At 37.5% G+C, this 72,089-nt stretch overlaps 1 protein-coding gene across 1 annotated transcript; it reads right to left on the reverse strand.

The window, feature by feature from the left end:
* Positions 1-411: 411 nt before the first annotated feature.
* Positions 412-30,176, reverse strand: LOC140151134 (uncharacterized). Its single transcript, XM_072173356.1, has 5 exons — positions 29,437-30,176; positions 22,495-22,538; positions 13,590-13,655; positions 10,328-10,403; positions 412-3,297 (listed from the first exon to the last, which is right to left on the reverse strand). Exons 1-5 carry the CDS (start codon positions 29,716-29,718, stop codon positions 1,039-1,041), a joined length of 2,727 nt encoding a protein of 908 aa, XP_072029457.1. The 5' UTR covers positions 29,719-30,176; the 3' UTR covers positions 412-1,038.
* Between the last annotated feature and the right edge of the window lie 41,913 nt (positions 30,177-72,089).

The raw sequence follows: 72,089 nt of genomic DNA on the forward strand, positions 1-72,089 counted from the left end.
CGATCAATGTTGGCAGTTGTTTTTTGGTCATGCACCCCAAGAGACACCCAACATTGATTGGTGGGGCAGGGCGAGGGTTGTAGTAAACGGTTCAGACTTTACACCAAAGAAAGCGACATTTTAGTAGAGAGCTTGTGATTTTCAAACGTACGTATCATATGCCCGTGCATCTATTCAAAATCACTCCCATGTGACGGGATTTTGAATAGATCACGGGGGTATAATACGCACGTTTGGAAATCGCAAGCTCTCTCTAGTATATCAAGTATAATGGAAATAAGGTTCAAAATGGTCCTACTTTTACACAAGTGTTCCAACTACTTTTGACCGGGATTGTAGTTTCTTTATCATGTTTATACCTTTTCAATCCCGCATTAATACCATTATCTAAACAAAAACATGCAAGAGATGTAATTAGACACGATAATTTAATGAAAGTCCGAAAAATGGGCAACTTAGTATTTTCCCTCGATACTGATGGCGGCTGTAGGCCTGTCGGGTCCGTAATCAGTACCTCGGAAAATAGCATGCTACGTTATACCCTATGTAGGGTCTGCATACTCTGCAAGACTATCGAGAGAACATATACTAAGTTGCACATTTTTTAATTAAAGAATGTAGTATCAAATATAACTTCTATTATTAGAGAGGTTGCCATTTCCAAACGTGCGTATCATACGTCCGTGTATACATATATTCAAAATCACTCTCCTGTAACGGGATTTTGAACAGATATACGGGCGTAAGATACCTACGTTTAGAAATCGCAATCTCTCTATTATTGTTTGAGCCGTTCGGATTTCACAACAAAGAAAGCGCCGTTTTAGTAGAGAGCTTGCGATTTCCAAACGTACGTATCATACGCCCGTGCATCTATTCTAAATCACTCTCATCACAGACCTTCTAGGGTCTGTGCTCTCATGTGACGAGATTTTGAACATTATACGGGCGTATGATATGTACGTTTGGAAATCGCAACCTCTCTTTTCTGATTGGAGCCATCACAACAGTTTCTTAACCCACATGCATGGTCATTGGTCACGATGGACTTCCTGAATGACCTTGAAAAGCAGAGTCCCAAACTGAACGCCTTGGAACATACACAGGATTGGGTACATCTAAATTCAATTTCACTTCCGTAACAGGTTGCACTATTCTTTCTACATTCGAAGCGCGAGATACAAGAAATGCTTGGGCGCCGCGTTTTACAAGTCCTAAGTTTGCGTTAATATCTACTGTTGTTGGTTTCGTACGTTCCGCCTGGTGCTGACTGCTTTCATGGGAAGGTTTTGTTAGATCAAGAGATTCAGATGAATGACATTGTAGAACGGCTGTATTATCCAAATTTGAATCATCTCGCTTGATATGCGTCCGACTGTCTTTATCCCCATCAATGTCAGATGAATGTGCCTGCGATATATCTATTTGATTACCTACACTCAAAAAGATATTTCTGTCTATTGATTCACTTTCCTCCTTCATTTGCGTGGACAAAGATTGCATTTGCGAAGCTTGACTATCTAAGCTTGATTTTTCAATGTCCGATACAATTGGAGGCTTTTCGAACATGACGTATTTCTTTGTATCATTCTCATTATTCATGTTATTAGATGACTTTGTTTCCGATGCAAGCATTTCTGTTTTGATCATCTGAATCGCTTCCGGAGCTTTCCCTGCTTCTCTGTCATTGACTGATGACTGTGTTTTCGGCACTAACATTTCACCTTGCGATTTCGACAAATTGATCGCTGTGTTAGGATTCGAACCCTTGACATTAATCATATTCATGGTGTCTTTCCCATCCGAGAGTAAATTTGTTTTTGTATCTGACACGGCCGTTACCAAATTTGAATTTATTTCAGGAGCTTTGTTGCAAACATCTATTTCTTGCATTGACTTTGCTTCCGAAGTTTCTACGTCGCTTGTTGATTTCCCGTCATGCATTTCTTCCTGAATGCATTTTGTACCTCTTTGAGCTATGTCACAAATGGTCTCTGACTTTGCCTCTGAAGATTGCTCTTCTTTATCTGATATAGACGTACTATGTTTTGCTTCCGAAAGATCTGAGTCTAACACTACTTGAGAGGATTGAGAAGAGTCGTCAACCTTTTGTTCTCCAGTTACAATTTCTTTACCAAAACTTTCAGGACAATCAAATTCTCTGAATGTTATTGTCAGATCGCCACTAGTCACATCAGTAACGACGACTTGGTTGACATTACCCGCAAGTTTTAATACTGATCGGTCAACGTCCGAGATAGGTAATGTTGCACATACACTTTTAGCAGTTTCCGGGAAACGTCGTGGCTCCTTTATTTTGTGTTTTGATGTTTGTTTGCTTGGTGAAGTAATAATGGCACTATTTTGTGATTTAGTTGGAGAAGACTCTGATGTTGTAGATTTATTTTCCAACTTGTTATTATTTTCATCGTTAGTCGAGAATGTACTAGTAGATTTCGTCGAATCATGCTTCAATGATTCCATTTTTTCTTTCCTTTTGATTAATTTAGGCACATTTTTAGTATCTTTGATGCTCTGTGTAGATGAATCATGCTTCAATGATTCCATTTTCTCTTTCCTTCTGGTAACTTTAGGCACATTTTTAGTATCTTTGATGTTCTGTGCAGATGGCGACTTCAGTTTGCTTTTCAATGCACCAGATGGCAACGAGATTGACCGTTTTAGCGGTACTCTTTCGTTCGGACGAGGCTCGGACTCCTCGTCAACCGACGACGTTTCTGTGAAGGCACTCGGATCGTCGTCGTCAGCATCGTCGTCGTCGGCTTTATCATTGTCGGATTCGTCACCTCGATTCGGTTCCCAATCGTTAAGGTCACGCTTATCTTCGTCAATGTCACTACCAGAATCCATTTCTTCGTATGAGATCCGTTTGGTTCGACATCTGCGTTGCGTTCTCCTTCCATCACTGACGATTTTCTTGTCCTGTTTATCTGTCTCTGTAGAAGAATTACCTCTGTCGCCATGAGATCCTTCGGGAATGTAATCCAGATCAGCTTCTGTATTATCAGAAAATTCCTTTTCACTTTCAGTTTGCAGAGTATCATCCATATAAGACCCCTTGTCATCTACATGTGATCCTACAGGTACGGACAAAGACCTGTCAATTCCGACTCGGAGAGGACTGCTGGAGGAAGGTTGTCCAGTGTTAGATGTTTGCCAGGTTCCACTCTTTGGGTCTTTGACAAGGCGAAACCGAGCTGGGAAAGCATCTGTTGACTGCTGTTGTTTTCTTTGTCGCTTTTTAACCGTAGTAACCGTTGAAACCATACTCAGTTCCTGGATGTAAAGGGAATAAGAACAAATATTAATATGAGATTAAGAAACTCTATCGGTACCGTAAAAACTCGATAGTTAGCATATGTGCATACTATCGACCGCTTTTGAAAACATGAAATTGTACCAAAGTCCGGCGCTTTACCAACTGAGCTAATGGGGTTGAGACACACATTTGCTTGTTCGTATATACTATGTGTATCGATGAATTGCTCAAAACCCTTTACATAAGGGGCTCCTTTTGCATGTTTTAAAAGAGCTCGATAGTAAGCACATATGCTAACTATCGAGTTTTTACGGTATAACTTTGTGTTTTTCTTTCGTCTTTTCTATATTATGTTTTCTAAGTTTGGTTGAATATTAAATGAATATTTGGAAAGGCCTCAAGATTTTTCGTATGTGTATATTTAAACTCAATGTATGACGCGGATGAAGACTAATTATCCAGGCCCGCGGTGGGTGCGACCCCTCTATAATTAACAAAAAGATCCCATTTTTAGGGTATAATGTTTAAAATGTACCCGAGGTCCAAATTAGAAATTACAACGGGACAATTTTTTCATGTTTTAAAAACTTTCAAAAAAACTGTTCAAAGTAGATCAAAAAGTCAATTTTTGCATGTTATATGTTGACAGTTAAGTGAATTTCTTTCAAAAAAGTCATTTTCGAAATACCGCACTCCCCCAAAACAATAACCTGGCTACGGACCTGACCTTGACAATGCATTCAGTCACCAAAAATATCTCTCTATTGACCCCGGAATGAACCAAAAAAATCATTACAATAATATTTGAAAACACCAAAATCTGACCGAACAAACATAGCTGAAAAAACAATGCAAATAGCATGTCATCTACCCTTGATTGGGCTATATCACAAATTGGATATCGCAGCCCTTTCCAGATATACAGCCTGTCTACAGCCTGTCTGTGAAAAGCGCCCTCTTTGGCAATTAGAAAGTACCGTTGTGACATGATGCTTACATCAACGTCAAGGGCGCAGTCTTAGCTCTCAAATGCCGTTTGTTCTGTTCAATTTGCTTGTTTCAATTTCGAGATATGTTTATTTAACGACGAAAGGGTAAAATCACAATTGTGCCACTTTTACTAGGGAAGAGAGCTGTACATGTAAATCAATGATAGCTGATGTTGATGCGTCTAATGCCCTCCCCTTTCGGAGCTCGTGCATTAGACGCATCAACATCAGCGCGCGTGCATTATTTTGTCTAATTTATCTCCTAACAAGTAAAAGTGACTAAGAGCTAAGAGAACAGTATTTACCATGATAAAATCATTGATATGCATATGTATTTAATTTTACAGCAGAATGTGAAATAATTATTTATCTTTTAATCTGTTTTAAGTGGAAAAAGATAATCATTATTCCTGCATCATGATAAAACAGTAAAAACAGTAAAAAAAAATTGTATTGTGTAATTGATGCATTCTTTTGATTTCACTAAGGAACTCTTGATAAACTTGCTGCTATCACTGATTTACATGTAAAGCCCTCTTCCCTAGTAAAAGTGGCACAATTGTCATGTTCCCCTTTTGTCGTTAACTAAACATATCTCGAGATTAAAACAAACAAATTGAATAGAACAAACGGCATTTGAGAGCTAAGACTACGCCCTTGATGTTGATGTAAGCATCATGTCACAACGGTATTTTTTAATAGCCAAAGAGGGCGCTTTTCACTTGCACAATTTTTTTGAGACAGGCTGCATGTATGCCTATCTTTCCTACTTCATTCATGTAATTTAAGAATCTTTAAACAATTTAAAACTACCTGCGCTCCCTTCTAACATCAGTAAAAAAGCTTTAAACTTGGCCCTGTTGATTATCAGTATCTGAAAGAGTTAAATTTAATTCAGCTAAGCGTCTTTTGTGTAAAAATTCACGATTGTGTAATAAAGTTCCCGAACTTTATTCAATAACAATTAGTGGGTTTTAGCGGTTCATAAATCGGACAAGTTTAGAACTGTCAAGCTTTCGTCAGGAGTAGCTCTGACTTCTTCAGGACAAAGTACCTAAGAATGAGACATGTAGACCACCCCTTGCCTACTGATGGCTCTGAAAAGAGCTGTTCACTGAAGACTGCCCCTTGTCAACAGGGAACAAGCAGACCTCACCTATCTGCTGATTTTAAAGGTTCGGTGGCTCTGAAAAGAGCCGTTCACTGAAGACTGCCCCTTGTCTACAGAAAACAAGCAGACCTCGCCTATCTGCACTCAGAGAAATATTTACAAAACATTATGTAAGTATAGAACCTCATAATAATTAAGTAAAATTTACCTCAGAACTATGTAATATTTACCGAATTATGTAAAATTTTAATTAATTTGGGTAAAATTAATTAAAATTTTACATAATTTTGGTAATTATTACATAGTTCTGAGGTAAATTTTACTTAATTATTATGAGGTTCTATACTTACATAATGTTTTGTAAATATTTCTCTGAGTGTGCTAAATTTAAAGGTTTGGTGGCTCTGAAAAGAGCCGTTCACTGAAGACTGTCCCTTGTCTACAGAAAACAAGCAGACCTCGCCTTTCTGCTCAATTTAAAGGTTTTGGTGGCTCTGAAAAGAGTCGTTCACTGAAGACTGCCCCTTGTCAACAGAGAACATGTAGACTGCATATACTGTAATAAGAAGTCAGAGTTACTCCTGACGAAAGCTTGACAGTTCTAAACTTGTCCGACGGCGAACCCGCTAAAAACCCACTAATTGTTATGAATTCCCGTCGTAAAAGCCTATCCCACAATTTATTCAATAACACATTTCAATATCAGGTTATATATATTACGCGGCGATCATAATGTCTCTTATTTTCAATATTACAAAATGTTTTCTCTAAATTAATACGTATGCACTTTGAGTATGCAATTAATATAATGCAATGTTTCTCATTTGATTTTTTTTGCGAAATCTCCCAGAGCCCCTTTAATACAACGGTTCGTCTCGTGACAGAGAAGTTATTTTACCCTTCCCAGAATCCTTTGCATCATGATATCATGATGTATCACCGCATTCCATCAAATGGCACTCCCACACAGTGTCATCGCCCCGATATCTTCATGGCAGAAATCGCCATGGTAGGTTGAATCCACCGCCACGCATGTCCATTTTGTATCGACCTGTTTAATAGTTTTGAGTCGCATAATGGGCCGAAGGACATCTGACTAAGGCTACTGACAATAGCCCCGATTAGCTCGGTGACTGACCTCGCTGTGTGTCAGTCGAGCATGGTACACCATAGGTCATATGCTTTTAGATTACCTCCACGATTGGCCTATATACACTGCGCTATATAATTCGGCACATATAAATCAGAATTATTGTCAGTTTTTGACTCAAGACGCAAGCTAATCTCTCAGTACGCAAGCTAACGACTATCATATCTGTTCAAAATATATATTCAAGTGCAAGGAACTACATCTGGTTTCTTTATACGAAATCATTTACGGGAGATATTCATCATTTTCTACCCCGGTATCCAAAGATTTTCTTCTCATATCAAACTCGTGCATAGCAAATTCACGTGTATCGATCCCGGGTATTTATTTTAGTATCTCTGCTGACAAAGTAATTATTAGCTAGGCGATGTCGGTGTGTCCCGTTACTTTGTACAGGTTTCCTTTGTTTTCATTTTGAAAATAGATTGGTTAAACATGGGTCAATAGTCAAGAAATACACAAGACCTGGATGTGCGTTCAGTGAGGTACATTAATTTTGTCACTACCGACCCATGTTGCACCAGATAACAAATCATCACATAAAACTGAAATGGGAGAAATGCATTATGGGAAGTGTAAGATATCTTCTCTAGTCTCGTGATTTCTCGTCATTAATAGAAAATCTATATTGTTCAGATTACGCGCTGGAGTATAACAATTCTCATATTCTACTTTTCTTATGCGCTTCCGTATATTAAAGTAATATTTCATTGTATTTTTGAAGATCTCAAGATCAAATCAATGGTTTTATTCACCATATAAAGCTTTATTGTGGACAATATTTGTATTTTTATTATGATTTTATATTTTTCAATTTACTCGCTTTTTGTAAATAAAGTCAAGGTCACGTAGGCAACCAAGTCAAAAATATTAGTTTCATATCATATTCACGATAAAATTGTATTTATACGCAGCGGCGTAGCAAGCGGGTGGACAGGGTGGACGAAGTCCAGGGGTCCCGCATAAAGCGAAAATGAAAGGGCTGATAACGGAGATGTTATAAGGGCCCGCACTGCTAGTGCTCCATGTCCATGGCCCCCGAGGCTCTAGCTACGCCCATACGGCTACAACTAATCAACCTCCAGCATGGTAAAATATTGACGTTTTGTACGGTATTTCCATGCAAATTCATATTTAATTTTATACCAAAAATAGGTCCAGATTATGTCACTATAAAAAGTGTATTTTTAGTGATATTTCTTTATTTTTGTTTGTATAACAATACACATTTACGGGGGAGTCTACGGTACAATGCCTGCAACCCAGCTGTCATGCAGATATTTTATGTTTTACCATTAAATTCTATGATATTACTCTTAAACATGTTAAAATTGAATTCTTAAATACGGGGAATCCCCATGACACAGTGATGGCATGCAGCTGAGCTGAGAGGTAAACATTTGCAGTGTGTTGGAACAATGGAATAATAGCACCAACCCGATTCCATTCCATAGCCATAACTTTTTAAAACAGGGCCTATAACTACCATTATAATCCAAATCAAAAACATATAGGCCTATCATATAACCCCGAACAACCCTAATCCCAAATCACGAACCTATAGCCAGGACCGGATTTACCTTTTTGGAGGCCCTGGGCCAGGCCAAAATTTGGAGGCCCAAAACGTACCGCGAGGAAGGCATGTGCACTCAAGTGGCCAAGTTTTTAGATTTTACTAGGATAATTGCGCGCGAAGCGCGAGAAAAAATTTCAATTGTAGACTATATTAGCCCGAATTGAAGCTGATTTTTGCCATATAACAGGCCAGTGGGCGCGAAGCGCCCACAATTTTGCAATTTTTGTAGGCTATTTTGGCCCAAAACATGGTATTTTTCGGCTAAAATGAAGGATGCTCACTGCACAGGGCAATTTTTGGGGCCCCAAAAATTTGGAGGCCCTGGGCCCGGGCCCATCTGGCCCTATGGTAAATCCGGCCCTGCCTATAGCCATAAACCCTGAACAATCCTAATCCTATATAAGTCCTTAATTAACACGGGGGTACTCAAGTTTGGTTTTGGTACAGACGTGACGCAGAGATTTTGAAAGTGGACCCATCCATATACCAATTTCTCAAGAGTGTTTACAACTTTTCCCAACATTTTTAGTAAATTTCGATAAGTTTGGCTATAATAGTTAGTCAAAATTGAGCTATTTTGAGGGGAATATTAAATTGGGAACATTTTGGAAACATAAATCATCCACATACCAAATCTGGCCAGGAAATGGGGTCATCATAGGCCTACCAGATGCTCGAAAATGCGACCCGTGTTCATGGTGTTTGCGGCATATCCCATATTTCATTTGAGTATTTTGTCCGAGCACAGTGGGCCCTACCAGAAATCCGTTCTGCTGTAATCATGAAGGTAAAATATTATTTTCGATATACGAGACTCAAATTATAAGACTGCTAGGGTTATTACTACTTAGGCTAATTGGGGTGTTTTAACTTAAAAGTGTTTGGTTTCATTATACAACTATATGATTACTAGTTGAGGACATGGTGGTTCAGTGGTTACGGCCTTGGACTCATAATCTGAGCGCTTGCTCGACGTGCGTGGGTTCGAGTCCCCGTCCCACCACTGTGTTGCGCCCTTGGGCAAGGTGCTTTGCCTCGCTTGCCTCAACTCACCCAGGTGCAATGGGAAGCTGTTAAGGGTAGTCACAGTCGTTGTACTAATGAACCTTGCGCCATTTTGTAGGCAGCAAACGTGGTTCCGACATATTCTAATGACGGTGGAATAAATGTAAAGCGCTTTGAGGCTGTTTACGGCATAAAGCGTTCTACAATATCTATAAATATCTACATTTATTTTTTATTTACTACTATACTATGATACCGAATATTACGAGTAACACCTGGATGTTAAGCAAAGTATAGAATACACCACTTAACATGATGCTAAGGACATTTATTTTGGTATGCATCTTTTCATCATCTTCATTAGCCTTGTCACGTTTCCATAACGACAGAGCTACACTTACATTCACATCAATGAGTGCAGAGTTCGGTTTATTAAAAGATGCAAATTTTAAAGGGTACTTAAATTTAATATCCTCCTAAATTGCAACACTAGTAGTGCGCAAGAAGATTATAAAATGGACATGGCGTGTCTTTGCCTGAATCAGAGAAACGTGTTTGATTTTAATGAAGCTACTCGTTTTAACATTGATTTTGAAGTATATTTGAAAGGCTCTTTTCAGAGCCACGAAATTGTCACCGGAAAGAAATGGAACCAAAATAGCTAACTCACTATAGAAAATACCTGTGCATTAATGTGGACGAACGTACAATGTTTGTGTAACTTGGGTGGGAAAATAGTTATGTTATGTTATGTGATATATGAAAATATATTATCGATTTTACGTCACCAAACATTCGTTAGAAGTTAAACATTACTGGAAATAGAATGGGAATAGATCAAATAACGAAGACATGTTACATCGAATATTTTGCATCCACTAAAAAGTCTGTAGCGGCCCATAGATCTAAAATGTCAGAAAGAAGCATTTTGTGGTTTTTTTTTTATATTCAAAAATCCTTTTCTCTTGGGGAATCTTTTTTCAAAGAGTGAATGTACTGCTCTTTAAAGAGGTTGTCCGTGTGAGGTCACTTTTGGTAATCTTGTGGGTACACCATATAGGCCTAGGCATTATAGTAGTAAAAGAAAATTACACGAAGAAGCTATTACACAGATTCGCACCGATGACAATAGGCGAATGCAACTCGGGAATGCTACCGTATCGCGATATATCGATAACCACAAAATGACGATAGGCTGACCATCGATCATGCTTACCGAATCTATACTCAGTCTTCGTTTAGCAGGTCTTCCACGTTTTTTTCCTTCTTTATTCAGCTGTTTCTTCTGTTGTCTGCAAGAAAGAAACAAAACATAAAAATAATTATTACTACTAGCGCAATTCATATTATTATGTTAATGGCCGTAGGAATGCTATTCTATTTGAAACCCATACTCCCCCTATGGAAGGTATGACCTTAATCTCCCACACAGGGGGTGTAGTGTAGATTTCAAATGGAGTCACCTATTCAGGTAACCTCATTTGGAATTCACACTCATTGGCCATATGAGTCATAACTTGAATTTCTCATAGGAGAAATTGTGGTACACACCGACATCGCCTGGCTAATAATTACTTGGTATACCAGAGATACTAAAATCAATACCCGGGATCGATACACGTAAATGTGCTATGCACGAGTTTGATTTCGTCTAAAGAAAGCAGATGTGGTTCCTTGCACTTAAATATATGTGTTGAACAGATATGATAGTCGTTAGCTTGCGTCTTGAGAAAGAAGCTTGCGTCTTGAACTCAAAAACTGACAATAATTCTGATTTTATATGTGCCGAATTATATAGCGCAGTGTATAGGCCAATCGTGGGTAGTCTAAAAGCATATGATCAATGGCGTACCATGCTCGACTCACACACAGCGAGGTCAGTCACCGGGCAATTGTCAGTAGCCTTAGTCAGATGTCCTTCGGCCCATTATGCGTCTCAAAACTATTAAACAGGTCGGAACAAAATGGCCATGCGTGGCGGTGGATTCAACCTACCATGGCGATTTCTGCCATGAAGATATCGGGGCGATGACACTGTGTGGATCAGATCATGTCCACAGAGGGTGTATGGATTTCAACTGGAATATCTCAATATGCATCATAGCATGCTATAAACCGTATCAATTATAATTTATGCTCGTTTTCACTTAAAATGGTATATGCATGATAAATAATATTTTACCATGTCACCATGTTTATTATTCCGTTTACCAAATGAAAGTACATTAATGTATTTTCAGTAGAAAGTAATTGAAACCATGTGTTTATAATTTTCCCAGAGTTCAATTCACACATTATCTATACAGACCAGGTGTTTCTGAATCATACGAATATTGAATGGGGATATAAAGAAACATTATATCGAGAGCTTAGAGCCAGAAGTAGCTATGTCCACAATTACATGTTACTCATTTCGGCAACAAATGGATGGTTAATTCTGCGCTCTATAATATAATGCAAGTGACTTTGGGGTATGCACATGTGCAGTAACAGTGTCCCCCCATCTTGGTTTACATACTGCATTAGTTTTTATGTTGCAATTTTAAAAACATTAAATGTCGGGTTTTATAAAGGTCATGAATATGTAAAAACCGTTATGAAATTTTTAAATGTCATCACTTAAAATAATATTATGTTACCAATATTTTGCACAAAGTTTTCAGAAAATGTTTTTGAATGTTATGAAAACGTTTAAGATACCTGTCATACTCTTAAATTAAGTCTTAATCACAGTGAGTCTTAATATAACCCGACATTTAAACGTAAGTTTTCTAGCAACCTTTTCTAACCTTTACTTACCTAACGAATGTCGAAAACATTGTGTGTTTGGTGTGGTAGGCCTATTGCTGTCGGACTGTTTAGCACATGTTTTCAAGCTTATAAAGCAGGTAAGTGCATTTTAATATAAATCCAAAATTATAATTTTTCCCTTACTAGATCATTTGCAAATTTCTGTAATCACACTTTAATTTGCTTATCATAAAACGATAAAATGGTAATTTGGATGAATTTGCGCCAAATTAACACGTTCAGCATTAAATATGTTAATTTTATCAGATTATTGCGGGTAATTTACCATCTGCAATACTAACGCTGCACATTCACTAGGATCCACAACATGCGCATCTATCAGGACACAGTTCTTTAACCCCAATACATTTGTACATTCATTGATAGACCTTTGAAACTTTGTGTACAAAAACTCTCTTCAATTTGAGGTCAAATTTTGCACTATGGATGTTTGATTGAGGTTATTGGACTATGCCATTGGGATGAGGCTATTATGGTCCATAGTGATTGGAATCGTATCATTAGGCATCGTGATGAGGCAAGATATGGCCCGAATAGCGGATAATATGTAATTCCTTAGTTTTATCTGGTTAAAAATATCGTTTCTTGGTTGAATTTGGTACTGTTGGGGTCAAGTAAAAATTATTATGAAACATTATGTAGGCAGATCGAGGGTCCGGGATGCAGCCTTGCAGGGCTCGCATTTAGAATCGCATTTCCAGGAAAATTGGGATGAGCAGTGGCGTGGAGGAGCACAGGTCCTGGTTTCCAGGATCTGTGGGAGGAGTCAAGGAGGGAATTGCCACCCCACCCCGCTCCGAAAATGTGGAAGGAAAAGATAAAAGTGTCATTAAAATGACTAAAAATAAAAATGAGACAAAAACATTGACACATGGAGACGAAAATTTGTCTCCCCCTCCCATCACTAAAATCCTGGCTATGCCACTGCATGGGGCGAACGCAGTGAAATGGAAATTCTTTCATGAGTACCCTCTTTCAAAAATTTGGATCCCCCTGGAACTTTACATTGCTGTCGCTGCTTCAGATGTTGTCATTGTCGTTACTGTTTATGTTTTGCTTCTTCATGTTTCAATGTTTTTGCTGTTGATGTTGATGTTACTGATTATGATGATGATGATGATGATGATAATGTTGGCAGTGATAATGAATATGATGACTATGACGAGATTGATGGGGGTGGGGATGATGACGATGGTTTGAAGCGTATGACAATGATGACGATGACGACGTCGATGATGATGTTGACGACGTCGATGATGATGACATCGATGATGATGATGACGACGTCGACGATGATGAAGACGACGTCGATGATGATGATGACGACGTCGATGATGATGATGACGACGTCGATGATGATGATGACGACGTCGATGATGATGTTGACGACGTCGATGATGATGTTGACGACGTCAATGATGATGTTGACGACGTCGATTATGATGATGACGACGTCGATTATGATGATGACGACGTCGATGATGATGATGATGATGATGACGTCGATGATGATGATGACGACGTCGATGATGACGACGTCGATGGTGATGATGACGACGTCGATGATGATGATGATGACGTCGATGATGATGACGACGTTGATGATGAAATGATGTTAACGACGACAACTGATCATTGCTGAATGCTGATAGATCATTTTTTCGTACCTGAGCATGAACACATCAAGTAACTCACGGTCGAGGATATTTTCTTCTGGTTCCCATGTGTTAAATCTGAAATAAATAAAAATAACAAAAATATTATACTTCTACATGCATGGATGTCATGAAAAGAGAAGGGGGGATATAGAAATAACCGAATTTAATTAATAAATTATTTAAATATTCAACTAACAAATCAATCAATCAATCAATTAATTAATTAATATTAATTAATTCATTAATTCATTCATTCATTCATTCATTCATTCATTCATTCAGTTAGTCAGTCAGTCAGTCAGCCAGCCAGTCAGTCATTTGAATTAAAATAAATAATTAAAATCAGTTATTAATTAATTAATTTTAATTTAATTAATCAAAATTATTTAGTTCTTTCTTTCGTTCTTTCATTCGACTTTTCATTCACAATATCAAATTTCTTAATTTATTACTATGATTGATCGTTTGATTGATGGGTCTCTCGATTCAACAATTCAACCAATTTCAAAATCACATGCATTTTTCATGATATTCCTTTATTCATCAGGTATATTAAATTATTTACTGGTCCGGATATAAATGTTTGATCATGCATAATGCACGTGAGAGCTGTGTATCGAAGAAATACATGGAGTAATTTCCAACATGTACATGTATGTATGTATGCATTTATTTATATATCGATATATCTATATTTATTTATATTCATCTTCTTATTTATCCATTCATTTGTTTATTTATATTTATTTATTCCGTCAGTCCTTTTATTATTTCGTCATATTGAAGAATTACACTCAATGAAAAAGGGATGTGAGGCCACATTCTTTCAACCCCACTCCTCCTCTTTTTCAACCCAGTATCCCATACTTTTTAGTATTTTAAAAGAATCAAAACCAAATTAAAATAAATTTTCAACACAAATGACTCTATTATAATTATTATTATTATTACTATTTATTAGAGACAGCGTTATTTAGACCCGAATCATATTATTCGACGTCGAATCTTGGATGCAAAATAACAAGTATTTATAACAGGTAATTTTTCAAATCATAAGGTAGTACAAGTACATGTACTATTATATCAGTTCGGGGGCACTCGTAATAACCGGACGTCTCTGATTTCAAAGACGAGTCAGTGATTTCACATACGGGGGTCTGTGATATGTTGACAGTTCGGCACTCGATGCAGCACATCGGAACGAAGCTGAGTGTATTACAATAAGCTTTCCTATGTTTAGCAAATATCTACCTGTTCAAAAATTATATCTATTTGTGCAAATTCTGACAAATGGTCCCAGAACACAGTTAGATTGCAATGGCTAAAATCAAATGTTTTGAGGTAAAAAAAAATCCCAATTTTACTATCCAATTCATAAATTGGATAGTAAAATTAGCAGGCACTCAACATGCTCAACTTGGGCTAGCTACAACCCTGATAAGGCATATACACAAAATTATTCCCACTGCACTGGCACGTTCATCAAAATTACTTATATCGTTTGCGACTGGGTTTTGAAACTAGGGAGTATGTGATTTATGAGACGTCTCTGAAATATGATACTGTAAGGTGACATGACGCTTCAAGAGTATTTGATATCAGAGACGTCTTTGAATTAGCAGTGCCCCCGAACTGATATACACCCCTTGATAAATATGTGACTAGTTTTGCATTTTTCTCAAAAACTAATAACACAATGGTAACAAAAGTTATGTATATTATAGGGGCAAAGAATTCAGTTACTACCCTGGAATTTCAGTGACTCAAGACAAGCGGTACGTTATTTATGATAAGAAAATAGGTAGCCTACCGCTAGAATGTACCTCATTTTCGCCAGCCCATCGGGCTGGTACCTATTTCTGGGATGGTGTTTGTATGCTCAAGAGATTATTTTTTATTGGTATTGGAATGACTTTTGTTTAAAACTTTTTGTGGTTGAATTTTTTTAAAAATATTTTAATTCGATTTGTAAGGAAAAGTAAGCATGTTTTGCCGTTTCAACGAACGAAAACGAGTGAGTATTACCAAAGTTATCTTTGAACTAATTATGACTTTAAAAGTTCTAGGTATAGGCCTAAATGTAACAATAATAGTTAATATATAGCATCATATGGTCAGCAGAAGAAAATCTGACATCACCTATGATGTCATATCAGTGTCCTTGACCGGGGTCCTTACACCTTGACCACTGAACAGCGTGATATCATGTTGATAACAGATCTATAGAATCAAAATCTTCATCATATCCCCGGATCATATCACAGATTCTCAACAATCTGTGATCATATGGACCATATTGATGTGAAAGTAGTTATCTATCATATCCTGTGTCGTTTTATGGATAAAAATGACTCAAAATGTTATTGATGAAATGGTTGCTATCATAAACATCAGTTTTGTCTAAAAAACGGTAAAAATCCGATGCAAAATAAAGTTTTTAGGGCCTAGCTATAATATGGGCATAATTTATGCATGTAGGCCTATAGTATTGAACAATGTACCCCATTTGACATGCACTTATAGATAAATAAATTGTCTTACTTTATTAATTTAATAACTTCTTTATTATAAATAAAATGACACATAACTATTTGATTCATAAAATTACATTCAACAAAATGATTGAAGAGAAAACACACAAGGCACTAGGCAGACTGTTATAGAATGGAGTATGTAAGATGCCATGTCCATAGCTTCGCAGGAGTTTCCGACTAGCAATCAACATGATCAGCACATTCAGAAAAACACAGTTTAAGAGTGAAGATTGTAGTGAGTAACCAGTCCTTTATAAATGTGCTGGCCACTATCTATTATAATATAGTAGGCTTAAACTATACATTGCGAATTAATTAAGTTATTTTAAAATAAAATGTACATGTAAGTTAACTCAAACCGGCAGTGTATATATCGAAAGCAGTGAAATCGGACATTCCTAAGCGAAAATATTGAGTTTGTAAGTTCTGGTATTACAAAATTGGAAATTGAGATATCGTGGGTAAAAAGCTGAAAAGACAAAAAACAACAACAACAACAACAAAAAACAAACAGACCAGAACAATTTGGAGTAATGAATTAAAAGAGTTGACATGAGATTAGGAATTAATGTTTTCTGCTGTTTCATTGTGCATATTCTCATCGTTGATGGTTTGTTGGACTGTCATGTAGATGTAAGCGTGATCCTAAAAATGCCTTTCACATTGACCAAAACTAATTACAAGACCTCTTCTACATTGAGGCTGGCTTTCCCTTTTAAAGGGAATTTTTATTTAACATGAATCACTGAAATTTCAGTGAAGTAATTCCTTGCCCCTATAATATACATAACTTTTGTTACCCGTGTGTAGTTATTTTTTGAGAAAAATGCAAAATTAGTCACAAAATTTATCAGGGGGCGTAGTACCACCTTAAACGAAATTAATGTTCAATATTATATAGCTATATGTGTTGTCATGATTTATTATGTTCGAATTGCTATTTAGTTGCACAACCGCTTCCAAAGTTGTACTATTTTTGTAACATTTTTGATACCAACGTTTTGTGAATCAAACGACAACAAAAAGCATTGTTTACTGGCAATGACTGGTATAAACTGAATGTCAGTTAAAAATAAACACCATTTTGATTTTGTATTAAAAGCCCTTGTCTTTTCTTATCTAATCCCTCTTACAATAGCCGTGAGAGTGATGTCGAGAAGGAGGTGGGTAAAAAACCCTAAAAGAAATGGAAGAAAGGAGAAGAGATAGAGAGAAGAAGTCTAAAAATACTGCTTCAATATGAAATTACGGGAAAATTATGCATCTTGGGGCACTTTATACCCATTCATGGTGCAGGTATAAGTGTTATATTAAGGTGCATTTTGCTCCTGGTTTTTCTACATCTTTCTTACAACATGTCTCAACATGACTTGCAAATCCAAGACAGAACTGCACATTAATGTCAAAACATATTCCTGAATATAATGTGAAGCAAAGGTATGCAGCCTTCACTCACCGTACAAGATACTGTCTACAAACACTATCGTTGATAGATGGAGAACTTTGTTCCGTGTATTTTGATATCTTATTCGACGCGATGCGACTTTATTCCCCTCAACCTATACTAAATTTAATGAAAAAAAGAGAACATTTCAAAATTAACAAAATTCACATGGACTGTTTCCTCGAAATACGCAGATCATGAACACAGTGTAGTGATCGTTAAGGGTACACCCCGTCAGTTCGAACCACCGCTAGTCCGAATTTTAAGCTTACCTAACGCTAACCCTAACTAACACCAAACCTAACCCTAGCCCTAAACCTAAATTCGGACTAGCGGTGTTTCGGACTGACGGTGTTTCGGACTGACGGGGAGACCCCATCGTTAATATGTCACTCTGTAATGAGCCCGTTACAAATGACGGCGGGAATCGCCTTGAAGGAGGAAATTTCCAAATTTGTCACTTTTGAAATTCTACCTATAGTCATTCAAATGTGTAGTCATTCAAATGTGTATGACTTCGGGAAATCAAGTCACATCGTGCCGAATGAGGTATTAAAATACGCAGAACAAAATGTTGTATGCTCTTGCGGAGATTACTGATATAGTGCCTTTAAGTAATCACGTTGTTATGACAACAGAGTTTATTTACAATCAATTATTGATAATAACACAATTGCAACATCATTAAAGTCGGTATCTTGATAAAAAAAAAATATCGTTATTAATTTTTCTATTATAATTATTCTTTTACAGTATTAGTCTGGTGGCCAGTTAAAGTGTTGGGGTGTTTTTTTTTCGAGATATTGAAGGTCAAAGTTTATGCAGGGGTCAAAATTAAAAACTGGTCCAATTTTGTCCAAAACTTTGCCAATTTATTCCTCTTAATTTTATAAGGATTCTGTAAATATATAGTTTTACGAACCTACGACTTATCGTTATGGAGTTATGAGCAAAAAGGTCGAAGGGGTATAGAATGCTCCAATTTTGATGAAAATGGTCTCAAATTGATATTTCCGTGACAACAGCTCTAATGAAGAATAGTTTGGACCACCAATAATTACCAATTAACATAGGCATATAGGTCGTTGCCAATTGTGTCTTATATATTGGTAGTTCCCTGAACGGTGATATGGGTAACGAGTCGTTGCACGTAGATAGGTCAAACTATACATTTTCTGTATCCTTATTATTCGACAGTTTTGAATTTTGACCCCAATATAAACTTTGACCTTAGAAATCTTGAATTACTCAGGAGTGACAATTCTACACCCCCTATAATCTCATTTTGTATAGCACTTGTTCAGTGCCTGTATCATGTGTATGGGACCATGACAACCCCTCTCTGATATTACAAAATCCATCAGTCCTTGTGCGCGCTTCACGCACCCCCCCCCCCTCTCCCCTCGAGGAACTAGAACTTTGTATACACATACATGACATAGAATAATAATCGGCAAAGAAACAAACCATTCTAACCTGTAACAATAGTTCGCAACTGGACTATAATATGTCATGGTTTTACTTCCGATTAGTTTTACGTTATACTAATATTTCCTGTGACGATGCTGATATATTTTAATCATCAGAGTATTCTGTTTTGAAATGATTCGATCCTAATAGGGTCATAATTATTAATTTACTTGGCCTTAAAGGGCTTGGATAGAAACGTTTGCACAGTATTTTATGGCAGTTTTTTTAAAATTGATATTTTTGACATTTAACAGTTCTCGAAGTAAAATTTATAAATAATGTTATTTACTTATAGTGTATATTAGCTGGGAGGAAAAGCCGACGATCATTTGAAAATTGTGACCTTTCGTATTAAAGATATATTTTTCCCAAAAGTCTTTAAATTAAATATTTAGGTCTTTTGGGGGAAATGTGTATCTTCATACAAAATTTTAAAATGATCGTCGGCTTTTCTTCCCATCTACATACACTTTAAGTACATATCATTATGTTTATAAATTTTACTTCGAGGACTGCTAAATAAGAACAATTTAAAAAAATATAATATATATAACATTTTTAATAATTTGCCATAAAATTTGTATTATGTCGCCAATTTAAAAAAATCTAAATTATTTGATATCAGAAGGAGTAGGAGTATGGCTATTCAGAATGCAATTCAATATGTATGATGCTCTCATGTTCTACTGTGCAAACGTTGTTATCCGATCCCTTAATTGGTTTGTTTAAAGCTGTGCTTTAATTGGTTTGTAGTTTGGGCCGCCATTGTGGGTCACCAACAGAACTGGAAGGACCCCTTTAGCAATGCAGTGATGAGGGGGGTGTAGTTCGTATGTAACCCTGAAAGCGTAGCTAAGTGACCATGATTACGTACAACTAAACCTGGTGATATAATCTTTCGGTATGTGGACATGCATCAGGGACAGTTCACAAACACTTGTTAGGGGGGTCCTGATGCAAAATTTCATCGCAAAAATTTTTGGGCCCCCTCAAAAATTTCAGGTCCCCCCTTTTTGACATGAAAATTATGGGTCAACCCCATATAAAAGCATATAAACTCAATTTTTCCATGAAAATATGTTGTCATTTTTTTCAGCCCCCCCCCAGAAGGGTCAACAATTTTAAGGGCCCCCCTTTTTGCACCAGGCCCCCTAACAAGTGTTTGTGAACGGTCCCTCATGTGAGTTGATATATTTAGGTAATGATGGGGTCAAATGAGGTAATTGTTGATTAAGTTTCAGTAAAGGGGGATTCGTCTCCTTTGAAAAGGTACTGAGACTTGTCATCTAATAATCTGAAGTTTTGAAATTGCTCTAATTAGGGGTCAAATTTTAAAATAGCTCCGAATTGGCTCCAAGTTGATGGGTATAAACACACGAAAGGGGGGGGGCATGTTTACTTGAAGTCATCTGGGGTCCTTTTTAAGGGAAAATGTTTGTGTTTGGTCTAAGGTCACATGGGGTCAAATTTTAGAATTGGTCCGATTAGGCTCAAAGTTGATGGACATATACCCGAGGAGCTCAAAATTCATTACCTCTTCATTTCTTATTTATTAAATGTGGCCCACCAATATACAATCAGTATAATGATCGCAACTGCCGAGAACCGCGCAAGCCGAGAACCCCGAAATTCTAGTTTTTAAACTAAAATTTATTAAAATTTCTTTTCCCAAAAATCAAAAGACGGTTACATACGCATGAAAGAACAATTGTATCACGTACTTCGTATATAATCGTGTCGTATTTTGCCTTTAAAACACGGCTATTCAAAATAGAATTATGTATTTCATGTTTGAGTTCACATTAATACAGTGATACGCTAGACCTCTTTTTTAAAATTAATAATGTATGCTCTGTTTATGGCAGTAATTGAATTGTAAACACTGTGATTCATTTTGATCCCATTTATTCAATCTGATATTTATGTTCAATATAGAAAACTGAAATAACAATGATTTTTGTAATGATATCCGGTATATGAACGGACTCCTGAACGCGGGACATCGACAATGAATGATGAATATAACTTGCATTTTAATTTACATCCCAAGGTATTTTAATATATCCGCCTCACATCTTTTCAATATATATCCAGTAAAAGACAAAATATCAAATTGATGCCTCATTATGATATCACAGACTATCACATGCATTCAAAATGGATGCCTAAATTTGACCTGAACCAAGTGACATATAACCTGACCTATGATGACCTATAGCCTTTTTAAATCACTTTTCCTAACAACACATTATAGAAGGTACATTAAATTGGCATGCATCCATTGTGGAAGAGCTTATTTAATTTATTCAGTGTTATTTAGCATGCATCGCTGAATAAATTTTCTATAGATAGTAGGCCTATAACAAAGGATTTAATGTGTTCTATTCATGTACTCTACTTGAATAGAACAAATTATGGTTTGTTATGAAACACACATCTGAGTTACTAGGATACAGTAAACAAAAATATGTAAGGCCAAAATGATTTATTAACATGGTTTAAAAGCACTTTGTAAGTAGAGAAGAAAGAAAGAAAGAAAGAAAGAAAGAAAGAAAGAAAAAAAGAAAGAAAGAAAGAAAGAAAGAAAGAATGAAAGAAAGAAAGAAAGAAAGAAAGAAAGAAAGAAAGAAAGAAAGAAAGAAAGAAAGAAAGAAAGAAAGAAAGAAAGAAAGAAAGAAAGAAAGAAAGAAAGAAAGAAAGAAAGAAAGAAGAACTGAGATCTCCTGATTTATTATAAAAACTAAATTTTTACTTTAATTTCAGAACCTCAGGCTTATAGTCTTTCACATAGTACACCATTGGGCATTACAATCGGGCAAAAAGTAGATATTCGAGATAAATTGAGGGCATCGCTGTAGGCTCTTTTATTGCATGGGCAATTTCATTTATATATGCACGTGTTATTACATGTCACTTATTTCATACTTTTTCATAGGGGCAAAGACCACATTTATCTCAATAAAAACTGTACTTTGTACTTTGCACGTTTTCCCCTACCATGCATTTATAACCCTTGGATTGCAACAATTAATTAACTGTACATTTTAATGGCACATGGGTCTTCTTGATTTGCCATTTGTATATTTTTTAATTTTGCTATATTTTACACATGTTCTTTTTGGGTTTGATTGTTGTTGGGTTTTTTGTGTGTGTTATTGTTATAGGGTTTTTATTTGTTGTTGTTTTGTTTTTTGGGGGTTTTTTTTGGTTTTGTCTTGTTTTTTTGTTTTATGTTGTTGTTGTTGTTGTTTTTTGCGTTAAAATTGCCCTCAAAACGAAATGCACAGGGCCTATGGGAAACAAACTCGTTTTCTTTAGCCTAAGTAGGCCTATAATAGTTGTCAGGTTGACCTTAATTTGTTTTTCACCCATCACTGCCCATATATCAAACGATTCACGTCATATCGTATGACTTATCAATATTAGTTTACTTCCTACAGAGTTGGCTTGCTATACTTATCCTTACTTATTTGTCCAGTCTCTCCATTTCACCAAATATTCAGGGTGTCCCTGAAAAAACAAACAATGAAAATTAATATTAAAAGCATTTATTATACGTTAATGTGTTAATGAGTTTAAGGCCTATTCAGTGATCCCAGCGAAAGGGTAAAAAACATGAAATAGTTTATAAATTGCCAAAAAGTGAAGGATTGGTCATTAAAATTGGCATTAGATATTTTTTTAATGAAACATTTGGCAAAAACAAGGAAAACAGCATTACTGACCAAGTTGAAGCCCAAGTCAAACACATGTAGCTAATTTCTCTACTTAAGTAGAGAAATTACAGATTCATGTAAAATGTCTTATTTTGTCGTATACTCGGCTTTTGGCTTAACCACTAGCAGGCTATGTTAGCACATCTATAATTATGACACTAACAAAGGTACCAAAATCTGAATTTTGATGCTTTTTACGATCGTCCGGTTGAGCAAATCACTGATTAGGCCTTTAAATAAAACAAAAATACATAACCAGATCTGAACCGAAACACAAACCACTGCTTTCTATTTACTTTATGAACGGGAAAAATAGTTTAAAAAATCATTATTAGAACAATGTAAACAGTTCAAATCATATATTAATTCTCTCTCGCCTTGCGGAAGTTGCATGATGATGGAGAGACAATTCCTATTATGATACAAAATAAATGAGTTTTGTCTATTTTGTACTGTAAAATTGGGTAAAAAGCTATTTTTGATTGTCAATGATGTGAAATTTTGGGCGCTCCCACACAAAATCACCCCATTTTTGACATTTTATATAGGTTGACATAAAAAAAAAAAGAAAAAAAAAAAAAAAAAAAAGAAAGAAAGAAACCACTACAGGATATCACGGCAAAACTTGTCTCCTAGTAGGACTACGTTAAATAATATCTTCCCCTACAGGACTACACATACAGCTCATTAGTCCGAAGAGTCATTTAATAGTCCGCAAAGGGTTAATTTATGGTTTAGAACATTTCATGTTACAATTAAGGGATGGGGTATGGACGTTTGGACAGTATTTTTTTGTGGGACATGAGAGCACATCAGGCATATCGAATTGCATTCTGAATACGAAGAATGTCCTTCTGATATCAAATAATTTTGATTTTTGAAATTCGCGATATAATACGCATTTTATGGCAAATGATTAAAAAATTTATATTTTTGATATTCAACAGTCCTCGAAGTAAACTTTACAAATCTAATGATATGTACTTAAAGTGTATGTAGCTGGGAAGAAAATGTGTTCTCATACAAAACGTTTTAAAACGTTTTCGTGAACTTTATATAACCCGATATTCAATGTTATATTAAAACATTTTTAACAAAACCAAAAATCCAAAATATAACCTGTTTATAGAAATGTTTTAAAGACGTTTTGTGTTTGCTGGGGATCGGAGAAGCCATAAATATATAGGCCTATATTATTGATCTGGTATCATCATTTTGTACATGTATCAATGCCACTATCATTTATACGTACCTAGGAGGCATGACATACGCAATATAATAATAAATCTTACAAAACAATCACGCCGTATGAAATTATGAATCATGCAGTCACGCATATTATATTAATGTCTCCCAGTACACCACATTTCGCCATAATACATTCTAGAAGCGCTTGCTGTTAGAATAAGAAAAATGTTAATGCTAAATAATTGCACATTCTAGGGAAGCGTGGTTACCGTTTTGAAATAACCGAGTGAGAGGGTTTTCAAGAAAATATTTTTCCTGTCAAAACTGAAGCATCCTCTGTAGGCCTATAAAAGAAAATATGAATATTAACTGCACATCATATATAACGATTCGTGATACCCAATTGTGGCACATTTGAGGTCGTTTATGAGACAGAGAATTTTATTTCAATTTTATATACCGTACGTCAAAATATTTTTTAATTGAGCAAGAATGAGGATAGAAAAAACGTTAAAAATTCTATGTATAAATAACATTAGACCCGGCAAAAGATTACTGTATCGTTTTTATGGTAATCTAATCTTTTATTTCCTGAAGAAACATTTGGGGTCTAAAATGGATTTTTTATGTAATTGATAAAAACATCGAACGTGTATACAAGAAAAATGGTAGGTTCCTCTATAGTATTTTACTGACCATGGAAATGTACTGACACCGTGCGAGCACATGTCAAAATCGATATAATGTATTGTCCATATAGACGCGCATTTATCATGTTTATTGACAGATTAACAACAATTGAGCGCTATTAATACACATTAATGTTTTTAGGCAAATAAAATTCCAAAATATGGTACGTTTTCTGCTTTTGCTTGTCACGTGGTAGGCCTATATTGAAGTTGCGATTATATCTTCAAATAAGTTTCAAATGGATTCCATCAAGACAAATGGCCGAGTGGTCTAAGGCGCTAGGCTCATAGAGCATATCCAAAGCGGCGTGCGTGGTACGCCGTGAGTTCGAACCCCGCCTCTGCCAAACTTTAATAGAAGTAGGCCTAATATTAAAATTTAACTTTTTTTAAATTTCATATTGGGGAAATGTGACTGGGAGAATTTATGTATGGCGTGGAGTGGTGTGGTCTCCCAGGTATTACATATGATCATTTATAGAATACAATGAAATTAGTCTTTGATTGTGGCATTGGTTATACAAAATGATACTGAGCAATACGCGAATAAAAAAAATGTATTTTAGGAATCAGTGAGCTCTCAGTCACCATGTGCATTTTATTTTATTTATGAAATGCAACTCTTTTCGGTATACACTCTTAAAACGATTTATATATTTTTGAATAGAAACATGTCAGATTAATTAACACGGGAAACTAATCAGATGAGGACATAACATAATAATTTCTCTTCAAAATGACAAGAAACAATTCAAATAGATATTTTTGATAAGATTGCCTTAAAACGGCGATCTTGTCAATCTATACTTATTACAAGACTGCCCTACACCAACCCTAAACCCTAACCCTAAACTCCGTAAGTTTAGGGTTAGGGTTTAGCAAAATTCCGTTTTTTGCACCTTTGCTAACATAACCAGCAAGTGGTTACACCGAAAGCAGAAGTAATTGTGCATGGAAATTTTACTCCTTGAAATTTATCAATTATTACTGCTGTTTTCCTCGTTGTTTTTTGCCATATTTTCATTTAAAAAATACCTTTTTTAATGATTTATCTTTTACTTTTAAGTAGTAATTAATACACAATTCTATTTTTACACCTTCGCTGGGATCGTTGAATGGGCTTTTGACCATGTTAACTCGTCTAATTTATATTAATCATTAGGCTATACATTTACGTTGAGGTCGATTGTGGAAGTACATGTACTACTGTTATTTCGCGTGTATATATACTTAAGGTGGTACTACACCCCCTTGCATAAATTTGTGGCTATTTTTGCATTTTTCTCAAAAAAATAATGACACACTGGTAACAAAAGTTATGTATATTTAGGGGCAAGGAATCCAGTTACTACACTGGAATTTCAGTCACTCAAGACAAGCGGTACATTATTTATGATAAGAAAAGAGGTACCGCTAGAATGTAGGCCCTACCTCATTTCTTAACATATACATAATGAACCACTGAAATTCGATTCCTTGCCCCTAAAATATACATAACTTTTGTATATATACCAGCAGTCTAGCAGACCAGTGTGTAGTTATTTTTTGAGAAAAATGCAAAATTAGTCACAAAATTTATCAGGAGGTGTAGTACCACCTTAATACTTACACCATTAATTTTTATCATGATTTATATAGACTGTGTCGCTAAATGACATATGTCGCAATCTCTTTGCATAATGACCACATGATGATGAAAATATATCCGACTTCGCTAATATCATATTTCGATAAGACCATATTAATGTGTTCATCATGATACTTTTGTGATACCACTTCCTTATGACCTTATAATTGAACCACAGCCTGTACAAATCGCATACAAAGTAGAAGATACGCGTATTAAAACGGTGGTAATTGGGTTATTCCAAGCTATTTCAGGTGAAATCCATACACTCCCTATATGGAAGACATGGCCTTAATATAGTCCCGGGAATGTAGTTCAGTTGGTAGAAGGGACTATCGTGCGCCCTTCGAAATCAACTTCTTATCTTATCGTCTCTAGATCAGACGAAATGCTTAGAAAACGATCAGCTATGTTTTAAAAAATGTCTCTAGGGGTCAATAGGGGTCAACCTTAAAAGTCTACGGGTAAAACGTCCTTCGGAGATTCGCTCGATATGTATAGACGAATCAAATTTCACGCATTCCTACACCTCAATGGCTGCCAAAGTTGGGTCCCCGTCGGCTCCATCTCACCTAAAATGTGAAATGATGCGGCCTTGGAGGGTATTTTAAACTGCATTCTATCACCTGTGTTACACGTAGACAAAAGAATAATGACAGTGTACAACACAAAAGAATCTAACATCGAATTTTAAGCGGCTTTAATCAACCCAATTGGGCAGTCACTACACCAGTTTGGTGCATGCGGGGACCCGTCATGGCCGACCAAATCCTGACCATGACCTGGCTCGTTGGATTCGTCTATACTAGGGGTAAACTTGAAGGAGGTAAACGCGATCAAGGGTACATGGGGGAATGGGGATGGGCGATGTATGACAAAAATGTGCACAATTTGCCGACTCCGAAAGAGGCACCACCACGTTCTTTAGACAAACAACTGAGTTAGGCATTAATTCTGGTGTTAAAATGCCTAACTCGCCATTTGTCACCTGTCAAAATTGCCTAACTCACCCCAAAATCTCCTTTTATAATTATGATAGGTCAATGTCAATGGCATTATTACAGCAGGTGTACATGCTATGCAAAAAGCTAAATTCGGCTGAAAATTGATTTAGGCATGCGCGGATTTAGAGGGGGCACAGCCGGCCTGTGCCCCCCTTTTTGGCGGATCCCAAAAAATAAAAAAAGAAGAAAAGAAAGAGAAGGAAAGGAGGGAAAGAAAAGAGAAAAAAAAAGAAAGGGGAAAAAGAAAAGAAAAGAAAGAAAACGGATCAACGTGAAAATCCTCGGGCCTATAGCCTAATAAATCTGTAGTGAGTATCATACACCGGGTGACACTCTCCAGGCGCGGATTCAGGGGGGCGGCCCTTCCTCCCCTCCCAAAAAAAAGAGGAAAAGAGAGAAGAGAAAAGGAGAAGGGGGAAAGTTAAATTGCACGTAATTAGTAGGCCCATGCCAAATAAACCGCACAGTAGCTCACAGTCTGGTCTATCAAAAGTAGGCCCTATAATACTAGTATATAGGCCGGATTCTTTTAGGCAGTACTTGTTGATTTCTGCTGGCCCGCCGATGATGCAAGGCCAGGGCCCGTCACATTTTGTCACCAAAGTCAGTATTTTGAGTACGGACTCCATGCTGACTTCGATCCATGCATGCTTTAAATTGCGAATCTCCGAGTCTTAGGCTATTAAAGTGTCAGTGTAACATTTTACAAATGTGACACGATCTGGTCCATGGGGGTCAAAGGCGGCAAATTTGAAACTGAGATAAAGGTAAAAATATGGAATAAAAAAACAATAACATACATAAGAAAATAGACATCAAAAAACTTCATAACTTTAGAACCAAGTATGCTAGACCTTTGGCGTTTTCAGTACATGGTAGCCTATTGTATGTGTAATGTAAAAATTACAGTAACTCAATTTTCAAAAATGCCTCCTTTGGCCCCCATGGAGCAGATCGTGTCACAAATTGAGTTCGGCCCTGTTATGTTTTAAAAAGCGATGATATAGGCCTACTCTCGTATAGTGTAAAACAGATGCACCAAATGGCTTCAATTGGACCTTCAAAATTTCCAAATTTCGGAGGGGGAACATCAGACACCCCCTGTCTATATAAACAACTGCCCGTTTTCGCTTCTGTTTATATTTCACACCCAGCACTCTGAATTTATACAATAACAGTGAAAAAAGGTGGCTTCAATTGCATATTGGCCTGTCATTTCACAAATTTTATATTTTCGGCTTTTTCAAACTCAAATTTTACACCATAATAGTGCCAAAATAGTCCACCAAATGGCTTCAATTAGGTTTTTATTTTGCAAATGTTTCTCATTTCTCAGGGGGCATCCCCCTCAGACACCCCCCCATGTCGCGCAATGTTATGGTACATAAAGCAATAATTTTACAAAAGAGGTCAAAACTTGTCCACGAATGGCTTCAATTGGGCCGTTTTTTTGGCAAATTTTAGGCTTTTTCAAACTTAAATTTTACACAAGAATGTTAACAAAATGGTCCACCAAATGGCTTCAATTGGGTCTTCATTTTCCAAAAGTTTCTCACTTCTGAGGGGGGCACATCCCCCCTCAGACACCCCGTCGCGCAAGCGCTCCGCCGCTTCGCGGCCATTTTTTATTTTCAGGAGTGTGCCCCCCTTTCTCGAAATCCTGTATCCGCCCCTGGATTTAGGCAATTATCGTAGCAAGGTGGCAACACTACCTCGACACGGGGTTAAACTCAACATGCAGGTGTGCAACTCGCCGATTTGTGTCCGCTACAGCTTGCCATACTTGTATCTTTTTTTTTAATGACGCAGGGTTGTCTTTTACGTCGCCACCACACGACCACGTGTCAGCTGTACATGTAAAATATTATCACATAGATACAACAACGCAATATGGTACAAAGTAATATTATATTAGTATTTCGTTATCGTTTAATAATACTATTAAACCCGAAGATTGACCCACTTGATAATTTACTTAAAAGCATGGCAGACCTTACAAAGAAAAATAATGATATGACACGGTTCAGTAAGACGACCAAATAACCACCGTGGCGTGGCCGTGTCAAATGCGAAAGCTTATCGTTGGTTGAATATTGACTATAATTCAACCAAACGTGGAAAGCTTAACGTATAGCCATCATTACATTATTTTAATAGTGTCTACCACTATTTTTCACCACAAACCTTTCGCATTCGCCTATCCACAATTCTTTCCACCACAAAAATCCGACTGGTTTCTTCACCAACGTGGTGAATGTAAGTAGTATCCGGGGAGGTTGGGCCATTTTCGGGCATAAGCAGGTCCTTGGTTATTGAGTCATGCTTCTGCGTGGCGTCTGTGCTGGGTTGTGGTGCTGCCGGTTGGGTGGGTTCGGATGGGGTGGGGGATGGGGTTGGTTCCACCGGTTCCACCGGTGCCGCCATCGGAGTGAGCTCTGTTCTACCAGTCGTAACGTCTGATGCCATAGTGGCAACTGACAATGTAACACACACAGTGGAGTTCAAACGCACAGTTCAAGCTAAACATGCATTTGTGGCTATCTCACCCGGAACACATTATAGATTATAGCAGCAAACACACAGCGTACAGAATATTGCATGTATATGATACCATATTGCTGTAAATAATATTCAAGTTCAGTCGCTTCAATATCTTTTGTAACTACCAATCAGCAGAACCACATATCTCTGGCAGAACTAAAGGAGCGACTCTGTCATGTCACGGGTGCTGTCAAAAGTTGCTTAGCGATATAGTTTGCAAAACCTCAATTCCATCCATGGTGAAACTCAGAGCTCTGGTTGAGACTGTTCAAAAATACAATTCATTTATATTGCGTGGGAACCTGTAACATACAAAAATAATGTTGTGCTTGATGTGTACCGCTAACTTTGTTATTAAGCATTCAGTTGTACGTGTTTCGTGCATGACCTCTTATACTATCTGTGACTATTGAATCGTTACGGAAAATTGCACAAATCTGACACTGAAAATGGGAATTCAGCAGTTGGTATTAACTTGGTATAGACAGTTTGAGAGACTTCGCTTCTAGCCTAAGGCATTATTCTTCGGTTCAAAAATTCATAAAAGTAGATATTTTAATGATGATGATAGGCCTACATTTTTTTTCTTAATCAGGGAATTTAAATCCATAGCATATAATTTGCATATCACATGCTCACTGAACCACAGAGCGCAAAATTAACACATACTGGTCCTGAACATGGAGGTAGTAGTACAGCTCTAATCCTAAACCCTGGAATTAATACCACATTCCTACTATATTAGGCCCTATCCCTGTACGATGTTCTAGGAATGATATGTGTTGACAAAATCTCAATTTTGCACCATGATCAACTTGATGACAGCGGCGTGTCAAATGATGATCAACTAGGCGTGGCAGAATATGACTAGCGACCTTACGGTCAGAACAATCATGTGAAAATGTGCATTGTGGGTGGATGATTTGAATAGATAATAAGAGATAGCCCACTCGCTTCAGTGTGTTGTAGCAATTTCAAATAAATTAAAGCAAATTGTCAATATGGAGCCTGAAATATATCATTTCAAAACAAGCAATTATTTTTGAATACATTTCAATATAATGGCGCCAATAGCGCGTGACCATAGGTGACTTAAGCTGCAGAAGGAGATATGTATTTTAAATATAATTATTAGCATGCAAACACGAGAACGTTATTAACCCTAACCCACCAGGGGCTTTTTGGCGACGGAAAGAAGGAAGGAAGAGAGAAAACAAAGAAATAAGTTGTTTAATCTGGGTGGGATTCGAACCCGAGACCCCTCGCATGCCAAGCACTGGGTCGGCGACACTTTGCCACGGGTCTTGGGCTTCGCTGGCCAGCAAAACCTTGCCTATAATCACTTAGGGCGATTGCGTCATCACACCACGTGGGACATTGTGGGATGCACGCGGCGAACAGCGCATATATCAAGTAGTATTTTGTATTACTCAGGCGTATTAGGGTTAATACAACAAATGACAATATACTGGTTCTATTTTGGAAATATTTGCTTATTTATGCATCAAGCTGCAAAAGCTGGCAACCAAATAGTTCAGTTGGAAGAAGGGAGTATCGTGCACCATCGGAAATCAATTTCAGATGTTGCTGTCGGAGGGTTTAGGATTCTTGGTTTTCAATTGTTTGTTTTTGTTTGTTTTTTTATTATTATTTCGATTGGTGGCTTTCGATAGCCCCGCACTGTCGGTGATCGGTAGTGTGTAGGTTTCCGGTAAATATTGTGATGTCCAGTGAACCACTTTCTTTCCTAGTGGTTTTTTGTGCCAAGAAAGGCAAGATGTCCGTTTGTTAAGATCCGATTGATTCTGGCTCACACGTGAATAATTTTGATATGTTAATTTTGAGCGTTGATGAATAAGAAGAAAGATTCTGCCTCTGCTTTCCGTAATATCACAAAAGTGTCGTCCACATAACGTAACCAGATCTTAGGTTTAACAATGGAGCTTTTCAGTGTTTTCACTGTTTCAAAATACTCCATGAACAGGTTTGCGATAACTGGACTCGCAGAGCCCTCCATTGTGCAACCCCCTATCGTTGATCCAAAAAAAATCTCGGCTTGTGCTACAAAATAAGCACTGTTGAGGTAGGGTTGTAGTAGTTCAACAACCTGATCTGCAGTAAAGTCGGTTTACTTTTCCAGGAAGAATCACTCTTGACTAAATCTGAAACTATACTTGGAATAGCGTTGTTTCTATATGCACGCCAACAATAAGATATAGGGATTTCGTCTGATTTAAAATACGAAGATCCTTAATGCAATTTTGTAATGCGAGAGGGAATGCGAGTAGTGACTTGCCAGATGGACTGAATTGATGCTGGAAACAATTGGCCGATTTATGGGGCCGGCTCCTTGTGTTTGGAAGTCCATAGAATTGGGACACATAACAGACTGTATAGGGTAATGTTGTTATATTGCTTTTCATTAAAGTTACCAGATTTCTTAAAGTCTTTCAGTAACTTGGCTTGATGAGATTTGGTAGGGTCTTTATTGAGCTTATAGTAAATTGGTTTTAGTATCACTCAATAATGTGCTAAGTTTTTGATCATACTGTTCTCTGTCCAAAACAACACAACCTCGACCTTTGTTGGGTGGAAGGAGGAGGATTGTCCTTCTTCAATTAAGATATGGAGGGCATTTTTTTTCCTCGCGAGAGATATTTTTAGAGGTTAAGCTGACTTGAGTGAACTGAACTGGAAACTTTGGCTCTCAACTCAGATGCCGAGTCTGAATTTGTCTCTCAACAAATGATACGCATTTATTAACCTATAGGCCTACCTGTATACGGTAATTCGTGACCCAAAACTGGCTGATCATTATGCAGTTACTGTCCGTTTTTCCTATTCAGTGCACACACAGCGCTCCAAATGATGATTGACCTCTAGCTCACTCACTGTACTGTAGGTATAGACAATGGACTAGTTAGTGGGCTGGTGGGAAAACCCTTCACCCAATAATAGCCATAGAAGCTCACATGTGAATTATAATGTTCATTCTTAACATACTACAATTTGAAGTAAAGAATGTCACGGGAAAGCTGTTGTCGAGCTGTTTTCCCGAAGAGAGTCTTCCAAAATTTCATAACAGTCGGACGTGTAATTTCAATGGCAAATTGTGCTCAACAGCTGACTCGCGATAGCTCCAACTTCGAACGAGCACCATCGTGTGATTGATTTGATCAATTTTCGCCATAGAAGCTGTAAAAAATCGTCAATTCTTTCCCTCTATAGCCATCTAAAAATGATTAAAATGCGATTTTGGGAAGATTGTTGTTGAGCCCTCCCAAATATGAAGTTCTGACTGCCCGATATAGGGAGCTAAAAAATGGGAAAAAAAAATTCCAAACCGTGTTAAGTCCAAAATCACATGCTTCTCATTTACTTGTGTGATACGATCACAATAACTGTGACAAGTTTGACATGAGTTGTACCATCAACATGACTGGATAACAATAAGCAGACTATTGTTCTCATTTCGGAAACAAAGGCCACGCTCAGTATTGTAGTGTGCGTTTGCTTTGTAATGGTGCATCCAACTGAAATTATAATACCTATTTCATCACAGCACATTGAAATATCGCACAGGTAAATCAGAAACATGTATGTTTATGGATTTAACCAGGGCTATGAGACACATCCGTGATTTAACATAGTTGAGCTGTTTTCAATGAGGTTTATCTTGGTCTAATGGGGTTTAAGTCCTGCAAAGGTCGTGGTGAATTCTGCTGTAGACATGACTGCATAATGTCGTTCACATTTTACCTTTTACTCCTAGCTCCTCCCGTATCCACTAGTTCATCGTTTCATTCGTTTACATAATAATATATCGCAAACCAAAAAGCCATGTAATTCGCATGTATTTTGACCTTTTGGTTTTTACCACATACTAACGACAAATAATAAAATAATGTACAATCATTAAAAAAAACAAGGATTAGGAATCCATCATGGCATGAAGCAGAAAATCAAATCATCTCGTTACTGAGAATCCATAATTACATACGTGTATTTTAGAATGTTCGGCGATGATTATCATTGTCATGCATACGAATGTTTTAGTAGTGATAATAATAGATACTAGTAATAGAAAAAGTATTTGGCCGTCGCGTCGTCACTTCAGTGTAGAGACTATTTTTTGCAATGATTCCCAATACCATTTGAAAATATATGTTAATATCGTTTAATAGTAAGAACTCAAGTTAAACTTGTATCGGGGCATCCGACTGTAAAAAGAGCCGTAAATTATCGGACGCCCGTATTTAGAAATTTCCTGTAATTTCACGGGAACCAGTTGTAAGCAAAACACATTTTGTGATCAGAATTACCTACCTACCTACCTCCACACTCTACCCACACGCATACATATACTACTAACCCATATGTATATATACTCCCTCTTAATTACAACAAATTACGGGATAACCGGAAAATTTGCTGCCAGGAGTTTTCCCGTGATTTTACGGGGACCAGTAAAATTACGGAATTCAAATGTTACTTTCAGTATGTTTAAGCAGGATTAAGAGGGAGTTAGGGATATACATGGGGTATTACATGTATGTGTGTGGGTGGTTATGGAGGTAGGTAGGTGGTTCTGATCACAAAAATGTGTTTTGTTTATGGCTGGTTCCCGTAAAATTACGGGAAATTTCGAAATACGGGCGTCCGGTAATTTCCCGGGTAATTTACGGTCCTTTTTTTTACAGATTATTCGCACATAAATATTTTGCTTTTTGGGAGTTACCTTCTTCAGTTCTTAGTCTTTGCTTCGTTCTATTTCAGTCTTGCTATGTTTTACTGAATTTCCTCCTTTTGGCTATGAAGGACCAGTATACTTTTTATAGGCTAAGCCCTGACTTGAATTTTCCATGTACCAAAGCGTGTGTCCACCAGCCAAGGTAAATAAGCAAAGAATCACACACCCTATACAAACAAACAAACATACTGACAAAAGCAAATCCGGTATCCAGAAAAAAAAATTGAAACCCGGATTTTCCAAACGGATGCAGTACACCACATGAAACAACATGCTTCGATATAGAAACTGCAAGCAAGTTTAGATACGTTGTTTACTGTTTAAGAGTCAAACAATATGTTATTGTTTCCAAAATCTCAACTTGAAGCCCATTGTATATGGTCGCCATCTTGGATTTTGAATGGCCGCTATACGATGTCTGCTAGTGTATCTCATATCAGCTTCTCGACAAGTTACTGGAATTTTGGCTATATATATCACATCCATCAATACTCGTAGCGCAGTCTAAACGAGGAGACAGAAAAACATAGTGTGTGAAGTGTGTTTTGGTGTACACACTCTACATACAAAACGAGGAGTTTTCACAGGAATGTGAGGAGGTGTGTTAGGAGAACTTAGCACAAATACAATTATGGATCTCCTCGAATTGAAGGCAAAAATGCCAGAAAAAGACGTCCTAACCCCCCTATAGGGTTCTCCACTTTGAGAAGCTCCTCGAATTACTGCTTTTTGGGATTAACCTCCTCGAATTCCTGTGTTTGTAAACACTCAACTCCTGGTTTTGCACGCGCTACAAACGCCCTATACCTTTCTGCGCACGCTAAGCGCGAACACATCAGTTGGAATCCAGGAGACGGGGCCCGTGAAAGCTCCTAGATGTGATCGTTTTTGTGAGCGAGAATGAAGCCCCATGAAAGTATGGAAGTATGAAGCAAAAAATATAAAAATAATATTAATAAAGAAAGAAATATGCCCACTATTATACCATCCACACCCTATAGGTTTAGGATTAATTAGGTTTATTTATTGTTAAGGTTTATTTAGAATTTAGGTTAACATGGTTAAGTGTTAGTAAATTAAAAAAGTAAATTATGGCCACCGAGCCTTTGTTTGTTTGTATGTATGAGTGTTTACTTATATGTTTGTTTGTCTGTTTATTTGTTTATTTATTTCCACCTACTACTTCTAGTTGAGAGATTGTCATACTGAGTGGGCGATCATAATCTGCCGTTCATGCATGGTCAAGCAGCCAACAGGTGGGGTGATTCCATAAAAAAAAGTAGGTATGAATATCTCACAAGCGATGTCCACAGCGAATTCACAAAATAATCTTTCAGATTGGTATCCATTTGCAATAACGACCATACGCATACGTGAAAGATGACAGCATTGGCGCCAATCCAGCTTGAAATGTGTGTGTGTGTGTGGGGGGGGGACTGAAAAGAATAAAAAATGGGTCGTTTTGCCGAAACGTCACGTCCCCCTGTCCCCCCGGGATTGACGCCCATAGACGACAGTAATGGCAGTAAACGCTTTAAAGGGATGTGACGTACCCGATCGACAGCCTCAGCCCTCATTTTTCGTCATCAAAACTGAGATTTTGGTATCCATGGTATCAGAAAAAAGCTCATTGTTTTCTTATTAGGGTCTACCCCAGTAAAATTTTAATTTTAATATTTATTACTAATATTATTTAATCGTTTTTTGGTAAAGAAGGACACATTCAAATTTTGACGAAATCGTATATGGCGTAAAATACTCGTACGAATATTCTTCACCATCGTTGTGACGCCACGCCACCGAGGATGCATGGATAGCATGTATACGCGGTCAACCAGGGCATGGAAAGTTTACACTGATCATAGAACTGTTGACCTTTTTACAATTGGCTGATTCACGAGATATGGACACGTAATGCGTTTTTGCCTCGAAAGTGGACCGTGAACCCAAGGTGTATATGCGATTTATATGTGTTTCCTGACGGGTGCGTGGTCAAGCTTGCCTCAAACCACGCTCGATAGGTACTAGGCCTAAATTCAGTTTTTAAGAAATTTCACTGATTTTATATTCGTTAAAATAGGGATGGTTTTTGTTCGGGTTTTTTCGCCGCATAAAAAGTGAAATGCTGCAAACGGGTCACAAGGTGTGCCGAGCAGAAACAAACTCGCACTTTTTAAAACTTTCTGATCAAGTTGGTATAATAGTGGAGCATATATTAAATTGCATATAATAATGGAAAAATTCTCTTAAATTCCCATAAACATATGATAAACTTGTAAATTTCATGTTCTATAATACCAAGATGTCGTCAAAGAATGAATCTTCAGTTTTTGAAATTGTGCGTACTGATTAGTAAAAAAAAAAGCATTGTATTTTCTTTTCAGTGCTCTGTATCTAGGGTTACTGTTTATTACTACACTGCAAAAATTGTGTCTAGCATGGAGACATGTCTTCAAAAGACATGTCTTAATTTAGCGTCTTTGTGCAAGTCACATATCATAACCACATATCTTGTGGTTAGTCATGACTTTATGCATATGAGTCATGTCTAGTTTAGAGACATATAGGAAATTGCGATAAGACACGACTCGAAGCATTAGTGACTTGTTAGAAGTCACTTATATTCAACAATGTGTCTTTAATTAGGACATAAAGTAAGACATGTCCCATTCTGATCCTATAATTAAGACATGACTTAAGCTAGGCTAGCTACATACTTTGTTGATGTCTTGTAGCTAGTCATGTCTTGGATAAGGACATAGCTCAAAGTCATGTCTTTCCACAAGCCATGTCTCCATGCAAGACATGACTTGCCGTAGGACATGGCTAAAAAGTGGCTTAAAAGTCGCGTCTTAAAATAGTGTCCTCAGGTAAGACACAATTTTGCAGTGTATTAGAACTATAGGCCTAAATATAGATATTTTGTTTATGTGGGGTTTTTTTTATTTATTTGTTTTTCATACAAACAGCTCTTTCAGTTATATATACGTGTTGATGCAGTTTTTCAGAGAACACACCTTTATCAATTCCGCCCATTCCTCGAGCCCATAAGTGTTTTAAACATTCGGGTATAAACGTATTTTCCCGATAATTCCGTGGCAGCGTATATTTTTCCAGTCTCACGAAGAATTTTAGATTTACATTGGAATTTTGAGATTGAGTCATGTTTTCGTGCATTTTGTGTTAATAAGACTAGAGAAATAGAATGAGTGAAATGACAGCATCAGTCAGGGGCTTTTTTTAGGCGGAAAAAGTCACTGCACGTTGGCAAGACTGCACGTTGGCAAGACAGTGCAGTTACATTCGCCACAATGGGCATTAGAGAGGGGGTGGTAGCCACCCCCAGGTAGGTGGTATAGGTCACGCGACACGTGACGTACGAGGCTGACGAAGATACAGGGCTGAGAACCCCATCAAAATATACGGTTAGCATTTACAAATGGAAAATTGACATACTTACAGTTTTCGAACCCCAACGGTTTTAGAATAACAAAATATTGCTTGGACACCACATAAAAAATTTAGAATTGTTTGTGAAGATTTCATGATTATGTGTTAATCCAATGGCGACGATTCTTTTTAAAACACGCGTTCAAATGGTCGCGCTAATTGACTACTATAATTACTTCACCGGAACAAATTTGCAATCTTAATGCTAAAATGGCCCAAAAGAGGACAATTATGGTCTTAAAAGAGGATTACTTGAGCATTTTTAAAAATCAAATATTCCAGAAATGTAAATTTTTATGACCATATTCGGAATCAGCATAAAGCACCAGTTGTTTTTTTCTCCATAATTAAAGTGAATTGTTCCCGATATTGAGCCAGAGGGGCTATCAAGCACCAAAAATTTCGATTTTAACGCTAATGGGTTCAAATTAAAACGATTCATGCCTCAAACCGGAACATACAATTTAATTTCGTTCTATTCATACGTCGCTGCTCATTTATATTTAATCCCATAACTGTTCGTTTTGATCATTATGTACTGTTTATTTTGAGGTATTTTATCATTTTGAACCAACGACAATATCATCAAAATGAATAATTTCCGTTTTATTTTAACAAGTAACTATTCAAATTGACAAGATTACCCATTTCATTTTGTCAATATTTTGTTATGTCTCTCTCTCTGAGAAGATAAACTACTCAAACTTGATAAGTTGGCAAGAATCTTTTTATTCTGTAATAATTCTTTGGCGGTCAAGTTAGCTCAATCGATAAGGCGTTCGACTCTGATGCGAGAGGTTGCGAGTTCGAACCCTGATGCGATAGTGCCTAGTACACTCTCTTGAAAAATTGAGTTAGCTTGAAATTCCCTGGACAAGGAACTTACTGCTAACAGTCTCGTTGTAACCCTGATCATGGTTGCGAAAGTTATTTGTGGAATGTATTGGGTGTGAGCTCTTGTAGCTGCAAAGTCCCTGAATTGTTGTTAAATGGTTTATGTAATGATGTGGGGGCGTAGTGGTCCGCGACAACATGTAAAGTGTGCTGAGGCCTGTGGATCAACGTCTGGGCGTTGTGCCTTTGCGTAGCGCACTTGTTTAAATACTAAAGGAGATAATCCGTGTACCCAAGCGAGACTGACTACAATTTAGGGAAGGCGATAATATTTTGTGCCGGTCTTATTATAGTATGAATACCTTCCTCGAGTCAGTACTTTAGATATTGTTTTTTTACTGAATCTCTAAATGCAACTGTGTGAGAAATATATAAAAGTATACATTTTTAGAAAGGAACTGATGACATTTTTGCGCGCAATTGCAGACCAGTGCAATTGTGCAATTTTACTCTATTTTAGCCCCCCCCCCCAAAGGAAGATGCCCATCACCAGGGCTATTTCGTGCATGTACATGTAAAGTTGTGCACAATATGACTACAGAACTTTTAGAACTCCCAAAATCAATACACGGTGTCTTCACTTATGCATTTTCTACAAATTTCAGTGTCATCGTTTTGAACTAGGCTATATGTCGATTTTCTTTAAACTTGACGTTTTATGGCCGCTGTAGCGTTGGGTGTCGAGAGATATATAAAACCAGTGGGGAATATGTGACAGGATCGTAAATGGAGAAATAGCCAAAAATCTGCCGGGGTGATTTTTTCACAATTTGGGTTTGTTGCGAATTTGTGATGCTATTAATGTTAAAAGTATTGTCTGATAGTTTCAGACCCGAATATAACTGGCATCTTGTATTTTTTAAGACATTTTTCAAGGTAATTCCTACTCTCAACATTGTCAATAATATTTTTGAAGGCCGATATCTCAATTTCCAATTTTATAATACCATAACTTATGAACTCAATATCTTCGCTTAGGAAAGTCCGATTACATTGGGGAAAACGGCATTGTGGAGCAAAATATCTCTTTATTTAAGACATGTGAAAACCTCAAAATTGATAACCTGCCCAAAAGTGTCTGCTTTTGACATGACACGTCACATATATGTCTTTTTTTAAGTGTAGTTGATGTATTATTTTTTGTCAATATTTTTTATTGTCATTGTCAATTTGTTATTGGCATATGATGGAGTATATATTATGTTTTATAACAAGTTACAGCTCGCTAAAAGTAAACATGCACACAGGTGTACAATGTTATAAAATTACAATCTCTGTAAAATGTTTATCAGAATTCTTTTTAATGCCTAGCTGCAGCTCAATAAGGTACACAGCTGGTTTACTGATATCAAGTTAACCAAACGGAATATGCTTAAAAATTTACAGCTCGATAAAAGTAAACATGCACACAGGTGTATACAATGTCATAAAATTACAATCTCTGTATATTATTTACCAGAAATGTTTTTTAATACCTAGCTGCAGCTCGATAAAGTACACAGCTGGTTTACTGAACTCAAGTTAACCAAACGGTATGCTTTAAAATTTACAGCTCGATAAAAGTAATATACACACATGTGTATACAACGTCATAAAATTACAATATCTGTAAAATGTTTATCAGAAATTTGTTTAATACCTAGCTGCAGCTCGATAAAGTACACAGCTGGTTTACTGATATCAAGTTAACCAAACGGTATTATGCTTAAAAATGTTAATTATAATACAAAACACACACACAACCACCCCCCCCCATCCACCACCACCATCACCACCACCACCAATCTTGAAACAATCTCGAGAAATTTTGGACAAATAAGGCCTACCACTAATTAATTTTGGTTACTAATAGTTGAATATTGGTTTTAAAATGTTCTTTCAATTGATTTTGCAAGCTCGCGAAAATTTTGACTTTCATCGCTTGGAGGGGCGCATGCAGAGTCGATGCTGAATTGGTCAATTTGGCGCCCTCCTAAGGGTGGCCCCCAGGGCATGTTGCCCCCCTGTCCCCCTAGTTACGACACTGCCGAAGCCTACGATTTCTTGAAATATCTTACAGTCACGTAAATTCTCAAAATGTGATTGCAAATTGCAAAAATTCGGCAAAGTTGCAAACAAATTTTATTACCAAAAATTTAAACACACTTTTTATGAACTAATCGTCTATATACTGCTTAACAGCGTACAGACAAATCTCCCTTCTACGCGTATGTATACGCCCAGCCGGATTAAATTAGCGAGCGCGATTCGAATCTGCAAGTCTTAAAAGGGGTTTCCTTGAGAATGGTGAGGATTTTGCACCTCTTTCACACCAATTAAAGGAAATTTTGGTCATAAATGGGTCCAAAAGAAGAGATCCAGATCAACTATACACTGAATTTATTATTATCTGTCCTGCGTGCAATTAAGGGGGGTAATCCATGCGTGCAGTACGCTATCGTTTCTAACTGGAATTTCTAACAAAATCTTGTTCGCGCAGCTCTTGCTTTTTGACTCTCGCCCACGCTGGCGTGATTGTTAAACACGGCACGATCGAATCGGCCGTCATGGATATGCGAGAACTCACATCATAGGCCTACAATGCACGGGGACTTTGACTGGTTGTACGCGGTCTGTTGCTCTTTGCTCTTATTTCGTCTATTGGCAGCGTTTTGGCCCGTTCTACTGGGACAATTGTGCGCGGAGCACGAGAAAACTTTCCATTTTAACCCCAAATCAAGGTGATTATGTTGTGTAAAGACGGGACAATTTGAAATATAAATTTACTTTTTTTTTGCCCCCAAAACATGATATACAATAATAGTATTCTAGTTAATTTTTGCCGGTATAATTTTTGTCGCCTATATTGCTCATCTGATCTTCCCGAGGTTTTCACCCACGAGTAACCGAAAACTGGGGAGAAATTGGGGCATTGCAAGATGTGTTGTAAGGAGATACTTGCTTGAATTGTTTCTCAAAATGACTGTTTGATTGATTGTCACAAACTTGTTTTGCAGAGAATTATTCTATCTCCATCAGTCTTACTTTGTAAGGAGCTTAATTTCCTAGTCATTGGTCGGGTTGAAACTTGAAAAGTATAGACATATTTTAAGCACGAATTTGTAATTCTCACTGCACGGAGTTTTATTCTCACTGCACGAACGTGCCAGGAGGCACGTTAAAATAGCCCCTGGCATCAGTGCTAAACTGAACGCAGCAGATACTAATTTAGATGATTATTAAAGCCGATACGTGCATATTGAACATGCTGCATGAAGTAAGTTATTTGGGTTCTTCTCGCCTGTCCCCCCTCCCAATACTCGCGATTTTGCTTTAGCTCTCTCCTATCACATCTGAAATAAGCGTATAACATGCTAAAAGATTATTGCCATCGACAAGTAATTCTACGCAAGAGGGCGCCGTGGCGTATTATTGACATTATCGTGTGGCTGGAGAACAGGGACGAGCTCAAACCACTCCACATGGTCTCGACTGCAGACTAGACGACAAGTTATCAAGACAATAGTTTTCTTTAATTATTTGGAATCAGCATCAAAATGGAATTAAAATTAGTACAAACAAGCCCTGTTTTGGCTCAGTGGTTCTGGATAGCTCTTGATATTTTGAGAAAATATCTCAAAACATGAGACTTCATGTTGAAGGCTATGCATAAATGGCCAGCACGCAAGCAGCAAACAAGATGGCACATCATTAAAGCACACAACGAGTATACAAATTTAAAAGAGAGAAAATTATTAAAGTAAATATGTATATGTGTCTTTTAATTTCGCTCGAATATTGTTTGCTGCAGCTTGTTCAGGAGAAAGGTATTAGTATAGCTGTTAGCTGTTATTACTAACGCAGAACTCGGTATTCCAAAGGTAAACGCGACGGTTGCATAGAAACATCAACCAACCTACCGAGAGATCCTTCAAAGCCTTCCCAGTGGGCACACCTGACGTTGAAATCACGTTGAAATGTCGACGTCGAAATCAATTTCGACCTCGAAATCACGTTGAAATCACGTTGTATTTGCAAATGGACTTCAACCTGATGGAGTTTAACCTGATTTAAACCTGATTTAAACCTAGAGGTTAGTTGAAATCAGGTGAAACTTCGACGTTGTATCAACGTTGATTCAACGTCGAAATCCTAACCTGTGCCCACTGACATGACTGGTATGCCTTATATATTTGTTCTTCTTCTCGTGTCAAGGAGCAATACGACTTTCCACGTTCAACCGAATAGATGTAGTTTCGTTTTCGGGGTAGTTTCGCCAATTCTTGCAACCAATTATAGCGCACAAGCGTATAATTATCGGCACCATAATCATGATAATATGCCGGACCATATTCAATGATAGACACTCGACTCATGATCTATACCCCCGGGGGGGGCACTCACATTTCCCAGCTATACGGGTATGTGCCGCGGCGACGACCCCCTTTTTCAGAGCCGCTGGCCGTTCCTTAGACCCTCTGAATTCATTGTTTGCCCGCTCTGAAGCCCCAAAATTTTTCTAGCCGTTCCATAGACCCTCAGATCATCGATTTCCGCTCTCATCGGCATCTTGAGAGGCGTGTTTTCTGTCCTACTATTTCAAGCCCAAAAGCAAACCCAAAAGCTACTTTTGTGAGCCCAAAAACTTAAAAGGGAATTTTCCATTAAGGGTACATGCCACTAAATAGCTTTCCATAGACTTTACGTGCAAAATAGGTGTCACGTTTTAGGCTATAAGTCGAGTTACGTCTTACTTTGAAATATATATTTGATATCATCTTAATCAGAACAAAATTCTGCATAACATATCTGAAAATGACACCATATTTTAGGTCTACTTTTGAGAAAAACAGCGCTATATAAAAGGCCCTATTTTCCCGTGTTTACGTCCGACTGCTAACCGCGTTTTGACCTCGTGTGTTCATGCGCTCATCATCGTAAACATCACTCAAATGTTCGCGTTTTTTGTTCAAATTAGTAGAGATCACATTCACAAGTTCTAGCAAAACACGATTTGCAACACTAAAATTGTTAATATTGTACCAATTTTGCACAATTTTTATGCAAAGTTGGGACTATAGTCGTGATAAACTTTTACCGGAAACCGCTTCACACGCGGATTTAGTGGCATGCACCCTTGAAGAGGCTAAAACATCGTTTTTAGGCCTTGAAAATGATTTTGTTATCTTTTTCACTACACTTTGAATTAATTGTAAGAAATTTTGGGTTATTTTCTTTCATACTTTAGACAGGATGTCGATTTCAAGCACAAGCATGATAGCCGACAATTGCCATTTTCGTCATTTTGATGCACATGAATGCACAATGGTTGCTGATTTGCTATTTTCATGAAGATATTAATTGATGTTAAGAGTAAACGTTCTTTGAACATCTTTTACAAGTGCATAACTTCAAAATTAAAACATTCTCAGTACCTGCAGAATATTTAATAAGACAAGAAATGTCAATCAAGTAGGCCTACCCCCCCCCCCTCCAGCGTCACTTTTAACCCGTTTTGTCCAAAAAGCAAATGTAATGAATGGCTATTTGAAATTAAATATTAATATAAATTAAACTTTGAATGTTATAGCTATTTAAAATACTGGACAGTGGTATAAATAAAGCAAACTAGAAACTTAAATATCTTAAATCTAATATTTTATGTAATTTTATTAAAATTGAAGGCCAAAACTTGAGTTTAAATGACAAAAAATTGGTTAAAAATAACAATGAAATTGAAAAACTTCTTGTTAATTTAAACACCAATAAACAATGTTTTCAATATTTTGAAACTCTTCTTAATTCATATCAAAAGGTTTCAAACTTCTACCAAAATCGGAACTTTTATTAAATTGGAAATAAAAGCAGGCCTATTCGCGGCAAACGCACATACAGCGAAAAACCCGGAGGCGTCCATGAACGCGCTTGTTGATGTCCCTCCTCTTTTCTTCGCGTGCATTTTAAATAGATAAAGACGCGCGGAAAACGCATGGAATTGCTCCTTAAAGGGTACATGCCACTAAATAGCTTTCCATAGACTTTACGTGCAAAATAGGGGTCACGTTTTAGGCTATAAGTCGAGTTACGTCTTACTTTGAAATATATATTTGATATCATCTTAATCAGAACAAAATTCTGCATAACATATCTGAAAATGACACCATATTTTAGGTCTACTTTTGAGAAAAACAGCGCTATATAAAAGGCCCTATTTTCCCGTGTTTACGTCCGACTGCTAACCGCGTTTTGACCTCGTGTGTTCATGCGCTCATCATCGTAAACATCACTCAAATGTTCGCGTTTTTGTTCAAATTAGTAGAGATCACATTCACAAGTTCTAGCAAAACACGATTTGCAACACTAAAATTGTTAATATTGTACCGATTTTGCACAATTTTTATGCAAAGTTGGGACTATAGTCGTGATAAACTTTTACCGGAAACCGCTTCACAGGCGGATTTAGTGGTATGAACCCTTGAAGAGGCTAAAACATCGTTTTTAGGCCTTGAAAATGATTTTGTTATCTTTTTCACTACACTTTGAATTAATTGTAAGAAATTTTGGGTTATTTTCTTTCATACTTTAGACAGGATGTCGATTTCAAGCACAAGCATGATAGCCGACAATTGCCATTTTTCGTCATTTTGATGCACATGAATGCACAATGGTTGCTGATTTGCTATTTTCATGAAGATATTAATTGATGTTAAGAGTAAACGTTCTTTGAACATCTTTTACAAGTGCATAACTTCAAAATTAAAACATTCTCAGTACCTGCAGAATATTTAATAAGACAAGAAATGTCAATCAAGTAGGCCTACCCCCCTCCAGCGTCACTTTTAACCCGTTTTGTCCAGAAAGCAAATGTAATGAATGGCTATTTGAAATTAAATATTAATATAAATTAAACTTTGAATGTTATAGCTATTTAAAATACTGGACAGTGGTATAAATAAAGCAAACTAGAAACTTAAATATCTTAAATCTAATATTTTATGTAATTTTATTAAAATTGAAGGCCAAAACTTGAGTTTAAATGACAAAAAATTGGTTAAAAATAACAATGAAATTGAAAAACTTCTTGTTAATTTAAACACCAATAAACAATGTTTTCAATATTTTGAAACTCTTCTTAATTCATATCAAAAGGTTTCAAACTTCTACCAAAATCGGAACTTTTATTAAATTGGAAATAAAAGCAGGCCTATTCGCGGCAAACGCACATACAGCGAAAAACCCGGAGGCGTCCATGAACGCGCTTGTTGATGTCCCTCCTCTTTTCTTCGCGTGCATTTTAAATAGATAAAGACGCGCGGAAAACGCATGGAATTGCTCCTTAAAGGGTACATGCCACTAAATAGCTTTCCATAGACTTTACGTGCAAAATAGGGGTCACGTTTTAGGCTATAAGTCGAGTTACGTCTTACTTTGAAATATATATTTGATATCATCTTAATCAGAACAAAATTCTGCATAACATATCTGAAAATGACACCATATTTTAGGTCTACTTTTTGAGAAAAACAGCGCTATATAAAAAGGCCCTATTTTCCCGTGTTTACGTCCGACTGCTAACCGCGTTTTGACCTCGTGTGTTCATGCGCTCATCATCGTAAACATCACTCAAATGTTCGCGTTGCCTGTTCAAATTAGTAGAGATCACATTCACAAGTTCTAGCAAAACACAAATTGCAACACTAAAATTGTTAATATTGTACCAATTTTGCACAATTTTTATGCAAAGTTGGGACTATAGTCGTGATAAACTTTTACCGGAAACCGCTTCACACGCGGATTTAGTGGCATGCACCCTTAATTTCTTAATAACACATTGTAAGGAATAAGGTGAACTTTGGGCGGGATTTTGGGCACCTAAAAGTGGCAACACTGGTTGACTGTATATAAACATTGCAGCACCAAGTGCCTGCCGACCGCGAACATTTAGCTAGAAATAAATGATTTTGAGATCTCTTTTGGGAATAAAATTGCCAAATATGAGGAAAAGTACCTTAAATAATTATGTACACATCCTTGCAGTTCTCCATAAACAATGAATTAAAAGGTAATTTACGATCTACTGGTCTAGTGAAATCGGGAGTGGAATGGCTGTCAAATTCTGCACACTTCACTCAATCATCTCATGTATAAGCATGGCAGTTCAATGTAGTCTAAATGTTTTTCTTTTCGGCACTGAAAAAAATAATTCTTGTGGGTTTGTTTTTATGGTGGGCTTTTATGTACTGCTGCTATAATTATCAGTAGGCTAATAGCATAGATTGTAGGTCTACAGGGTCTTGTAATTTTGATTTGAATGCTGTTTTGCTTTGTTGAGGTTTCCATCGTATTAGGCCCTATAGGCTAAACCAGACCTATTTTGCATTAATGGTTTTCCTGATTAATAATTTAATGCACAATTCAAAGTGAAATCGATTCCTTCAAAAATCTGTGGCAAAAACGCAACAAAATTGAACCCTGGTTTGGCCTGCGGGTTTAGTTTCCGAGATTTTTCAGATTTTGGCGGCCGATCAGTTCCCAAGACCCCCCTTTTGGCCGGTCAATCAGTTCCCAAGACCCCCTTTTTTGACTGGCCGATCAGTTCCCTAGACCCTCCTTTTTGGCTGGCCGATCAGTTCCTTAGACCTCAAGTTCGAAACTGGCGGTGGCACACCCTACCAAAAAAAAAAATTGAGTGCCCCCCCCGGGTCTATACCGCAACAAAAAGCTGGCGCAATACCATGTTTCTGCACACCGTCTCATTGATATCCATGCTACTAGAGTCTAGAGAACTAGTTGCGTAGTGCCCTATACCGTATTTTATAATATGGCGAGCTGGGACGCCGCATGAATTGCATTGCCGTCACCACTATCGGGCAAATGCACCTGGAAATCAACTATGCATGTGGGGGATTGTCACAAATCTCTTGAAGATATGCCCCTATAGATAAATCATGTTGACGGTGAATTCTCCCAATTAACGATTAATGCCATTTTGGGATTATGCATTTTTGTACACCAAAAGCCTTCCCCTTTCCCCACGTACATGACTTACAAAAGATGAGCCCATTGGTATACATAAACCCCGAATATTCTCTATATAATGTTTGGCAAACGTCGACAATTTTGGCTGCAATGAGGCATGCATATGGGCTATTTTGTCTTAAAATTTGTGCAAAATTGACCCATTCCTTGACCTAAATATAGGGGTGTCCTTCTTCTCTTCTCCTATAACTCCTTCTACGTCTTCTTTTCAGTTTTGCACCTTCCCTCTTCAAATTACGCAAATTTTGCTATATTGTCTATAGTGACACAATGGTCAATGGATATTGAATCATTTCTGTCACACGTTTCACCATGTTCACATAGGGTCATTGCGCCTACGACAACGGACATGAAGGTCGTCTTTCCATTGCATGGAATACCCTGTAGTAGAAATGTTAGTTTTACCGGTCAATTGGTGTGCAAACATGCTAGTGTCCTGCATGCTTTATTCCTTTTCTGCAACCATAATGGGCCGCAACACCACCTGGTTAGGGTTAGGATTAGAATAAGGGTTAGGGTTGGGGTTAGCATATTGCGGCCCATTATTGTTGCATAAGATAAACACGCGGCCCGGAAACAAGGGTTGGTGCATGAAAACTCCGGCTCAATAGATCATAGATCTCCTATTTAGAAAATGCTTTTTATAGATGAGGTGACCTCAATGTTTATCAACAAAGACAAGGGACTAGTATATCTTTATGCTTGAATGAACCCCATGCAGCTACTTCACTGTTTAATAGTCTTATTGTGATGTGGCGGGAGTTTTAAAAACACGAGCCCTGAACAAAATATGATGCGCGCGCATACTGCCAGGCAAAAAACAATAAAAATTGTGATGATGCGTGCGCATACTGTCAGGCATTGACGTCAGAAGTCACATCATCTATAGGAAGCCACAAAAATGTGTTTAGAAGAAAATGGAAAATTATAGGTTAACGCAAGCCTTCGTGGAGTTCAGAAACTTTCCCTTAATTGCCTTGGTCTGGAGGCGAGCTGTAATTTTCTTCCCTGGATTTCTTAGAAGTGATTTCCTATTTGGCTGTCTTTTGTTTCTTAGCCAACTAGAACAGCTGAATGCAATTTGCATGATCACTGTATCTATATAGGCTAGATGCAGGAAGACGCCATCTTTTTATCTCCAAATTAGATAGCCGATCAGAATTTCAAACTCACTATTAATAGTTTATACTGGCCGTTATGTTCAAACTATATTATACATCAGTAAATGGGGATTATGTATACTCTTGAACTGTTTGTAGTCAAATATGAGTATTCCATAACGAGATACCCACACTCATAAAACAGTTACTCATTTTTGAATAGAAACAAATTTGACATAGGAAACTATTCAGATATGGGGACAAAATAGATTCTCCTCATTAAAATGACAAGAAACTCGTCAAATTTGATAAGATTGCTTTGTCATTAAAAAATGAATTGATTCTTGTCAAAATGACTCAACTTATCAAATTTGAGTAGTTTGGCTTGTCAAAAATGACCAAAAATAAAATTTGAATAGTTTGTCTTGTCTGTTAAAATAAAACGGAAACTATTCATTTTGATTGAAGATTGTCTTTATCATTTTATCCTGATCTATAGAAATATACCTGAAAAACATGATGCTAAAATCACGAAAAGCCCATAAACCGACATTGTACTCGTTTTGCTAGAGAAAAATCATTACACCGGATCGTATTTACACCCTCTCTGATAAATGCCACTTCTTAGTATAGAAACAAAAACTTTTTATTTTATTTTATACAAAAAAAACAAAAAAAAAAAACCTGCAACCATTAGCTGTATAAGTCCTATCTTGCTTTGTGTCAATTATTTCAAATTTTAAGACCTTTTCCATCTCCTGACTACATGGGGCAACCCATCTCGGGTTAAACCCATGGGCTAATTGTAAAAGCCCAGCAGAGGTTTTTAGCGCGTGAAAACTGTTAAGATCGATAGCACAATATGAGTGTGAAGAAGGCTCTTGACTGAGCTAAGTAGGCTACTGACCGTCAAGACATGACGGAACTGCAACCGGCGCCCTATATAACATGAGCCAGACTATATTAATGCATGGATAGTGATAAATTTGTGATGGCGATTTGAACATAATATTTCTTGTTTATTATTTGTTAATTTAATATAATTATGAGAAATGTGTGAACTATCTTACGCGGCAGTATATGTATTTTGTAAGTCTCAAAAAGTTAAAAGATTTTGAAATTTACATTGGAATTTTAAGATTGAGCCATGTTTTCGCGCACAATGTGTTAATAAGACTATTAAGGAAATGACCGCATCAGTGCTGAACTGAACGCAGCAGAAACTAGACGATAATTAAAGCCGATGCATAGTAAACATGCTGATCAAGTGATTTGGATTCTTCTCGCCTGCTAACGGTCCTATTTTGCTTGATTTACCCCCTTTATAATTTTCCCTCGTTTCTCTTTTTCACCAGTCTCCCCCTCCGAGTTTTCCAATACTCGCGCTCACGTTTTACCTCCCTCCTACAGCTGCATGACACCTGAATTATAAGCGTATACCCTTAACATGCTGAAAGATTATTGCCATCGACAAGTAATTCTACGCAAGAGGGCGCCGTGACGTATATTTGACAGTATCGTGTGGCTGGAGAACAGGGACGAGCTTAAACCACTCCACATGGTCTCGACTGCAGACGATACAAGTTCTTTCCTTTAAAAATTCAAATTATTTGGAATCAGCATGAAAAATGCATTAAAATGAGTACAGACAAGCCCTGTATTGGCTCAGTGGCTCTTAAGATAGCTCTTGATATGAGAAAATATCTCAAACCTTGAGACTTTTCATGTTGAAGTCTATGGCCAGGCGCAAGCAGCAAATAAGAAGGCGCACATTGCACATATTAAATTTAAAGCACACGACGAGTATATAATTTAAAAGAAATAGAGAGAAAATAATAAACTAATTATGTACCGTATCTTTTAATTTCGCTCGAATATTGTTTGTTGCAGCTTGCTTCCGAAGAAAGGTAGGCCTATTGACCTTTTTCCCTCTATCCCACAATGCACTATTCCAGGGGGGTATGACGTAGTTCATCAACCTCATATAGATCGTGTGCATCCGATGGTCTTTGCCAGGCCTTTGCAATTATTTTGTCTTAATATGGGCATGCTGATTCCATATATGCGGATTATCGTAAAGGCCATCGATGTTACTAATTATGCAATTATTGAATACACGAGTGATGCAGTTACGGAGCGATGCAAAACATCTGTGCAAGAGATTTTGTGTTTACATTTTATGTTCATCTCCGAAAAAAAGTGAAACGGACGCCGACAAAATATCACTGCGTGTCCCGTCATTAGTTTTTCACCATTAGGTCTATAAAATGTATACAAAGTTAGGTTTCAATAACAGGAAACTTTTTTTGGCGACGACACCATGTCGATAAGGCATAGAAATGTTGTTTTTTGCCCCCGAAAGGTATTAGTGATCGCGGTGCCACTATCATGATTATAAGCTATTATCGGCTATTCCTTTTTTGTGATGAAGGCACCAGCCGAAATGTCCGTATTCCAGAATGTAATGAACATAACTCTGTACTCCCCCGGGGAGATGATGTATTTTGCGACACTCATACCTCCCTGGAATAGTGCATGATGGGAAAGAGGGAAAAAGGTCTATTAGCTGTAATATTAAACTATGTCACTATTCCAAAGGTAAACTCGCTGGTTGCATAGAAACATGCGGGGCCCCGGGGAGGGAGGGTGGTTATTATATGGATTGTTTGGTATGCTAAAACGTCGAAAAAGGATCGAATTTTTGATCTGCTGGCGTCGACAACGTCTTTATACTCAGTGGCGTACCGTGGCCGCCCCAACCCCGGGGGGCTGAAGAAGAAACAATTTTGCCGCCCTTCCTTAACAGCCCGAAAAGGTTGACTCAATTTTTTTCACGGTCGTTTGTGAAGAGCAAAAAAAAAAAAAAAAAAAATTTTAGGCGCTAACGCCCTAAAAGCAATCTTTTTTCAAAATTTTTATGCTTTTTCAATTTTTGCGCCCTTTTTCTTTGTTAATTCGTTTTGCCGCCCCTTCGTTTTTGCCGCCCCTGTTTTTGCCGCCCTTCTTCTTCCGCCGCCCCTTCGTTTTTTGCCGCCCCTACTTTGACCCCGGGGCTGGCGCCCCAAAGCCCCCCCAAAAAAAAAAAAAAATACGCGCATGATACTATAGATAGAAAAGGGGTACTTTTTAAGGGCAATGTTCGATAGTTGCAAGGGGTCACTTATTGCAGAGCTGGTTTGGAGATGGTACTCAGGTAAAGCAATAAACTAAAACACGAAAATAAATCAATGTAGTTCCAGTGTATTTTCTTTATTAGTAGGCTACCATATTAAGTGAGAAAATTGTCATTACACAGTGGCTTAATACGCCATTTAGGGGTAAAATTTTACGTCGATAAGGGTGAAATTTAGGGTTGAATTTTGAGATGCTGTGACAAGCATGGTTATACCACTTTAGTATGCGACTGAACCACCTCCTCGGGAGAAACATCAGAGCAACGTACAAAACAAATTTATAGAGTAGGCTACAGCAAGTATTACATATTTATCGGTACCATCATGCCACGTTTACCATGTTTACCAATATCCAACTCCTCCGGAGCTCCGGAAGGCCGGCGCTCGGACCACGAAGGTAATAATGGCAGACACTCATAATCTACTGCAACAAAAAGCTGGCGCAATACCATCTCTGCACACCGTCCCATGGATAAGAGTCTTCAGAAATCGACTACCGTATGCCATTGTATACTATAATACGGCGAGCTTGGGACGCCTGGTTACATTGCCGTCACCACCCGGGATCGGGCAAAATCACCTGAAAATCAACCATGCAGAATAGCTAGGATTGCCACAATTTTCTTAAATTAGGGGATGCCCCTATATTTAAGAAATAAAGGGTAATGCATGATCCTTTACACGAAAATAATGTGTCCGAGGCAGTAAAACGTAAATAATGGGTGAGGCGCAGCCGAACCCATTATTTAAACGTTTTACTGCCGAGGACACATTATTTGCGTGTAAAGGATAATGCTGCACCCTTTATTTCTATTCTATTACCACAAAATAGTGTGATTTAAAGAGAAAATATCAAATTTTTTGCCCAAATATTTCAAGTTGTTTACCTCAAGGTGGAGCGCATACGCGTAGCCAAAGCGTATGCACATTCCAATAACACAACCTAACATTCCACTCCCCTATATTAAGCAGGTATACACATACAATAACACACCCCTGACATTCCATTCTCCCCTACATAAGCAGGTGTGCTGTGCGCTCTGCCCGGCCCGGGCGCTCTGCTGTGCGCTGTGATGATAGAAGAACATAAAGTTCGTTGCCCTTGACACTTTATCGCTAATTAATGGTCTGTCACGTGACGCGTTTCAACAAATCACAGTGCGCGATTTTGAATAATGGGTCGTGGGGTAATAGAATAAAATATAACGTTCATGCACGTTGACGACGAATTTCCAGTCACGGATAGTGATAAATTCGTGATGGCAAATTATGTGAGCATAATCATTTTTTAATTATTAATATAATATATTATAATAAATATTTCAGCAGTACATGTATTTTGTCACTTTCAAGAAGTCTAAAAGAATTTGAAATAATATTTACATTGGAATTTTGAGATTGAGTCATATTTCGCGCATAATGTGTTAGAAGGGGAATAGAATGGATGACATGACCACATCAGTGTTAAACTGAACGCAGCAGATACTAGATGGTTATTGAAAGTTTGCTACCATATATAATTCATTGCTTTAGCTGTTGTAAATAAAACACTTGTCTATATACAAGGTATAATACAAAATAATAATGATAAAGTAAAATGCCAATTTTGCATATTACTTACTCCGTTGAACATGTTGAAGTTAAAGTGATTTGAATTCTTCGCACCTGCTTCCGGTCATATTTTGCTTGATTAAGGCTATCCCTTGATATTTTTCCCTTCTAATTTCACCAGTCTCCCCTCCCAGTTTCCAATACAGTAGGCCTACTGGCGCTTTACGCTTTACCTCCCTCCTATCACATCTGATAAGCGTAAACCCTTAACATGCTAAAAGATTATTGCCATCGACAAATAATCCCGTGCAAATAATTCTACGCAAGAGAGCGCCATGACGTATTATTGACAGTATGGCTGGAGAACAGGGACGAGCTTAAACGTCTCTACTGCAGACGAGTTCTTTTAAAGATAATTTGGAATCAGCATGAAACATGCATTAAATGAGTACAGACAAGCCCTGTATTGGCTCAGTGGTTCTGGATTATCGCTCTTGATATTTTGAGAAAATATCTCAAAACGTGAGATCGACTTCATGTTGAAGGCTATGCATAATGGCCAGCACGCGGGCCAGCACGCAAGCAGCAGACAAGATGGGACATAATCATTGAATCATTTCTGTCACATGTTTCATGCACGTAGGGTCATTGTGCCCACGACAACGGACATGAAGGTCGTCTTTCCATTTCCTGGAATACCCTGCTGTAGAAATGTGTTTAGTTTACTGGTCAATCGGTGTGTAAACTCGGCGCTGGTCCTGTATGCTTTATTTCTTTTTTGTAACCATAATGGGCCGCAACACCATCGGGTTAAGGTTAGGATTAGAATTAGGGTTAGGGTTAGGGACTCTTAGGCGGGCTCTTAGGGTTAGCCTATTGCGACCCATTATGGTTGCTAAACACGCGAAGTGCATGAAAATATGGCCTATGGAAGTATGATACTAGCATCCACACTGTAAATGTCATAGAACACTTGACACTAGTGTTCTGTCTCTGTTTCCAAGATTAGTTATGAAAAGATGTCTGCATATCCATACTAAAATTTGCCTTAAATAGTGTCTCCTTACCTAGCACTATCACAAAAAGGAAACATTGTTGCATTAATATTTTGATTTTGAAAAATAAGACAACATGTTCAAAACTTAGAACACATATGTAACACCTTTTGAACACTTGACATGTGTTCTTATTTCCTTATTTTATGACATTATATAGGCAATGTTAGGGTTCCCTTCTGCACCTTGAAGTTGAAAAAGATAATAATTTGTAAGGGTGCCCTAGGGGTTATGATAGTCTGACCAAAGTTACCCCGCATTTCCATGAAGACAAAAAAATCCAAAAAATGTATCTTCACTGTATATGGGCAAGTTGTTGTTTTTTGTGACATTTGACCCCTTGCAAAATTAATCAAGCACACATCATTGCTCACAAATATCGATTTTTATTTTTTCTGAAAAAAATGTAAAAAAATGCTCATTTTTGGTCAAAAATCCCGATTTTTTCGTAAATTTCGAGGAAATTGGACATGAGCGACTATTATTTCTTCCAAATATATTTCTTTACAAATTGACACCAAATATGACTAAAAACAATATTGCTGTACGAAAATATGACCATTTAAAAAAAAAAATTTGACCGACCAAAGTAACCCCGGCTTACCCCGCTGACCGAAGTTACCCCATTTTACGGTATTACACATGTGTCATGTCAACTATATCTTATGAACACGTCTCAGGTGTTCACACTACGTGTCATGTTTTAAAAACCCGTTACATTAATGAATGCGTTCCATGTGTTCTGGCCAATTTACAGTGCAGAATTGAACCGCATTTCTCTCTTACTTACATGATGAAAACTCCGGCTCAATAGATCATAGATCGGAAGTCACAAAAATGTGGACTATAATAAGAAAATAGGTTAAGCCTCAATGCAGGCCTCAGCAGAGTTCAGAAACTTTCCCTGAATTGTCTTGGACTAGAGACGAGCTGTAATTTTCTTAGAAGGCCCATTCCATGTCAACTCCAGGGATGTGCACCGCAGCACCTCTTCAATTTTTTTCTTTTTCTGTGTCGTGGTAGATATTGATGAGAAAGTAAAATCCCGAAAATTTGAGCTTCATACTCCATTTCGTTTTCCCGTGGCATCAATTTGAAATTTAGAGGTCAGCGTAAAAATGTGTCGCAACATGTCACGATACATGGAAATCCATAAATGTATAAAGGGAACCATTTACAACTTTGAAAAGATGTATCCTGGGGTACTTATTTGTGTCCCAATTCAAATCTGGCATCAGAAAACTTGTAACATCCTTCAACATACCTGAAGTTGATAGGGCCCTCAAAATGTCTGACTTCGTTTTCAGGGGGGTCACTTTGGGGGGTCAAAAAATCAAAAGTAAAATTGGGGTTTTATTGGGTCCATATTTCAGCTAAAAGTATTTAATAGGACATTACTCTTAAGAGTAATGTCCTATTAAATGGCTTGACTGGCAAAAAAAATGGACCCATAAAAACCCCATTTGTACATTTTGGTCAGTTTTGACCCCAAAGTTGGTCCTGGATGGACGAAGTTGCATTTTGAGGGCCCTATATCTTTTAAAGTAAAGGAGTTACAACATTTCTGATGCCAGATTTGAATTCTACACAAATAGGTACCCCAGAATACATACTTTTCAAAGTTGTAATGGTTCCTTTATACATTTATGGACCTCCAAATGTTGTCTTTCGCGTTGCGACACATTTTTACGCGGACCCCCTAAATTTCAAATTGATGCCACGGGAAAACGAAATGGAGTATGAAGCTCAAATTTTCAGGATTTTACTTTCTCATCAATATCTACCACCACACAGAAAAAGAAAAAATTGAAGAGGTGCTGCGGTGCACATCCCTGAGTTGACATGGAATGGGTCAGAAGTGATTTCCTATTTGGCTGTCTATTGTTTCTTAGCCAACTATATAGAACAGCTGAATGCAATGTGCATGATCACTGTATCTATGCAGGAGGACGCCATTTTTTTTAATCTCCAAATGAAATAGGCGATCAGAACAGTTTCAAACTCACTATTATGCAGAAGTTATACTGGATCGGTTGGGGTTTTTTTTTCAAACTAAATATACATTAGAGTAAATGGTGATATATGTATACTTTTGAACTGTTTGTATTCAGGTCAGGTATGAGAATTCCATAAATGAGATACCCACACTAAAACAGTCAACTCATTTTTGAATAGAAACAAATTTGACATGGAAGACTATAATGGGGACAAAACAGATTTCTCTTAAAAATGAATCGGACATTCTCATCAAAATGACAAGAAACTCGTCAAATTTGATAAGATTGCCTTGTCATTTAAATTTTTTTTAATAGATTCTGGTCAAAAATGACTCAGCTTATCAACTGTGAGTAGTTTGTCTTGTCAGAATGAACAGAAGCTTGTCTGTTAAAATAAAACGGAAACTATTCATTTTTATCGTGGATATCTATTGAAATATGCCTTTAAAAGAGGATGCTAAAATCACGAAAAGTCCATTTAACCAACATGATAGTTTTGCTGGGGACAAATCATTACCCCGGATCACTGATATTTACCCCGGATCACTGATATTCGACCCTGTGCCGACATGGTTTCTGAAACAAAATATTCATGTTTTTGTTCCCATTATCACACGTATCATCAATGAATCCCTTCATACTGGTGTTTTTCCTGATAACCTGAAGCATTCTATTGTCACACCCATTATCAAAAACCATCTCTCAACTCAAATGACCTGAGCAATTTCAGACCTGTGTCCAATATTCAATTCATATCAAAACTTATTGAGAAACAGGCTGTTAAGTCTTTGAATGATCATATGGAAAGAAACAACCTGGGTGAAAAATTACAATCTGCTTATAAAAAGGCACACAGCACAGAAACAGCATTAATGTGTGTTAAGAATGATATCATGAAGTGTATTTCCAACTACAAAGGTGTTTTTCTAGTACTCCTCGATTTGAGCAGTGCTTTTGATACTGTAAATCACAACATGCTGATCAACAGATTACAGAGTGAAATTGGAATACAAGGTAAAGCTTTGCAATGGTTCAGATCCTACCTGTCTGAGAGAACCAGCAGAGTTTGCATTGATGGTACTTTTTCTGACCCTGTTGAGCTCGAATTTGGCCTGCCTCAAGGTTCAATCATCGGACCTTCAGGGTTTTCTTTGTATATTTTACCAGTTGGTCGTATCATCAAATCATTCAACTTATCCTACCACTTGTATGCAGTTGATGTACAGTTGTACACCTGCTTTGATCCCAAAGACCCGGTATCCATTGCTGCTGCTTTAGATAATCTATCTCGTTGCATTGATGCTCTTAAGGCTTGGATGAGAATGAACATGCTGAAACTTAATGACAGCAAAACTGAGTTTTTGTGACCACTACTCCACACCTGAAGCGCTCAATGATACCGGTTGCTTTGAGGGTTGGGGACAAATCCATCTGTCCTTCAGATTCTGTGCGTAACCTAGGGGTTATTTTTGACTGTCAAATGTCTATGTCCATTCACGTCAAGACTCTTTGTTCTAACCTTACATACCAGCTTCGCAACATTTCCCGGATACGTCGGTACTTGGATTATGACACTTGTCATCTGGTCATAAGAGCCCTTGTCCTTTCCAAGATCGATTATGGCAATGGGCTGCTTCTTGGCTGTTGTAAAGCAGACATTCAAAGACTACAACGGATCCAGAATTGGGCTGCGAAGCTGATATGTAAGGCCCTCAAATATGATCATGCCACACCGTATTTAAAGCAGTTACACTCCCTGTTGAAGAGCGCATCAATTTCAAAGTTTTAGTCACTGTGTTTAAATGCCTCACCAAGAGTGTTCCTGAGTACCTGTCTGATTGTGTTTCCCTGCACTGCCCTGCGCGTGCAGGCCTGCGTTCTGCTTCTGATACCACCCTCCTGACAGAGCACAACACAATCAAAACACTCATGTCAGCTGAACGCAGGACCTTCTCCTATGTTGCGCCTCGAACCTGGAATAGACTGCCAATTGGTATCAGGGAATCACAATCAGTGGGTATTTTCAAGAGGGTTCTAAAGTCACACTTGTTTCCATAGATTTTGTAGCCTTCATAGGCAGTTCTCATTTATTTATTTTCTTCATGTTCTTCTTTTGCTTTGTTTTGTGTTTTTTGTTTTGAGCGCTACGTTCTAAATGTAGCAGCGCTATATAAATATTTATAATGTATGTATGTATGTATGTATTTACACCCTCTCTGTTAAATGCCAATTCTTAGCATGCTTAGTAGAAACAAAACTATGTTATATTGAAGAAAAAACTGCAACCATTAGCTGTATAAGTTCTATCTTGCTTTGTGTCAATTTTAAGACCTTTTCCATCTCCTGACTACATGGGGCAAACCATCTCGGGTTAACCCCATGGGCTAATTGTAAAAGCCCAGCGGAGGTTTTAGCGCGTGAAAACTGTTAAGATCGATAGCACAATATGAGTGTGAAGAAGGCTCTTGACTGAGATAAGTACTGACTGTCAAGACATGACGGAACTGCAACCGGCGCCCTATATAACACGAGCCAGACTATATTAAAATGCATGGATAGTGATAAATTCGTGATGGCAATGTGAGCGTAATAATTTTTTAGTTGAATATATTATAATTAATATAATTATTATATTATTATAATTATATAATATAATTATGAGAAATATAATGAACTATATCTTCTGCAGTACATTTATTTTGCCAAAATAATATTGGAATTTTGAGATTGAGTCGCATGTTTTTGCGCATAATGTGTTAATAAGACTAGATAACTAGAATGATTGAAATGACCGCGTCAGTGCTAAACTGAACGCAGCAGATACTAGATGATTTTTGAAGGTTTGCTACCATATATAATTCATTGCTTTGGCCGGCTGTTGTAAATGAAACACTTACTTCGTTGTCTGTACTAGGCCTATAATACAAAATAATAATGATAGGCCTAGAGCAAAATGTCACTTTTGCCGATACGTGCATATTACTTACTCCGTTGAACATGCATGCTGAAGTAAGGGATTTGGATTCTTCTCACCTGCTACCGGTCCTAATTTGCTTGATTTACCCCTTCATATTTTTCACTGCTCTTTCCACAAGTCTCCCCTCCCAGTTTTCAGCTGTTTTCCAATACTCGCGCTTTACGCTTTACCTCCCTCCTACCTGAAATAAGTGTATACCCTTAGCATGCTGAACGATTATTGCCATCGACAAATAATTCTACACAAGAGGGCGCCATGACGTATTATTGTTAACTAGTAACAAACGCACGGCGCATGCGCGAACCGGGAAGTTCAAGCTTGCTGTAGACTCGGTCCCTACACATATATGGCACGTTTGCAACGCCCGAACTCAGGTGTCAATTTGTGGATAAAATTAAATAAAATTAAATATCTTTTTTTCTATACGTCCGTTTTTCCGTCTCCCGGGGAATTGACTTGAAAACACTATGAGGATTACTCAGTTAATTTTTGAGGACAAAAATCATGAAATTGGTGGTGTACGGGAATTTTGTTATGGCCAAGTTTTAGGCCAAAAAATATGATTTTTTCGAAATTTTTTGGATCGAAAATTCGACCCTTTCTCGCTTATCTGATGAATTGTCAACTTCTTTTTGACATATGTGATAGATATGACTTTGGTGTTTATATTCCCTGAAGTAATTGTTGTAATTTTGCTTAGTTTTATAAAAAGAAGTGATTTTCTGCATGGAGTTGTTTTGATATTCGGCTTTGTTTACGTTTCAAAACCAAAACTGAATTTCCCGGCTCGCGCATGCGCCGTGCGTTTGTTACTAGTTAATATTATTGACAGTGTGGCTGGAGAACAGGGACGAGCTTATAAAGGTTTAAAAACCTCTCCACACGGGTCTCGACTGCAGACGACTAGTTCTTTTAAAAAATCAATTCCCGGAATCAATTATTTGGAATCAGCATGAAAAATGCATTACAATAAGTACAAACAAGCCCTGTATTGGCTCAGTAGTTCTGGATCATAGTAGCTCTTGATATTTTGAGAAAATATCTCAAAATGTGAGACTTCATGTTGAAGGCTATGCATAATGGCCAGCACGCAAGCAGCAAACAAGATGGCACATTATTAAAGCACACGACGAGTGTACAATAATAAAAGAGAGAAAATAATAAAGTAAACTATGTGTCTCGCTCGAATATTGTTTGCTGCAGCTTGTTCAGAAGAAAAGTATTGGTATAGCTGAAGTTGTTATTACTAAGTAGAACTCTGTATTCCAAAGGTAAACGCGACGGTTGCATAGAAACATCAACCAGGCTACCGAGAGATCCTTTGCCTATTAAAAAAAGTATTGCGGCCTTATATATTTGCTCTTGTTCTCGTGTCAAGGAGCAATACGACTTTCCACGTTCAACCATGGACATGGTTCAACCGAATAACTAGTTTCGACTCATGATCTACCGATACCATAAAGCTGGCACATTACCATGCTAACCAGTTGCGTAGTCATGGTAGTGGAAAAGAGTCTTGGAATTGACTATATAATACGGCGAGCTTGGGACGCCTAGCATGAATTGCATTGCCGTCACCACGCGGGAGTCGGGCAAATGCACCTGAAAATTAACTATGCATGCGGGATTGTCACAAATTTCTTGAAGATATGCCGCTATAAAAAATCCTAATAGTGTCTATGGTCAATGGATATTGAATCATTTCGGTCACACGTTTCACATAGGTCATAGTCTCAGGTCATACAACGGACATGAAGGTCGTTTTTCCATTTCCTGGAATGGGCTATTCCAGAAAATAAGCGCACACCCCCTATAGAGGAGTTCGGATATCCGGACTTTTTCTATCCATCCAAGCTCCGGATATCCGGACTTTTCATATAGAGGAGTTCGGATATCCAGACTTTTTCTATCCATCCAAGCTCCGGAAATCCGGACTTTTCAAACATTTTCCCTACATAGTGCCGCGCTCGACCTATAGAGGAGTTCGGATATCCACTCTTTTTTTATCCATACAAGCTCCGGAAATCCGGACTTTTCAGACATTTTCCCCACATAGCCATACGCTCGACCTATAGAGGAGTTCGGATATCCAGACTTTTTCTATGCATACAAGCTCCGGAAATCCGGACTTTTCAGACGTAGCCATACGCTTGACCTATAGAGGAGTTCGGATATCCAGACTTTTTTAAATAAATATAATAATAAAAAAAGGGTTAGTATCCCTTTTTTTATGAAATAGGAGATGACCACCTCCCCTCCCCCACCACCACCCAAAAATATGACTCAAACTTGGAGCCGAGTCATTTGATCATTTGATCCTAAGGGACGCACCATTAGATTCTCAGGGTGGGGGTAGGAAGTTTTTCAAAAAAAAAAATTCACCCACTACATGAGCAAAAAAAAAAACTTTCCCCACCAACACTAAAAAAAAAAAATTCCCCACCTAACTGTGTATAATGCATGAAATTAAAAAAAAAAAAAAACTTGCCGCCTTTGGCGGCGAAAAAAAAAAACCTTCGGCGGTGAAAAAAAATTTCTTCCCCCGACCCTAACTTCCTACCCCCCCCTGAGTATCAAATGGTGCGTCCCTAAATTGGTTGGCTTCACTTATTTGCCAAGGGGTCTATATTTAGATTTATCTGTCACAATAGTTGAATCGTAATAATATTATCAATTAATAACAGAATATTTATTTATAATCATAATACATATTTTGCCTAGATATATCCCACTTCAACTTCTCACAAAGTTTAGGGACCGTTCATTATTTCTACTGGGGGGAGCAGACAGAAAGTCACTGCCGAAAACTATATGACCCCCTTCTCCGATAATAAAAACCATATGACCCCCCCCCTCCGAGCTACATGAAAATCATATGACCCCCCACACACACATTAACGCCAACCAAACAAGAAAAGGCATACCATTTTTCACCCTGATATAGCAGTGATGTCAGTGTGCATTTCATTACACAGCTTCATGTGCTTCACAGCTACACAGCTTTATTTATTTATTTATTTATTTATTTATTTATGTAGCTGGTGGACGCTTAAAGTGCTGGCATACGCACACACATGATTAAAGACGCGCAATAGATGCGCGCATGGATCAGCTGCCTCAACGCATTACGTCACTGACACACAGGCCCGTACGCAGGATTTTTTGGGGGTGCTGATTTTGAAAAAGTGGACTTTTTTTACAAGGGGGGGGCAATTTTGTGAAAAGTGGACTTTCTTCCCAAATTTGGACCTTTTGACCAAAAAGCGTAAAAACCTGATTTTTGCTCGCAGATTCTGAAATTTTGGGACTTTTGTATACCCCCCCTGCGTACGGGCCTGCTGACACATCAGGCTGAAAAATTGTGCCTACTTCTTGCTGCTTTCGCCACTCGGCTATGAGTATTCCAAGTTTTCACAAAAAGCACCCAAATTTACCCTAATTTGGCACTTCCCCCAAATATTGGTCTCCACTGAATACCAAAATCGTTGAAAAGGACCCCAAAATCATGGCATATCCCCACATACCTTCAACCAGGTAGAACCCCACACGGGGTATTTTACTTGTTTTAATACAATATTATTTGTTTCACATGCAGTGTACACAGATTTTGGTTCAAACTGCCACCCTGTGCTTCATCCCAGCAGCTCTGATGCTCCAGCTTTAGTATGTGTACTTCAATACCACTGGTCCCTGAATAAAGTTTAACGATGTGCAACAAGTTAAACTCAATTTGCCCTTGCCGTGAAAGTGGCGATTCCATTTGTTTACCGGGTCAGAGGTCATGTTGTCATGCCAGCGTTGTGGTGATTGACCCGGGAACCAATGAGAGTCGTCGCATGTCGCGGGTTTGGGACATGATCCTGGTGATCAAATCATTGTTGGTTTGAAATCATACAAGACAACATCTAAAAAATTTTCCCACCCACCGCTCCCATTGGGGGCAATTGGGCAGAATTGCATGATAAATCGTAAGCATGTATAGTATAAAAATTATGTCAATTAACAATAGCTAAATTTATTTATTTTAGGTACAGTAAGTTCTGCAAGATAGTGCCTGAAAAGGCAAAGCACTCAACTGGCAGCAAGAAGGGTTAAAGGAAAATTATAAATAATAAAAGTATGTTAATTGTATATACGTGAAAATAGAATGTAGGAAAAGGAGAGCTTTTGTTGATCATCAAAATTATTTATTTAAAAACTTCCGTTCTAGCAAGAGTATAAGAGAGTGCCTACATCGTCAAAAGATGCATATATATATTGTTTGATTAAGCAATAGTTCCAATTAGTAGATTGATGCTACAATTGTTCCCTTTCTTGTATAGCATGGGAAGAGCAAGATCACATATCAGCAAATATATTCTGCATATTTAAATTATGTATTTATTAATTGCAGTTGTTCATCATCGTCGGAGCTGTTGTACAGGTGTCATTTAACACCAGCGTATTGTGCAGGTTTTCTTTTAGAAAAGGCAAAAAGTCGCACAAGCAAAAAAGAATGGGATTTGAATTCTCTTTTCTTGAATTATAATAATACTCATGTCGTGTAATAACATATTTTATCCTTTGTAACTTCAGGTGACCACCTGTTGAGTCTTGGGACACACGCCTGGGAGCATTTGACTTGTATACACCAGTACCCTATTGATTGTTGAAATTCCAGCCATTATATTTTGCTTTAAGGATCCCAGGGTTCAGGGTCAAAACACTCGGAATTCAGTCTTAGGGTGGGGGCACGCCCTAGGGCAAGTGTGGATCACGTGTTGGTTAGCCATGATTTTTTCTAGGTCCAACACCGAGAATTTATGCCAGGGTGGGGGCACACCCTCGCGCAATTATGATCACGTGGGGTTTTATGGAAAAATTATTGCGGTAGCGGCCACTGCTATAAACAGGAGTCAGTCGCTGGTCACTGACATCTCAATTTTCCTGACCTTCATATACATGGCTTTTACGGCTGAGATCATAGGGACTTGGTGTTGGTCTGAAAACAAAAGTCAATAAATAGTTGTCTTGTTTGATTGCCAACGAGATTGCAATTTTTGCGTCTTTGTGCTTCTTCAGTTTCTCGGTCTTAGGGTAATAAACCACATGTGATATTGATTAAAGTTACAATTTTTTGCATCAAGTTGGCAGGTTTGGAAACTTGGGGTCAAAATTATTAATTCAATTTTTTTAAATATAATTAGGCTAAAACGGCTGTAAATTGATTGACAATTTAGGGTTGGATGAAATGCTACTTTTAATGAATTTAAATCATTGAGTTCAAAATTTCTTTTGTAAAGAGGTTGTAATTTAAACAAATCATACAGAATATAAAAATCAAGTAAGTTTAATTTCTTCATTTATCAAGCTATCAAGCGGCTGATTTATTAATTTTCAGTCTCTTAAATTGTAAATATGCATCAACTTCTCAATATACCTGTTGATACTGGGTGAAGCACAGCCCGGGTACACAGTGAAGTAAAAAAAAAAAAAATTGTTGTGTTGATTTTTTTTTAAATTCCCTCAAATATTAAATAATGCTTCTTCAAATAGGGGACATTTGTCAATTTTGACTTCTGGATACCTGTTAGACATCAAGTAAAGACTAGTAAAGACTAGTCTTTCAATAAAATATTAATTTTAAGTGAAAAACATTGATTTTTTGAACAAATCTGTAAAAATCATCATTCAAAAAAAAAAAAATGCCGATCCTGATTTTTCAGGATTTAGGGTCAGGCAGTTGAGGGCAACACAACAATTTTTTTTGCCTTATACCAGTCCTTTCTCAACATAATGTAGCTTGCATGTTGAATAGTGTAAAATGAATGAGTTGCGAAATCTACTTCTAAGTCCGGACTCGAGTCCACTTTTTGTTGGACTCGGACAAAAACAGACTCGGCTCGGCTCAAACTTGGACACAAAATGTCCAATTAAATCCATGTAAAATGTGAAATGATTACCCGGTATCTAAAAATGTCAAAATAGATCTCAAATTTGATTCAAAATTGTTGACTTCACTTTTGCCCATTTTCCTAATTAATTGGGGCTGTCAAATCTGTGATCTGTCATAATATCCTACATATCCACCAAATTATTTGGATTTATCTGTCACTTCCCAGAATCAATACTGTTATCTTTAATGAAATAATTGATAATTATACAGAATTTAATAAACATTTTGACTGTATAAAAATATCTAAAACTTCTTTCATGGAGCTAAACTCTTGAAAGAGAGAAAACATGCACACAGACATGTACACCCCATCCATAGGGCTAGTGTTTGTGTTCACTACTTACGGGCAGTCACTGAACATTTATCCAATTTAAGAATTTTAAAAAAGATGTTTAGAATAATTGATTAATATCACACAAAACATATTTCTGAAACGGTGAATTTCTATAAGTATTAATATTATTATGAAGATGATGATGATGATGATGACAATGTATGCTGCACATGCAACCTAGTGACACTTCTCTAGTACCTGGCCACTTACATGTAGTGTGTGTCACACTAGAATACTTTGGTCACACACACAAATACCCCTGCAGCGGGCTGTTGACATGTGATACATGTAGTTTTTACCTTCAGGTTACCTAGGGTATGGAAATGACTGTGACACTTGTGTGGGGTGGGGTTTGACAGTGGGTGTGTATAGGGAAAGTGGTGTGGGGTGGTATAGTTGTCTCATTGTAAAAGCAGCTTGATTAATCTTAATTCTCTAGGGTAGCTGCAGGTAATATGGGACAGCAGGTATAAATATGGGACACATGTTTTCATTTTAACAAAAAGTAGCTTAGAGAAGGTAAACACTTTAAGTTGATTTGTTAAGTGTTTAGAGACATCAATTGTGCTAGAAATGCAGTTTTGGAGTCTGTGTATCAAACTCTTGGAAATCAATGCCAAAAGAGTGAAATTGCCCAAAAAATTATGTCGTTTTTTTTGGCCTGATATAAAATCAATGACGTCACATTTTATGATTGTGTATCCAAAAACTCTGGTACTGAGGGGCATTTGTCATTTTTATGATCTTTAGGTGATGGGTTAAGCTTATCAGCAGGTAAAATTCCACTGACAAGTGGCACTTTCCTTTATAAATGATTATTTTCTCTGATTTTCAACTGAATGGGTGCAGGTAATATGGGACACATAGGAAATTGTGTGCATTGTCAATGCGAAAAGCAAAACTATTTAGAAAATTGAATTTTCTTGTAACAAAAACGTTTTTAGAACAAAAGAGTGATTTTCTGAACTTTTTGATTTTCACCATAGAGATAACACAGTGTCCCATGCATATTACCTGCACATGCAGGTAATATGGGACACTTGACGATGACGTCATTTTGACGTCATAGCGTCCAAACAAACATAAAAACAAGGTAACATTGCCTGTTTTATTAATCTTAAAGGACAGGTTGTTCATCATAACAATCTCTTGTGGGCATATCTTCTTTAGTTTTTATGCAAATAAGCTAAACGTCCTTAATGGTCCCATATTCCCTGCAGGTACCCTACATGTATATTTATGGAATTGGTTCAAAATTCTCTAGTGGAATCTTTGCTATAAAATTATAACATTATAACTTAATATTCGACATGGATTTGGCAGGGAGCACTCAACTTTACAAGTGACAGGTAGGGGAGACCGGGGCGTGTCCGCCCTATTTTCTTCAATCTCGCCTAGAGAGGGCAATTCTCATGTTAGAAGGCTATAGTTTTTACATTTTTAAGCTGTATACTATAGCTAAATACTACCACATTTGTAAGAACATTGAGCTTTCAGTAACGGCAGGAGAAGGGTAAATAAAATCATGATGACAGGGCGGACTTGCCCGTGCTGGGGCAAGTCCGCCCCTATGGTGGGTAAGTTCGCCCTGATAAAAGAAATAATATTGCAAAACAATTATAAATTTAATGCAAACGTTTAGTAAAGGGTATATTAGGCGCTCACTCTCTTCCAAAGAGTCTAATAAATTTAATGGAGGTGTATAATGTAAGCTAATAAATGTAGGGGACCAAAATGAACAAACCTTTATTTACAACTTCGACATTTATGGTTTTAGAGCATAAACAGTGGTATGAGTAATACTGATACCACTTAACTTTAAAAATATGCTTGCATGTAGTTTTACCATTCTTAAAGGTATTATTATCAATATTTTGCATAATACGCCGATGGGGCGAATCCGCCCCGGGAGTCCGCCTTGGGAAAACACAGGGCGGACTTGGCCCTTCACATACAGGGCGGACTTGCCCCAACGGTACTTTTTTTTCTTTACCTTGTGTTATGCCTACTAACATGACTAAACACAATATGTTGATCTTTTAATTGCATAATATGTTGGCAAAACGTTCACCTTCCAACTGAATTTAAGAACCAAAACCGTCTCTGTAAGGTCTTGAGATTATAACTTCCTCGACTCAAAAATGTTTTTTGACGATAATAATAATATTACTCTGGCGAAATGTGTCGGACTGTCTTGTTTTCTTGGGTACTTAGCTATGACGTGTGCCAGCTTATTACATCATCATTGTACTTTTCCAGCAGTCACGAGATCAGAAACATGGGGTGGGTGGACTTGCCCCGAGGGCGGACTTGCCCCGGTCTCCCCTACTATGAGTCTGTCACTATAGGCTCCATTTGAGCCGGGCATTTGAGGTTAGCTATCTTTCTATAATTTTCAAAATGCCATAAAATATAAAGAGGAAACTTTCAAATTCTCTTATTTCAGCAAAATCTAGAATTTTTCTCCATTTTTTGGAAATGTTCTACCAAATGACCCATTTTTTCAAGATGTTATACCAAATTACTCCTTTTTCATTTTGTTATACCCTGTGACCCCTTTTAGAGCATCATTTTATACAAATAGGCCCCTACTAAGCAATGCCAGTAGACAGATACCTGTCACATAAAGTTAAATGACTCCCAACACCAAACCCCGGCATGGACTCTGACTGAGTCCACCGGACTCAGGTCTTATTTTTGTTGGACTCGGACTTGGCTCGGGACTCGGCACCCCCGGATCGAGTTGGACTCGAGTCTAGACTCGGACACAAAAGGACTCGGCTCGGACTCGGACAAGCTGGACACTTTATTTCATTTGCCGTGTAACTTATTGCATGTAGGCCTAGTATTGAAATGTAATACAGCTTGGTCAAATTTTGTAATTGAATTTCAATAGGACCTACCGTATTCATTCCAATAAGCGTGGGCGCTTAACAAAGTCATTTTGGGTGGGCGCTTAATATTTTTTACCTAGTTTACATAATTTTTTCGTAAGGGGTGTTGAATAAAGACAAATTTACGTATGTTTTAAAAGAGTCCTGAGACGTTCTAGTAGCTTTTCTGATGTAGAAAATGTATTGCAAGTTTACACAGGACTTGTAGTCCTCCAGCCATGTCACCGTATCCGCGACGTCTATTTGTCACTTCAACATTGATGGTACCCAATAGCAAATTGGAAATTTCCTGGGTGGGCGCTTATTAGGGCACGGGCGCTTATTGGAACGAATACGGTATATGTATTGGTAAAAACTGACATTATAATAATTAGTTACAATTACAGAATTTAGTCCCTTGGTGGTGCCAAGTGGGTGTAATTGTGAACTTAATAACACAGAAATGCATCCAAATCATGTAGTTTTGGTGCAAATGTATGTGAATTCACACCATGGCAGGTGAAAAACAAGCAGATTCCTCCAAGGCCAGACATAAGTCCTGACTAGGAGGGTCAGTGTTGGGTGGGGAGTAACACATGGATCCAGATAGAAAGCTATAGCAAGTGCCCTTAATAATTTTATTTAAGCTTGGTCCATGGCCCTGAAAAAGATAAACCCAGCCCTGGCTCCACAAAATGATCATGAATGCTGCTACACTGTAACAGCCTGTGCACATTGCCACCCATATTCATGTATCATATGCTACATGTCTCATTCACACAATGACTGATCAATTAATACAGAAAAAAAAAGCAAAAAGATTTGTTCTTCTGTGGGGAATTTCAAGTTATCATGTTAAAATATCATTATTATATAGCTTTTATGTTTATTAATCATTTTGTTATTCCCCATCCAAATACACTCCACTATACTTGTATGCTGCACACAAGTGGAACTACATGATAATGTGACTGGTATGAGATTTTCTGCCAGCCACATCACATGTATTTTTTGTGCCCAGGCTTGGACTAGTGCATCTGAGCACAGGCCCTAGAAGGAGGGTCTGTGATCTGAGTCAATGAATACAGAGGTCCTTACCATATACAGAAATTTGGGATTAATAGGAGATTTATAGGGGGTTTTAAATACCGGTATTAATAAAACACGGATATAATAAACTGGATGTGCATAATTAATGATAATAATTATATGATTAAGCTAATGGATAATCTGGAGGATGTAGATGTGCATGTCAACTGCATGAATGATTCCACTTACTTGGAAAATTGTGGACAATTAATGTAATTCCAATTGATGTTTTGTGATAAATAATTTTTCCACATTGTACATGGATTGATTGGACTGGAATCGGACTCGGGGGTCGACTTCGAACCCAAGTAGCTACTTTTTTGCAGAATCCGACCGAGTCCAGCAAAAAGTGAACTTGAGTCCGAGTCCACACTCGAAAGCTACATCACCTGTACCCATGGCCCGTACCCGTACCCATATTGGGAGCCGTACCCATACTCAAGTCCCAATTTCTGTACCCGTACCCGTACTCGTACCCACGGCTTCGGGCCCGTACCCGTACTCATGCCCTATTTTGACTTTGGACCCGTATCTGTACTCATGAACTGGGACCCATACCCGTACCCATGGCCTGGGACCCGTACCCGTACTCATGGTCCAAAACCCGTACCTGTACTTATGGCGAGTCCCAATACTATAAGTCTGTTTATATTCATTTAAATTTGCATTTTTTGCCCAAGTAATTCTCAGAACGTCTTGTGGTTTTAATTGCCATACACTAGACCTTTTTCGCAGTCCATGTTAAATTTTTGCATCTAAAATCCCAATAATACCGATGCTCACACTACTCCGGCTCCAGAAAAATACAATACTAATTTTTTGTAATAAAATAAATATTATCCTGTTTTGGCAAATAAAATATAGGCTTAGCTAAATCCTGGCCGTGACAATCAAGACCAGCCTTGTACTAAAACCAATTTCAGGTTATGGATTCTAATTTTCAGAAAACACAATTTCTAAATAAAAATTGTATCTTTTATTCTCAATTTTCAAAATTAACATAAAATATTAAATTTATGAACAAACTCATAGCCTATACTCAAAATTTTGAATACATAGAATTGAGCTTTGAATATTGTGACTGCAATTGTAAGAAATCATGCAAAATTGCATGTTTTAGCTAATTTTCCTCAAATTGCAAAACTATTGAAATTTGACTTTTATTGCCAGTTAAAACTAACTAAAGGATTAGGATTTAGCCGGGGGGACTCGAATATGAAAGTGACCTGTGCCTTACAACACTAGGGGTCTATGGCAGTTTTTGTCGAAAAAAGAGGGCACCAAGAAAATTGGGTTCATTATGCACATGTGCAAAAAATTGGCTGTCAGTGACCCTGAAAAATAACTTTAAGCTAAAAATATGAAAATAGTCCAAAATGCGCGCAAAGCATGCAAAAGTCACCTCAAAAGTGGGAGTGCCCCTCTCCCCGGAACACCCAGGGTAGACAATGGACCTTTTCTCTGTGGTCGGTTCATATTCAACTAATCAACTTTTAAAATAAAATGTTCATTTTATACCAGTCAGTACCGGTATAAGGCCAAGTAAAAAAAACATGTTTCTCATCCCCTACCGCTTCCTTTTTTGAGGTAACTTCAATTTAAAAGTTTTTTGAAATTGAGTTAACATTTTTTGAAAGATGTCTAGGAAGTTGAAATGCTTTATATAAGAAACACTTTTGGAAGGTTTTGTGATCATTAGAGGGGGCCTACCTACCACAAATGAACAATTTTTACTTGGCCTAAGGTTACAAAACTTAATCATCATCATCATCATCATCATAATTATTATTAATATTAATATTTTGGGTTATTTTGGACATATTTCCATTATTGGTAAATAGTTGGACCCATTTCCATTACGTTCCATTTCGACTCATTACAAAATATTATTTTCAAACCCCCATTTCTGAACACTCCTTTGCATATGTGACCAGCTCCAACAAAACCCGGAACAAGTCGCCAGACATGTTTTTTGAGTTATAGGCCTTTAAATATTACATTCCCATAAAGAAATTAAATTGTGGAATTCTTAATTTCATGGTATAAACCTGTGGGACTAAGTGGACTTTCAAATCATTGAAAGTACTTATTAAAAAGAGG

The sequence above is a fragment of the Amphiura filiformis genome, chromosome 4 (genome assembly GCF_039555335.1).
Source record: "Amphiura filiformis chromosome 4, Afil_fr2py, whole genome shotgun sequence".
Taxonomy (NCBI): domain Eukaryota; kingdom Metazoa; phylum Echinodermata; class Ophiuroidea; order Amphilepidida; family Amphiuridae; genus Amphiura; species Amphiura filiformis.

What these genes read in the sequence shown, in the direction of transcription:
- LOC140151134 (XM_072173356.1), bottom strand. Translation starts at nt 29,718, where the DNA reads ATGGCATCAGACGTTACGACTGGTAGAACAGAGCTCACTCCGATGGCG. An exon ending in TGGATAGGCGAATGCGAAAG is followed by an intron (nt 22,539 to 29,436) that starts GTTTGTGGTGAA and finishes TTGTTTTTTCAG; the next exon opens with GGACACCCTGAATATTTGGT. An exon ending in TGGAGAGACTGGACAAATAA is followed by an intron (nt 13,656 to 22,494) that starts GTAAGGATAAGT and finishes TATTTATTTCAG; the next exon opens with ATTTAACACATGGGAACCAG.